Source organism: Pinus tabuliformis, chromosome 3_2 (assembly GCF_031772625.1).
Source record: "Pinus tabuliformis cultivar Carrire ecotype Pingquan chromosome 3_2, CPIR1, whole genome shotgun sequence".
NCBI classification, from domain to species: Eukaryota; Viridiplantae; Streptophyta; class Pinopsida; order Pinales; family Pinaceae; genus Pinus; species Pinus tabuliformis.
In genome coordinates, this window is record NC_142302.1 from 1,284,655,704 (window position 1) to 1,284,727,792 (window position 72,089).

Consider the following 72,089-nt stretch of genomic DNA (forward strand, 5'->3'; position numbering starts at 1 on the left):
AAAATTTGTAAAAGGTCAAGGTTTTTGTAGCATGTTTGCAGGAGCATCAAATCTATCAGCATTACAACATTAAGGTGACGATGTACAAGTCTATGAGGTAAGCCTTAATTACACTGGGTCAAGATATGCTGATACCATATTTTACTTGAGAAATGGATATGCCCCAACCCAACTAAATTACACAAATAAAAGGGCCTTGAGATTAAAACATAGACAATATCAAATTGTCAATGATGTGCTTCCTAGAATAAATTATGATTCTGTTTTACTGAAAAATCTGAGGCAAAGAAGGTGTTGTAGGAACTTCATGATGGACCAGCTGGTGGTCACTTTGGATGGGATACTACAACACATAAAATCCTGCATGTCCACTATTACAAGCAAACACTATTCAAAGATGCACACAGTTATGTAAGGAAATGTAAGATTTGTCAGATAGTTGCTGGAAGACAGAGGAAACCCGCATTACCATTACAGCCAATCAACATTGACCAACCATTCGGACAATGGGGATTGGACATAATAGGTGAGATCGTTCCTCATTCTTCTAAGCAGCATAGATATATCCTTACAGCCACTGATTATTTCACCAAATGGGTAGAAGAAATTCCACTCAAGGTAGCCAATTCTGAAAACATTATTGAATTCATAGATCAATTTATCATTACTAGGTTTGGCATACCATCTACCTTGTTGTTTGATAATGCATCTTATTTTTCAGGGAATGAAATTTTTCTCTTAAAAGATGTTTTAAGCTTAAGTACCTTGCTAATTATTATCCACAAGAAAATGGGTTAATCGAATCGACAAACAAGAATCTCATCAGGATTATTAAATGAACTATTGACCAAAGCCAAAAGAACTGGCATAAGTCTTTAGTGTTTTCTCCATGGGCAGATTGAATAACTCAGAAAGCCTCCATTAGCACTTCTCCTTTTAATTTGGTCTATGGGAAAGAAGCCATCTTGCCAACAAAAGTAGCTATTCCCTCTTTAGCCTTAGTTCAATTCATTGAAGAAACTCCTTCCTCATCTATGTAGGTTAGACAATTACAAATCCTTAAGCTTGAAGAGGAAAAAGAAAAGGCCAGGATCACACATGCACATCATTAGCAGTTAACCAAAGCCTCCTTTGCTTCAAATTCTGTAACTTCAAAATCTTTTCAACTCGGAGACCTAGTATTGAAATGGGATAAAGCCCACGAAGAGAAAGGTAAGCATACCAAGTTCCAACAAATGTGGCTTGGCCCATTTCAGATTATGGATCAAATAGGCCCATCAACTTTTCTATTACAAGATTTATCAGGTAAGAGAGAATCTCTACCTGTTAATGGGCATATTTTAAAGAAATATTTTCCATAGAAGATGATCTCTTCTGTTCACTGTATATTGTTTCCTTTAGTTATTTCTTTTTAGAAAGAATAATACGAGTTGGAAAACATTTACTTTTGGCTTTACAAAGGATAGTCTCTTTTTAATTTTGGTTTTTTGCTTCTGTAAGTAATGATTGTTATGAAAGTAATATTCAAATATGAAATATATAATTAAGTTCTATCGCTCCAAAACTACCCGTTTTCTACCAAAATTATCTGATATTTGATGAAACTTAGCTTTAGAAAGCAATTTTTCCTTTACATCAGTCAAGAGAAGTATCAATAACAAAGAAAAGTCTCTATGTAGAAAAGCATCTTTAAATCTCTACAATTGATGTCCAGAAGCTCTTAAGGAGCCAATGATTCTCCCCACCTAATCAACTTTCATTTTTAGAGTTTAATTCTAAAATATACTTAAACTTAAAGGATAAGAGGTCTCATCAAGAGTTGACTTACCATGATCATAAGATTATAACTAACTGACATTACCAGTACTGCATATCAAAACAGGGTAATGGCTTAAGATTATAATAATCAAAATACAAGGGGTCTCATCAAGACCCATCTTGTTCAGTTATGTTACAAATCAAGTGAATGGCATTATCAATTTTGGTCACCAAAGCAAGGCATTATCCTTTAAGAGATAAAAGATGAAGATTTGAAGGAAGAATGAATTACTTCAGAAAATAAAGAAAGAAATAAGTATACAAATGAGCTCATCTTTAAGATTGCATTCTGATCTCTGTGGGATACTGAATCATTGTTGGTTAAAAGGTAACCCTGTCAAGGCTATGAACGCCTGCTGGCAGTAGAGGCTCTACCTATGACAATTGAGTATACCAAAAACTGATCTTAGGAGAGTCTCCTTGCTTTTATCTTTAAAATCAAGTAATGATTGATGTAGACAAAGTGACTTTCTTATGAGAAAAGAATAATCAAAATAATGATAGTTAAGTAGATGTTGTTTTATTATTAATGAGAAGTATTACTTATCTTATATTCCATGTAATTTATTTTTATTTCCAAAACTATCTTTATTTTGGAAATTTTAGAAATTTCAAAAAACTCTCAGAGATACCTGGTTCTTCCAAGTGAATCACCAATTGTTGTGCTATTAAACAAACCCCCATTTTTTAATGGTATTAGTTAATATTACATTAATAAATGGGGACCCTTTAAAAATCCATCCAAAAAATAAACTTAGCATTTAGGCATTTCTTTTATTTTTGGAATAAAGCACTTGATATCAATCAAACCCCTTTTTTTTTCAAAATAACTACTAAATTCTTGCCTTCCCACATTCAGCATGATTAAGCATCATCAAAAGACCTTTCTAACCCACCAAATCCAGTAAAAAACGATTAAAAGAGGACACTATGCTTTATACCTCGAAACTATCATATTTTTGACATAAAATAGGTCCTTAAGCCTTTCTCTTCGAAGCCAAGTCTCACATTGCATATCGCTATTTATAAAGAGCCCTCCTTAAAAGGTTATCTCAAAACAAGCGAGACGTGAAATTTCGATGGCATCATAACCTTTATCGTATCGCATTTTGAGCATTCAAAAGAACACAACAAACTTACCATCAATCGATATTGTGAAACGCAATCAAGACTTGGACCCACTCCTTAAATATATCACTAACAAATGTTTAGGTCTGACACTCATTAAAAAAGGTCTTTACATAGAAAAACGTGACAAGTAGCTATTTTTTGAAACAATAAATGAGCAGCTTGCATCTTGCATCTCGAAGAAACACAAGAGAAGGTAAGAAAAACGAAAAGGAATAATACGATATTGCGATCTACGATATTGCTTCGCAAATAGCAAAATTGCCATTATCGCAGTTTAAAGGATCGCCACCCTAGAAATTTTCTTCTTGATTTATGATGCTAACATTTATGATCATTAAAGCTAAGGGATAATGAAGCATTAGCTGGCATTTAGTAAGAGCTAACTTCATTTATGTGTGAAAAGCCATTTAACGTGATATGATATCTTCTTATGTGCGTTCGAATAAAACTCATTTTTTCACCTTTACAAGTTATCCGCATTATTTCATTTCACGTTCATTATCATCTTTGTATATTTGATAGTTGTTGTTCTTCACTTTCAGGGAAAATCCACAAAGCAAATCATTGGGAGCAATGGTGAAGAAAGGCAAGGCAGTCGTCTCTGAGAAGTCAGAAATGACTCCTTTGTTTAGGGATACTACATGCAACAGAGAGGGAGGAACCTCTACCTGGGAGGCCATGTATAATATACTAGAGGAAGAGCAACCAAGAATTATGGAAACGAAGGTTACAGTTGATGGATGTGATTCCTCAGACATTTCCATGTTTGAGACAACATGTTCTCTTTTACATCGCATAGCTGCATGCCCAAAGATAATCCATTATACAAACATGTTTAAATGGGTTATTGATGAAGGTGACATCTCAGACAGAGAATTCGAGACAAGAAGCCAAGAGGTTATGGGATATTTTACGCCAGATAACCTGCGGCTTCTGTACCACCTACCAAAGCCACAAGTCATCTACAACGGGTAGTTCGTTGAGAATTTTTGCAAAGAGAATGAGGACCCAACAAACTGCACCCAACCTGGTCAAATAATGAGGGCAAAATCAAGAAAGACAAGAATAGTATGTACACTACTGCGTCTATTTTTCATCGTCATAGTTTTGTAGCGACCATGCTATGTAGACTATTTGGCAAACCCGATAGTACTAAATTCTCCCCAGAATGGTTGTCATTAATAGATGCAGCCGTTAATGCAACTGTAATGAATTAGACAAAAGTTTTGTCTGACAATTTAGCAAGAACAATAATGGAGTATAGAAGGAAAATAAGTGTTGCTTCGAGAGTTTACCCTCCATTTTTTATGAGCTCCTATGTAATGGATGCAATTTATTTTGGTTCGAAATTTCCTATTATGGGATGGAAGTGGACTATTCAAAATCCACTTCCCATTCACATATACCATAAAGACATGTGGGAATCTAACTTTCAACCATATTTCTTCAAAAATTGTCATGGTGTTATGTTCCCTATCCACAAACGGCTTTATAACCGAGATGCCCCCAGGTTTTCCCAAGAAGCCAAGGTAGATATCCTATGAGTGACCAGATGGTTTGGGGAGGAGAAATTTACGTATATCAGGGTATTTGGCAGCATTACCTCCTCTCATGTCCTCCCATGTCCTCCCATACTATGCTCTAGACAAATTGATGGCTAGAGAGATATCCTATCAAACAACTAGTGAGGGAGGGATGAGAAAAACATTAAAGGAAGAAAAAAAGGACATCTAGCCTACATTCCCTTTGCAGTGTGGAGCATTTGCATTACATGACCTAGGGCGTGCATTTAAAAAATCATATATTATGTTATCTTTGAAATTAACTAAATTCCCTGGAAGGAAATATGACCCGTTCGACACTGTCAAAGACTTTACCACCAGGGTGAAAATAAAAGTATTCAATAATGAGGAAGATGCATTTGATGAAATATTTTTTGCAGAGAAACACCTTCACAGAGGTGAATCATATGGCACAATTACTTTTTTACCGTGAAGATCTTGAAACCTTTTACAAGTACAGAGAAAGGAGCTAACAAAGGTCCCACTGGACCAATTATTGATTGAACCAATAAGGGAGCCTACTCCGAGTATAAGTATAGAAGGTGACTCCAAAGAAAATTCTAAAATTGACTCTGGAGCAGAATCCAAAGAGAAGTCTACCACGGAATTAAAGAAGTCATCACAAAATGGGAAAAGCAGAAGCAGAGAGTCAGAAAAGGATACAACCTAATCTACAGAGAAGACAACCTAGCGAACTTCAGCTAGAAAACAGGCTAAAATCCATGCCACCTCCACACAATGAATAAACCCCTGGTTATTGATTTAGAGGAAGAATGGGACAACTTTAATAAAAGGCTCAATACAGATGAACAAACGCCATAGTTGCAAACTCCACAACAGAAAACAACTCAGGAAATTACAACAGAGGAGACTGTAAATACTCAAGAGGTAGAACACATCCTTGTTACCCCTACCTCTGAATTGTTTTGAGAATAGAGGAGATTCCCTCACTAGATGTGCTTTATAGCCCACAAAACAAAGCCATTGTTAAAATACAAATGAAGAAAGGAAGTTGGATTCTACAGTTGTTACCACCCCTGATAATGAAACGATGGATGTTCTTTGGAAAGACTCACCCATCGACCCGTCCGCCAACCTTACTAGATTCTCACAGTTTTGCAGGTGCCTATGCTACAACGACCATCGACAAAGCAACAAAGGTGCAGGTGTTGCTTAAGAAAAAGAAGATAAAATTTTGTCGCTTGAACAACAATTACATCAAGCAAAATCTAACCAGCAGGCAGAGATACAATTAGCTAAGATACAACAAGAGTTTGAGCATATGTAAATAAAACATCAAACCAACTTAGCAGAGAAGGAAGCACAAATACAAGGAATAATTGATCTACAAAAAAGTGATCCAAAAATTGATCAGTTTATTACTAAAGTGCTTGGCCTTAACTCCCAGTTGATGCACCAAAAATAACTATCATGCCAGAAGATTTTGAAATGGAATTCTTATTGTGAAAAAAGCAACAAATTGACAAGTCAAGTCATGGAAATGAGACTTGAATATGATGAAATCTTGAAAATGGTCTCCGACTTCATCACCTGGAAAAATTCAGAAGATGGGAGAAAAGTCGACTTGCCTAAAATAGAGGAGTTGCATAAAGAAATCTTATTTTCAAACTGGGATTCTCAGCTTAAAGAGGAAGAAAAGGAAACAGTTTCATCGAAAATATTAATGAAAATTTACATAGCCAACCTTGTGGCAGAATCCATTCTAGGTTTTCTTCCTAATGTAAAACAACTTGAACTATAGTGGAAACAGGCAACAGAAGAAAAAGCAGAAGAAATTAGGCAAATGACCAAGTTAAACTGGGAAGCATACTGGTGAAATTTGGTGAAACCTCATAGCCAGTGGATGACCCTGTGTTGCCTAACCACTTCTACGGAGAAAATGGCGCTAGCACTGACCGACGCCTTATTCACTGGACAGTTGAAAGCTGAAATCATCCAACTGACACAGCTCAATCCCATGATGGAAATTTGCGATCTAAAGGATCAAATGCAGAACAGTTAGTCTCCGTGCTCATATGTATTTTGGTTTTATTTTGCATAATTTGAGGAAGGCCATTTAAACCTCATCAACTATTTTTGTAATAATTTATTTTTAGTTTTATAGTTTGAGTATTTAAACCCCTCTCATACATTTAGAGAGGGGTCCAGAGAATTTATCAAAAACAATCTTCAAAAGTTGCACTTTTGTCCCTTTGAGGAAGTTTTGGTGAAATTAATGGATCAGGATTTATTTTTATCTGATCTAGCATCTTCTACTGAAATTGCACTTTTGTACTCTTAGATGGTGTTGAATGGACTGAAAGTAGATCAATATTGTTGAAGCACATGAGTGGATATATTATAAATGGTACTTTTATCTCGTAATTCTTTTTACTTATGTATCAAGCAATAATTTCTCTTCAAGTTGTTTATGTATGAAAGTTTGAATCTTGGTTGTGATTATTGCACTTCTCTATGATGATGATTTATATTTTATGCTGAATACATGAATAATTTCTTATGCGAGATATATTTCACAATCATTTCAGCTAACTTTTTATATGAAACGATTATTGCTAAAATGAATTCATTTCTCATTGCAATTGAATGATCATTATTATCAATTTCTCTTAGACATTATTGTAGATCGCATACATCAATTTACTCCCAGGTATAGTTATAATTAGATATGTTTAAATTAGGATAAAATGCATGTGATTATTAGTTTAGATTAGATTACTTTTATCTTAAACATTACTCCAAATGGGAAATTGGTCCCATTATCCCTAGTCGGAACCACTACTCCAAACGAAAAAGGAGCTTCCAACCAAGGTCAGACCTAGTGGTTTTCCTCCATGTTGAAGCAATGATTTTCGAGGCTTCAACAGAATTGTAAGTTCTTCAAGGAGTTTGTCGCAAGCTCTGTGTTTGATAATCTACCCAAGGAGACCCGACAATTCATTTGCAGCACTATGTGAGGGCCAGGTGAGACTACAAGCACCGGAGCAACTATTGCCTCTGAAGGAGCAGCTCCAGAGGTTGTGAGCATGGAGGCTCTAGCTCTTGTGCCTACAGCACTAAGGTCACCTAGACATAAGCTACACTATTGTGCGAGACCCAAAAGCCGAAGAAAGATAATAAGAAATGACTGGTGCCAGTGTGGGAGTCGCCTAGAAAGAATTCTTCTACCCAAACACAAAAGAAGGATGAGAACCATTAGAAGGTTGTAGATTTGGAGGCTAAATAGGTTACTAAAGATATATATGTTGTGGGCGCGGAGCCCATCACCAAGTTGCTAGACTATATTCTTCTGCATAAAGGGAAGGCGAAGGTCACCAAGGACCCAGACGTAGATAAATTTGTCACATAACATAACATTACATTAAAAAATATTAAAAAAATATGAGGGAGATGTTGTCATGTAACATAACGTTACATTAAAAAATATTAAAAAAATATGAGGGAGATTTTGTCACATAAAGTAATGTTACATTAAAAGAAATATTAAAAAATATGAAGGAGATGTTGTCATGTAATGTAACATTACATTAAAAAAAAATATTAAAAAAGATATATGTGTCGGCTAATATATTTTGTATACGCTGAAGATATGTGTAACGTTACTATTTATGTGTCTGCTAATATATATTGCATATGTTGAAGACATGTGTAACGTTACTTTAAAATAAATAAATAAATAAATAAAAATAAAAATAAATTGTCAGCTAATATTAACAAACTCAATTGTGAAAATGATATATGTACAATTTAAGAAGAGATCGATTAGTTTTTTCATTTAATAATTAGATAAAGGAAGTGAAGGATTCAATTGGGCATATTGTGTAATAATAATGAGGTAAATTTCAATTTTGAAAATGATATATATATATATATATATATATATATATATATATATATATATATATATATATATATATATAATTTAAAAAGAGATTGATTAGCTTATTCATTGAATAACAAAGAAAATTAGGTAGAGTAAGCGAAGGATTCAATTGGGCATATCCTGTAACCATACGAGGCAAATTTCGTGGTGTTCAGGTTTTAGGTTGTGATCTTTGTAATAATAATAATAAGGAAAATTTATATTTCGTTCGGTTGTGTGATTTCTGTTTAAAATTATTTACTTTTTACTATGTCAATTATGCAATTATAATACAATGTTAATTCACTATATCCATTTATCACAGACTGCACTTCAGAAAAATAGTCTTTATCACCCTTTTTTCTTTTGAGATCATAGTGCATGCATGTATCTCTACTGTGTCCAACTATTTAGTTATCCTTACGCATTATATTATAGGCTTATATTACCCATGGGCCATACATACAAACTATAGATTTCATCATTTTCTTAATAATAACGAGGTAAATTCTATGGCATTTAGGTTTTTCCGTTGTGTGATTTCTGTAATACTATAATAATAATCAGGTTTTTGATTGTAGGAAGGTAAAATCAATATAATGGAAGGTGCTCAATAAAATTAGTACTAGTGAGGAAAATATTGAGTAGAATGTAATATTTAGGGTGGGGTGTGACCTAAAATATTAGGTAAAATTTAATAATATTACATTTTAATTAGTATTTCTCCCCACCCTTGGCCACTATTTATTAGGTGGGGGTGGTTATAAATATTGGGTAACATAATATTGTAATATTATATTTTTTGTAATCAATATATTTGTAATAAATATAGATGTGTTCCATCTATAAATCTAATTAATAAGCGGATAAAAACATAATATTTACAATATGACAAGGTTTTTAGTCATGAAAATTTACCATGGTACCCACAAGAGAAAGATAGAGAGGGAGAGGAGGGAATAAAATTATAATACCATGGTTTATCAATACCATGGGCCATCTAGACTTTTTATTATTATGTTATCGATCTAGGCTTTTAATTGTTACAATATCATGGGTTAATACCATGTCTTATCAATACCACATGCCCAAAATGATAACTTATTTAAAAATAAAAATATTTTACAAATATTTCATTTTAATTGTATTTTATAATATTTGTTGATTAAATCTAAGAGAAAAATGGTTATAGTTACATTTTAGGTATATCTAAACCCCCCATCCTCGGTTTTAATAAATAAGGGGAAGAGAGAGACAGGGAGACATAGATATGGAGGGAGAAGAGAGTGAAGGAGAGAGGGAGGGAGATTGTGACAGAGTTGGAGGGTGGAGAGAGTGTGTGTGTATGATGGTGGGAGAGATGGAGGTAGGTGGGAGAGAAGGGGAGAGAGGAAGGAAAAAAAGAGAGGAGAGAGAAATGGTGAGAAAGAGATAGAGTTGAAAGGGGAAGACATAGAGAGAGAAAGGTGGAGAGGGAGTGGCAAGCGGGAGAGAGAGAGAGAGAGAGTATGCTTTGGGGGTGAGAAGGAGAGACAATAGGAGATAGAGATATAGATAGGGTGGGGGAGGAGGTAGAAGAGAGAGGCAAAGAGAGGGAGGGAGGAAGAGGTATAAATGGGAGATAGAGATATAGATGGAGGGGGTATAGAGAGAGAGAGAGAAGTGGAAGAGATAGAGAGGGAAAGGAAGAGGGAGAGATAGATGGATAGATAGATAGATATGGGGGGGAGAGAGAGAGAGCATGAAATATGTTTATGGGGTTGAGATAGAGAGACAAAAAAGGAGAGATGGAGGGAGGTATAAATATAGATGGCAACGGGAGAGAGGAAAGAAGAGAAAGATAGAGAAATTTAGGGAGATGTACATAGAGTGAGACAAGGGAGAGAGGGAGGGGAAGAGAGAGAAGGAGAGGGGGAGGTAGATAGACACATAACGGAAGGTAGAGAGAGAGGGAAGAAGAAAGTCTAACATATACAAATATAGACATAGAAGTTAGATATAGAAAGTCATGAATATTTTAGATTTTCACTAGAATAGATGTATTGACTTCAATGTAGTTGTTTATTTCTAATCCTATTTGATCACATGAACTTTATGAATTAATTTCAATGTAGATGTTTATTTATAATTCTATTTAATACCTTACACTAGATGCATTGATTTCAATGTCGATGTTGATTTCTACTCCTATGAGGTAAATATGGGATCGATGATAGATGAGGAGTACACTAGTAGGTTCTTAGAGTTGTTGAGGTATGTGCCTTACCTCAAGGATGAGAAAGCCAATATTTAGATATTCATTGATGGATTATCGATTTCATTCAAAGACAGGATCGATTTCAATGAGCCTAGATCATGAGAGGATACCATTCAAAGGCTAAAGCATTTCTATGAGAAATCGAAGCACAATTATGAGAATAAGCACGATTACAAGGGTAATGATAAGAATAAAGGAAAATGGGCCAAGAAGTGAGAAACACCCTAGGGTACATGTCATAAAGGGAATGAAACACCATTTAAGAAGTTCAATGCATTTGATAGAGGACGGGGACTTTGATTTAAGGAGGATAACAAGGATGCAGGTTAGAGGCCTATAGAGTGTTGGACTTGTGGCAAAGATCATTGCAGGAGAGAATTTCTACCACATCAGGGTCGTAGACAACAGATAGAGATAGTGGAAGATTTTGGGCAGAGTACTCCTAGGATCTATGCAGCACTAGATAAAAGACACAAAGATCATGAGGCATCTATTATCAAGATGGATGGTAAGCTTTATGATCAAGTTATTTCAATTTGACACATGCACCAATGTAATAGATTGCAGATCTAGACAAAGAGTTTCTAGTATGTATAGATGCTTGAAAAAGGGGACTTGGTGAATTCCTTATGCATGATGGACAAGTGGCATGCTACGAGTCATGAAAATTAAATGAGCACGAGAAAAAATACCCAACACATGATCTTGAGTTGGCAACAATAATACATGCATTGAAAATGTAGAGGCACAATCTTCTAGGCAAGAGTTTTGTATTGATGAGTGATGATAGTAGTTTGCAGTATGTATTTGACCAACTGAATTTGAATGGAAGGCAGGCTCGGTGGTTGGCCACAATTAGTAAGTTCGATTTTGAGATCCGGTATATAAAAGGTAAAGAGAACAGGGTGAGAGATGCTCTTAGAAATCATATACATGTAAATCACATAGCATCTATGAGCTCCTATGGGACATATTTATAGGATAGGGTCTTGTAGGTAGGTCAGCAAAGATGACATGTATATAGATATTGTGCACATGTCGTAGTAGAGAATAGGTACAGGTACAAGTAGTGGTACAGGTAGAGGTACATGTAGTGGTACATGTATAGGTACAGATGTAGGTGCACATCATGTATATTATCATCTCATGAGAGATGGATTGGCTAGGTTTAGAGATAGGATATATCTGCCAGATAATAGTGAGCTCAAGAAGGTGATCTTGAGGGATTTTCATGCGAAACTATATTTAGGTCACTAAGGATATCAAAAGACAGTGACAACAATGAATAAATTATATTATTGGCCGAATTTGAAGAGAGACATAGTGGAGTTTGTGGCTAGGTTCTTGGATTGTCAATAGGTGAAGGAAGAGTGTAAGAATCCACGTGGAGTGCTCTAGCCAAATATGATTATAGAGTAGAAATGGTGGGTCATTTCCATGGACTTTATCGGAGGTTTTCCAAAGACAATGAGACAACATGATTCCATCATAGTAATGGTGGACACGTTGACAAACGTAGCGCACTTCATTACGTTGAAGTCCACATTCTCAGCGAGTGATGTAGCACATGTATTCATCAGGGACGTGGTTAGATTGCATGGAGTTGCGAAGAAGATTGTGTCAGACAAGGTGATGAGCACCAGTATTGCAGCAATAATGCTGCAACTCCTGGGCTACCTTCTTTACTCTTATCAACCTAGTAGTTCATAACAAACTTGGAAGTGACGGTGCTATATGCACAAGTACTAGTTCTTACTGCAGGTTGTCACTTGGTCAACCGGCGCAAGATCACTAGTGGCTCAAGCCAACTTCTATGGATTTCAGAAGAAGCTCTAAATGTGATGAAAGGAAAGAAAGATAGATGCTATTCTAATTGCAAAAAGGAGAAAGACTAAAATGTAAAGCAAAAAAGTAAATCCTACTTAACCAACTAATCCTACTTTTGCAGAAAGCACTATGAAAACCATGAAAAGAATGCCATATATATATTCAAAGAAGTAAACAACATCTAACTAAGCTATTTCTAGAAGTAAATGAGAAGAAAAACATCTTTTTGGATTTTTATGTGAATTTGACATGTATGTGATTTATTGTTTGTGAATGTGGCAGTGAATAGGTGGTGTTGAAAGGCAGTTTTTGGGCTTGAGAGGATGTAGGATGGTGTGGTTGGGTCCTAGGAGGTCTTAGGTGGCCTTTTGGAGGCTTTTCCCAGACTCGTCCTTCAAAAGAAAGCCTATAGGAAAATCTACAGGAGGACACAGGAAATCTACAGGAGGAAAAACATCATTCTACAGGAGGCCTACAGGAGGAGGCCGAGAGTAGTTTTGACTATTTTGAGGGTGTGAGAGTGGGTGGAAAAGGTGGATGAAGGTTGGAATGAGCTGTTAGGGCACCTAGGTCTACCAAGAATCATTAGGAGAGAGAAAGGTGATTGGATGTGTTCAAGGAGAGAGGAAGAAATTCTATGGAAAATGCAGGAAACTAAGGAAGAATTGAGGGGAGACATGGGCGACCTGTAGGGCATGGATCAGATGAAGGATGGGATGGCGGATAAGCTGACCTACTGTTAGAAGATATCTGCTACATAGACAACTAACAATCAACCAATGAGATGAAGCAAGCATTGAAAGAAGTGCAACTAGAAAAACAGAGTTTTGCATCAAACTAATCTAAACTGTGATCTATGAGAGGAAATGTTGATAAATACTGCAAGAAAGGAAAGCATGGAGGAATACTATGGAAAATACAGAAATGAGCATGATGGAGAAGTTCTAAAGCAAAGAAAAGACTATTAACCAACTGAAAAGCTGTAAACACTAGAAGTCCTATGAATGAAGAAAATATATGTTTTTGGGGCAACAAGAGGGTCTTTGCCTCAAATCATGGTCCCAAAGGGAGGAACAGAGGCCAAGGTACTATTGCTAGCCTTTTAAATCTTTTATTTACCACTTCTTAACTTGCTATGGAAAGCACAAATGGAAGCAAACTACTGAATCATCAAAAGCAACCTATTCTTAACCATGAAAGAAATACATCTAACAGAAATCTAATCTACAACCAAAATAAAACATAAAAATACAAATAAAGAGGAGCTTGACTACTTGGATTGGGCCCTAACCCAAGAGCTTCAACCCTCTAAGGTAAATCAGTGCTAACTGAAAAAGTAATCCATATTTATTTCCAAAACAATAACAAGATTACATGGAATTGTCAAAATAATAAGCTCGAAGTTGAGGAGAGTTTACATAAGAAAAAGTACAACAAAAATCCAACAAAATCCAACCCTAGTGACACCCTAGGCCTCTCTACTTATACCAATGAAGCTATCAACAAATTCCTTAAAATCAGGGAGGCTTGGCTCCCAAAACTCGAGATAATCATCAGTCATCCTCCACTTGCTCGGCTACCTTCTAGTCCATGATTCGGTTGCTTGTACTCCGAACTAAATGAAGGGGAATTCGAAGTGAGGAGTAATAAATGAGGGGGATTCCCTCCTATAAGTCCTCTCCTTTGTCCACTTCGAGTTATTTCTGCCATTTTCCCATTGGATCCTTGACTTTGACCTCGAAATCTATCAATAATCTGCATTAAATACATGTTAGACCACATGGCACAATAACTAATTCAAATGACTCTATACGATGACTATTTTGACTTGTTGACCTAGGATCAACCCTAGAAGCACACAATGGGTGCTTGACCTATAAAATAAAATACCTTGAGCATGAAACCCATTCTCAAAAAATAACAATAATAATTTTGTTTTATTTTACAATTTATGAGAATCAAAAGCACATTTCATATTTATGAAGACTGAACCTAATTAAACATTTTTAAAAAATACTAACTATGAGATACATAACTCTATTGTTATATTTACCTTCTGATCCAACTTTTCCCAGTCTTCTGCTGACATTTTCCACATCTACCATGATCCCTTAATATTTATCCTACAAGAGATCCTCCATATTGAGCTTCCACAACTCAAAACTTTGTCCATTGAATTTCTCAATCCCTATCTTTTCATTGTTTTCCATATTCTTTCATCGCAAGAATCAATCCTGTAGATCTCCCAGTATAACAAGGCCTACCATAGGCACGAGAAAAACTACTCATCAATAAAGGAATCCCCTTAAAGCCAAAACAATTATGATGTCAATGGACCCCAATCGAAAGAGATGACATAACTATTTGTTGGGGGTATCATATGATTGCCCTCATGCTATACAGGAATAGGAGAAGGACTCTCCTAAATAACTGGGATAAGAGAGTCACTCTTCGATTCATGAGAATCTAACGAGACAAGAAGAACATGAGCAGTATGATCACCACTCTCTTCTAGAACAGAGCAAGCAACTAGTGAAGAAACAAATTCAACACTCTTTTCGACCATTGATTGGTCGGGAATAGACACAAGACAGTTTTTCTCAGGAAGAGTAGGATGTTGGAAATAATACTGAGAGGGGGGGTGAATCAGTATTATATAATTCTTTTAATAAATCTTCTTTATTTGTTCTTTGAATTATTTTGCATGTCAGTACCATAAAATAATGAGCATGAACAAAAGAAAACAGATAGTCACACCAAAGAACACAAGATGTAAGGTGGAAACCCAATGTGGGTGAAAACCACCTGCTGCAATATGTCTCTATCTTCTTTCAAATTAGAAACTCCTTTTACAATGGTTTTGTACTGGTGCAGACCTTTACTAGTACGCAGGCTGCAACTTGCAGAGAGCTACAACTCTCTCTCGTTTTCCAGTCTCTCTTGGAAGGGAGCTACAACCCCCCACTTCTTTTCTTACAAGGACCACTTTTCATAAATTTTCAAACTGGATCCATAAGCATCAATTGATCATCAAGTATAAGAGAATCACCGAATCAACTGTAGTAACCAGATCAACAATAATAGGACCAAACCCAGAACACAACAATGATAAACAAAGATTTTAAGAGAAGTAAGCACCCTGCTCAATTGCTTGCCTGCTTACGTAAGCACCCTGCTCAACTGCTGGCCTGCTTACTGTACTCACCCTGCTCAACTGCTTGCCTACTTCCCGGACGCACCCTGCTCAACTGCTAGCCTGCGTCCCGGACGCACCCTGCTCAACTACTAACCTGCGTACCTCGCTCTGAGTCTATTGAACTGCCTGCGTATGTACGCACCTGCAACCCTTCTGTGCCTGCGTACCGGCGCACCTACAGCTCTTCTGTGCCTGCGTACGGGCGCACCTGCAGCTCTTCTGTGCCTCCATACCGGCGCACCTGAACCCTTCTGCGCCTGCGTACCGGCGCACCTGAAACGCTTCGTTTCTGCGTATGTACGCACTTTTCTCTTACTACACCTGCGTACCTCCAGACATAGATGATTTCAAGACTTCAGAAGTAACCCAGATAGTCAGATCTACAGATCTGAACATGCGCCGAAGAGATCTCGGTCCATCAGTAGATTCGCCTTGTTTAGATCTAGACGAGATCTCGCCCTCATAAGATATTCAACCCAAAACTTGCACAAGCCAAATGAACTCCTTTGCTTTATATAGGCAAGATCCTCCTAAAATCATGGAACAATACCACGAGCCGACACCATAGTAACCCAATACCGTCGGCTAAATACCAAGAGTAACACATAAGAAAACCCCACATGTGAATTTCTTTGCCTTGAAATGTGTGCACTGGGGGTACGCACCTCCTGAACGGCTGGCCTGCGTATCTGGACGCAGTCCCTGCATGGTGTACCTGCGGGTACGCACCTTCTGAACTGATTTCCTGCGTACTTCTTAATTTTCAATAAATTGAGAGCCTTGCCACGGGAGTTGCCATCAAGTACAACATCTGTAACATATAGCCATACCAGAAACATAATGCCAACAATCTCCCCCTTTGGACTTGATGGCAACCTCTCAAACTTCTCAAACTTCAGCTTCATTCTCCCCCTTTGACATCAAGGGCAAAGGGGTATGCTCCCCCTAAGATCATGCTCCCCCTGAATATGAACCAGATCTGCAACAAAGAACCATAATCCACCATGAAAGAGATAGAGACATATTGCAGCTACTTCCAAGATCTCCTTCTGCACATCCTCCATAATGCCAACAATGCATTATATGCTCCCCCTGAACCTGTACCATCAATTAGAAGAGGTTCAGCAATAAGATGATGCATCAACAACCCCCAACTTTTGCCTGAGGTATTCAAAAGTGTCCCTGGGCAATGGTTTGGTGAGAATATCAGCAACTTGTTCCTTAGAAGGAACATACTCCAACTTGACCTTCTGTTCAAGCACTTGTTCCCGGAGAAAATGATACTTGATTGGTATGTGCTTGGTTTTTGAATGCATAACAGGATTCTTTGAGATGCTGATTGCACTTGTGTTATCACATAAGATGGGGATTGGTGGTGTACAAGTGATTTGAAAATCCTGCAAAGTCTGCATCATCCAGAGGAGTTGGGTGCAACAAGATGCAGCAGCGATATATTCCGCTTCAGCTGTAGACAAGGCAATCGAACTCTGTTTCTTACTGAACCAAGATACCAGTCTGGAACCCATAAAGAACGCACCACCACTTGTGCTTTTCCTGTCATCCACGCTTCCGGCCCAATCTGCATCTGTATAAGCATGAAGTGTAAGATCTGTATCTCTAGGATACCATAAGCCATAATTTTGAGTCCCTTGAAGATATTTGAAAATTCTCTTCACTGCCTGAAGATGAGTCTCCTTCGGATTTGCCTGAAATCTTCCAACTATTCCAACTGCATGCATGATGTCTGGTCGGGTACCTGTCAAATAAAGTAAACTTCCAATCATAGATATGTAGGTTGGTTGATGTACTGCTGCAGATTCATCATTTGCACTGAGGCTACATCCGTGACCATGGGTGTACATACTGGTTTTGCATCTTCCATACCATATTTCTTCAAAATCTGTTTGAGATACTTGGTTTGAGATAAAAAGATTCCTCCTTCTTTTTGTTGGATTTGCAAACCAAGGAAATATGTCAGTTCTCCCAGCAAGGACATTTCAAATTCTTTCTGCATGACCGAGGCAAAGTTTTGACTCATAGCTTCTTCATTGCTCCCAAAAATAATGTCATCTACATATACAACAAGTATTAGCAATTTTCATTTTCAACTTTTATATAAAGATTGCTATCTGCTGATCCTTTTGAAAAGCCTTGTTGATGAAGATATTTGTCCAAACGGTAGTACCAAGCCCTTGGAGCTTGTTTGAGACCATAGAGAGCCTTTTTCAATCTGCATACAAGATTTGGATCATTTCCAAGAATGAACCCATCTGGCTGTTCAATGTACACTTCTTCTTCCAAGTCTCCATTCAGAAAGGCTGATTTCACGTCCATTTGAAATACTTTGAAGTTTTGAAAACTTGAGAGAGCAAGGAACATTCAGATGGCCTCAAGTCTTGCAACAGGAGCAAAGGTTTCTTCAAAGTCTATTCCTTCTTGCTGTGCATACCCTTTACAAACAAGTCTGGCTTTGTTTCTAATTACTTCTCCATTTTCATTCAATTTATTTTTGAAGACCCATTTTGTTCTGATAACATTCTTATCTTTTGGTCTAGGAACCATCTCCCAAGTGTTGTTCTTTTCGATCTGCTCAAGTTCTTCATCCATTGCTTTCACCCAACATTCATCTTTGCATGCCTCTTTCACATTTTGTGGTTCAGTAGAGGAGAGTAATGCCAAATAGCTTGAAGCTTCTGCAACTGTTCTTCTTGTTTGTACACCTGCTTCTTTCTGCCCCATAATCTGAGATTTTGGATGATTCTTCTGAACATATCTGGATGGAGTCTTTTCTTCTATTCTTGTTTGCTCCTCTGGATCTTCTTCTTGAGGTTCTTCTTCTTCATCATTCTGTCGTTGGGGGTAGCCTTCATCTTCTTCGATGTCTTCATGATGTACTTGCCTAGGAATGTATCCCTTTTCATCAACCACTACATCAATGCTGTCAACAATTCTGCCAAGTCTTTTATTGTAGCATTTGTATGCTTTGCTATGTGGAGAGTAACCAAGAAGAATGCCTTCATCTGCTCTAGGTTCAAGTTTGCCAAGCTGCTCATCCATATTCTTGATATAGCATTTGCTCCCAAAGATTTTGAAGTGCTTTACTGAAGGAGTCCTACCACTCCAGAGCTCATGAGGAGTTTGAGTGCTGTTCACCCAGACATTTGTTTTGTTGAGAATAACAACCGCAGCATGTGCAGCTTCACCCCAGAAGGTTGCGGGAGTTCCTGACTCATCAAGCATAGCACGAGCCATTTGTTGGATTGTTCTGTTCATCCTTTCCACAACTCCATTTTGCTGAGGAGTTCTTGCTGTAGAGAATTCTCTTCTTATCCCATGTTCTTCACAGAAATCGAAAAATTCATTTGAAGTAAATTCCCCACCTCTATCAGATCTGAGGCACTTAATTTTGTGACCTGATTGATTTTCAACCAAGGCTTTGAAGGATTTGAATTTTTCGAATGCTTCATCTTTGTGCTTCATAAGTCCTAACCAGACAAACCTGGAGAAATCGTCAATGAATAATATCAAGTATTCTTCTCCTCGAGGTGTTCTTTTCCTGAAAGGACCGCATGTATCTGTATGTACTAGCTCAAGAGGCATGCTAGCTGATCCTTCTTTCTCTGGAAAGTTAGTTCTGGTTTATTTTCCAAACTGACATGATTTGCATATGGTGTTGTCAGGAATTTTGATATCTGGAAGATCACGAACTGCCTGATATTTGCATGCTTTCCTTATTTGTGAAAAGCTTAGATGTCCCAACCTCTGATGCCATAACCAGTGCTCATCATCCTTGCTCAGATAGCATTGTTGTTGTCCTTCTTCAAATATGTACAGATTATTTGGAGTTCTTTTACCTTTGATCACTGTTTTACCTGTATCAAGATCACGAACAAGACATCCATTTGATCTGAATATAACCTCGGTTCTTTGATCACACATCTGGCTGACACTTAGAAGATTATGCTTCAATCCATCAACATACAAAACATTTCCAGCCTTGACCTTTTCTTTTAACTGAGCAATGCCTTTTCCTTTTATAGTTGCAGGAGTATCATTTCCAAAAGAGACTTTCTTTCCCTTTTCTAGAGTAGAATAAGACTCAAGTTTTTCTTTATCACCTGTCATATGATTCGAACATCCACTGTCAGTGTACCATAGATTTTCCTGTCCCTCTGCATAAAATGCTATCCCACATCTTTCTGTTTGAGGTTCCTTTATTCTCCATGTTTTGGTGCTTGAGGCTTGTTCCTTTTTCTGCTGAAACCTGCTCCTGCATTCAGAGTCTTCATGACCAAAGTTATTGCAAATAGAACATTCAACTTCATTTTCAAGAACCGAAAAGTTGTTATAGGTCCTTTTTGTAATCCCCGTCATACTTCTTTGTTTTTGAGCTTCCCTAGTCATGATCATTTTATATGCAACACATTGAGCTGCTTTGTGACCAAAGTTATGGCAAGAAAAGCATTTCCATTGAAGAAACTTCTGCGGTTATCAAATCTACCAGCCAATTGATTGTAATTTCTATTGTCATCTATTCTTGAACCAAATTGAGAAGATTTTACCTGTGGCTGGTTGTAGCTTTTGTTCACCCTTAAGATGGATTGCCCCTGATAGTTTCTGTTTGTAATTTGTCCCTGCTTTACCTGATGATCTTCATTGTGCTTTTGCTCATTTCTTCTTGCTGCATCAAGATAACTTTTTGAGGTGGATGCTTGAGAGGTTTCTCCATTATAGCCCAGACCTGTCTTGTTTAGAGGAGACCGCTGCACATTGATAATCTCATCCAAAGTTTCAGATCCTTTGACAAACTTGAGATTAATAGCTTTTGTTTTCTCAATCTCTTTTCTAAGACCAACAATTTCACCTTCTAATTTTTCAAGATGTTTTTCCTTTTCATCAATTTGAAATTGTAGAGTATCAATGATCATGTTCTTTTCTTCTATACATCTCTTGAGTCTAGTAATTTCATCATAAAGGTTATCCACATCTATAGCATCCATATAATCATCATCTTCAAATGCCATTAACAACTTATATTCATTACCTTGTTCATCTTCATCACTGTTTGATAGACCATCACTATCTTCATGAGTGTAGTAGCTTTTCTTATTTGCATTTTGTTTCTTGTTCCATCTAGCAGGTTCCTTTTCTTTATCCTTATAAGGACATTTTGTAGCATAATGACCTACTCTTCCACAAGAAAAGCATTTAAAAGGTAACTTACCTCTGAACCTTCCAGAACCCCTTTGAATATTTCTGACAAAATTTGATTCTTCTTCCTCTTCTTCTGGGACGTGGCTCGCTTCATAATAATATCCTTTCCCTGATGCCTTGAAAGCAGCTTCTCTTCTGTCTGATGGACCTCCCTTCCTCATTTCATAAGCAGTTAGAATTCCATGTAGCTGAGACATAGTAAGAATTCGTAGATTTTCCTTTTCTTCTATTGCAGATACTTTAGATTCAAACTTGGGGGACAATGATCTTAGAACCTTTTCAACCACAACAACCTCTTTTATTTCTTCACCCAAATTTTTCATACAGTTAACAACCTCATCTACCCGAAGAAAATAGTTAGCCACACTTTCATCATTATACATTTTGAGAGTCTCATACTGAATTCTGAGAGTTTGAAGTTTAGCACGTTTTACCTGTTCATCTCCTTCATAGCTCGTGACAATTTTGTCCCATATCTCTTTTGCGGATTTATAGTGCATTACCTTCATGAATTCTGATTGAGATATACATCCTAATAGAGTACTGACTGCTTTCGCATTTGTTTCATACTTCTATTTTTCGGCTGCATCCGTAGGAGTAGCTGAAGGAAAAGCGTAGCCTGTCTCTACGATGTCCCAAACTTCTGTACCAAGAGATTGAAGATAGGCAGTAACTCTTACCTTCCAATAATTGAAGTTTGTCCCATCAAAAACCGGTGGCCTGATTGATGCTTCTCTCTCGTAGTTGCTCATGATGAACGATCTACCTTCAAGCGATCAAGCTTCTCTGAAGGACCTGCTCTGATACCAATTGTTGGAAATAATACTGAGAGGGGGGGTGAATCAGTATTATATAATTCTTTTAATAAATCTTCTTTATTTGTTCTTTGAATTATTTTGCATGTCAGTACCATAAAATAATGAGCATGAACAAAAGAAAACAGATAGTCACACCAAAGAACACAAGATGTAAGGTGGAAACCCAATGTGGGTGAAAACCACCTGCTGCAATATGTCTCTATCTTCTTTCAAATTAGAAACTCCTTTTACAATGGTTTTGTACTGGTGCAGTCCTTTACCAGTACGCAGACTGCAACCTGCAGAGAGCTACAACTCTCTCTCGTTTTCCAGTCTCTCCTGGAAGGGAGCTACAACCCCCTACTTCTTTTCTTACAAGGACCACTTTTCATAAATTTTCAAACTGGATCCATAAGCATCAATTGATCATCAAGTATAAGAGAATCACCCAATCAACTGTAGTAACCAAATCAACAATAATAGGACCAAACCCAGAACACAACAATGATAAACAAAGATTTTAAGAGAAGTAAGCACCCTGCTCAACTGCTTGCCTGCTTACGTAAGCACCCTGCTCAACTGCTGGCCTGCTTACTGTACTCACCCTGCTCAACTGCTTGCCTGCTTCCCGGACGCACCCTGCTCAACTGCTAGCCTGCGTCCCGGACGCACCCTGCTCAACTGCTAGCCTGCGTACCTCGCTCTGAGTCTATTGAACTGCCTGCGTATGTACGCACCTGCAACCCTTCTGTGCCTGCATACCGGCGCACCTGCAGCTCTTCTGTGCCTGCGTACGGGCGCACCTGCAGCTCTTCTGTGCCTGCGTACCGGCGCACCTGAACCCTTCTGCGCCTGCGTACCGGCGCACCTGAAACGCTTCGTTTCTGCGTATGTACGCACTTTTCTCTTACTGCACCTGCGTACCTCCGGGCATAGATGATTTCAAGACTTCAGAAGTAACCCAGACAGTCAGATCTACAGATCTGAACATGCACCGAAGAGATCTCGGTCCATCAGTAGATTCGCCTTGTTTAGATCTAGACCAGATCTCGCTCTCATAAGATATTCAACCCAAAAACTTGCACAAGCCAAATGAACTCCTTTGCTTTATATAGGCAAGCTCCTCCTAAAATCATGGAACAATACCACGAGCCGACACCATAGTAACCCAATACCGTCGGCTAAATACCAAGAGTAACACATAAGAAAACCCCACATGTGAATTTCTTTGCCTGGAAATGTGTGCACTGGGTGTACGCACCTCCTGAACGGCTGGCCTGCATATCTGGACGCGGTCCCTGCATGGTGTACCTGCGGGTACACACCTTCTGAACTGATTTCCTGCGTACTTCTTAATTTTCAATAAATTGAGAGCCTTGCCACGGGAGTTGCCATCAAGTACAACATCTGTAACATATAGCAATACCAGAAAAATAATGCCAACATAACTATTTGTTGGGGGTATCATATGATTGCCCTCATGCTATACAGGAATAGGAGAAGGACTCTCCTAAATAACTGGGACAAGAGAGTCACTCTTCGATTCATGAGAATCTAACGAGACAAGAAGAACATGAGCAGTATGATCACCACTCTCTTCTGGAACAGAGCAAGCAACTAGTGAAGAAACAAATTCAACACTCTTTTCGACCATTGATTGGTCGGGAATAGACACAAGACAGTTTTTCTCAGGAAGAGTAGGATGGGAAAGAGATGAATCCAAGTCAATCTCTTTACCAATTGGGAGAGATTTAGAAGAAAGCCTCTGATAACCAATAGGAAGTTGGGGTTGAGGAGCTGCAAGGTTTTTGAAAACTTTGGAAGATTTATCCATAAGAGGACAAAGGTGAAGAAGATGCTCTCCTTCACATAACCTATAAGGAAATATAACCTTCCCTTTATTCTTACCATCACTCGCCGAGGGCATAGCATCGACATGATCTTCAGAGGTCGACAAGGATGGTTGGTTCAGGTCTTGAGACCATACCTCTAAGACACTGGGAATGCCACGATAGTCTCGAAGGAGATGGTCACCCTTACACAACCTCCAAGGGAAATTGACCTTCCGTGGAGGATCAGAAGTTTTGTCTATAGGAGGTGCATTTGGAGTAATATCTTCACGGTTGGCCTCTCGCTTACTTGACTTCTTCTTCTTTGTCTTCTTCTTCTTCTTCTTAGCCTCCTGGTTACTGGATTTCAAACTTTCACCAAGCGAAGTAGAAGAGGAGGGTGAAGAAATGGGGGAAGAAGGCGAGGGGTCATCCTTAGAATCATCATGATGTGATTCGAATGAAGGAGATGGCAGGGCAGGAGTTGGGACACTCGAGACAACCAAGGTCGAAAATAACTAGACAGGTAAACCAATGGTTAACCTAGGGAGGGACAACATTGCCATATAAGGAGCACCATAATTTCCAAAAGAAGGAAAAGGACCAAGATTCCCATCCGAGGGGCACCCTTGACTAGTAGACTCTGGGAATGTTGCCATTGGAATCAACCCTAAAGAATCATTAAGGAAGATAACTTTAACTAGGAATATTTCATGGGCATAAAACTTTACCTTTTCATATTTTAAGAGTCTAGAAAAGGACAAAAGGTGGCTCTATCACTTTTGATTCGAAACAAGCTCGAAAGGAAAAATGCTCAAATGATCTTTTAAGTTTAATGAGTCGAAAAGATCAAATGACTACTCTGGATGGTCTAGGTAAAAAGGATTACTAGGCAACCGTGAACTACAGAATACCTCGTAGCGAATCGAGAAGTACGGGCAACAATCTCCCTGAATGTTGTTTTTGGTGTATCAAGTTTGCAAGGCAGCGGAATCGACTTCCTATGGATAAAGGATTGTAGCCTAGAGGGGTCTCCTGTTATATACTCAACGATACGGGGAGCACAAATCCGTACTAGCGTTGTCTAGTGTCGAAGCTAATGACAAATACTAGGCTTAAAGATGCTGAAACACATCTCTAGCCTAGACCTTCTAGATGTGATCGTTAAGTTTCAATGCTTCCTTAGGTTAATTCAATAAATTTTAATGGTTGATCTTGAATTAGGTTTCAATTACAAGGCCCTACTTCTTTCATCTGACAAAACTTCTACATGCAGCTATATGAGAAAAGAGATCTTTGTCGATGAAAGTTAACACTAATTGAGAGATAGGGAACACAAAATCAATGCAAACAATCAAAGAATGAAATCTTTCTATAATAAATCTCCTAAATGCACTTAATCTTCCTATAACAACATAAGAAGTTTAATTTCATTTCCAATTCTTATGATGATGCAATTCTAGCTTCTCAATAACGCTACTAATCCAATATTTTCGCTTAAGTAAACTAGAATGTTCTTCTTCTTTTCATAAAATGCAAAATGAATCTTTCATATAAAGCACTTTCAATGAAATTTTTCACAATTTCAAACAAACAAGCATTAATCAAATCCAAAGCATTATAAATGAAACTAAAAGAAACTTCTTCCCTTAATCAAACAAACCAAACACATAAATGCTTCAATCGACAAACCAAGAAATGTAATCTATGCTTGGAAAGGGAAGAGAGACACTCGAAATAAAAGAACAAACGAGACTCTTTCACTCATTCAATTGAAAACAAAGAATCATAGTCACTTCTCAGTGGAAGAAGAGAGTCTGAGGGTCAAGACACACTAGCATTGGAATGGGAGAAATTCTGATTTTTCTTAACTCAAAGACTGGAGCGACTTTTGGGCCAAAAGTAGTGCTGATCGACATGAATGACTAGTACTACAACTAGTGTTGATGTTTGATTGGCGCGAATTTTTGGCCAAAAATAGTGCCAATCGAAGTATTCAAAGAAAAAATAAAAAATAACTTCACACAGTGCTAGACTTAACACATCAAAGGGTGGGATAAACCAAGCAAGCCCACAAAGCAAGATAAATGAAGCTTTCTAGTCACGGAGAAAATGATCAAAAAGGACTACGGGGTCAAAATCACAAGAGCAGAACACACTGACCAAGATTGGGGTCAAGCCATAATCTTCACTTATAGGCATTGGTGTGACTACCTAACTGACAACAAGTGTGAGAGACTGGTCGACGCAACTGTTAGCAGATTAAGTGTGCTAGTTGAGATAAGTAAGGAAAAATAATATTTTTTTGAAAACGGGGACCAGATTTGCTACTATGAATTTTAGACTCAGACTAGTAAACAAGAGAAAATAAACAGAACTGAAGGGAAAACATGGAACTAGAAAAGTTCTCATGAAATCATGAAATCCAAAACAAACAAAAGGATTGGGATCCCTAGTGGAGTTGCCAATTTGTAGTGAAGTAAAATTATAAGCGCGGATACGAACAAATTCCTCTAGCTCGATAATGGGTCTAGCCACAACAGATACATTCTATGGAATATTTCCCTGGGTTAGAATCAATTAAGAGGACCTATCTCTTGGTCACTTATCCTGCTTGATGATGTCCTTGCTTGCTCGCTCCAGTAATCTCTCACTTCCTTCTTCAAGCTCCTGAAACAAGTAAACAACAACAACACACAAACATAGTAATAGACAAATTGCAATTCAACCTGCTTAACAATTCAAGAAGAATTAAGACACACAAATGTAATATTACAAAAAATGTAGGAAATCAATCGATAGTTACATATATTAATATCAGAGAGAGATTACAACCATTCGTCTTGACGTTGCAGTCTTCCTCTCACAAGACCAGGTTCCCACACACTTCTGCTAGCGTTCCACGATGGCTTCAAAAAACAATAGTTTTAAAGCTCTTCCCTTTAGGCTTCACTCCAAACAAAAACACACTTCTCGCTCACATAACTAGATAGATACAAATAGTAATAGCTTGCTTGTCTACTCCAAACCAAAATAACATCAAAATTTTGCAACTATAACACTCACACTAGTTTGTGCTTGGGAAGAAGGGAGGTATATATAGAAAATATGGATGGGAGATGGATCCTCTTCTCATGGGAGAAGGACTTACCCCTTTAGGTAGTTCCATCATTATAGGGGAAAGGAGCCCAAACTATCATCCTCAACCCCATCTAGCCAAACCATTTACCAGACTTCTGTTACGGAGCTTATAGAGCTGGAAGCTTCGGCTATAATTTAAAAAACTTTCCGTAATAGGATTTGTGTGACTGAAACATAGCTCAATCACTCCAGTCAATGCGAGGAGTAGTGCTAATATCTGCACATAGGATCGGGGGAGACAAAGGCCATTAGTGCCCGTCTTGTAAACTGTGCAAAATATAAGTTTCAGGGGAAATGGTGCAAAAGGGAAATGATCTACTCATGAAGAGGGACACAATGGGAGTTTCTTCATGAAGGCAAAGCATGTGAGGTTCACTCTAGAGGTCCTCTAGGATCAAGGAATGGGGAGTATGAGGACAGTGACAAAATGTTGTGTAACAACAGGAAGTAGATTATCATCTCACGAGAGATGGACTGGCTATGTTTAGAGAAAGGATATATGTGCGAGATAATAGTGAGCTCAATAAGGTGATATTCAGGGAGTTTCATGCTAAACCATATTTAGGTTACCCAGGATATCAGAAGACACTAACAACAATGAATAAATTCTATTATTGTCCGAATTTGAAGAGAGACATAGTAGAGTTTGTGGCTAGGTGCTTGGATTATTAGTACGTGAAGGAGGAGTGCAAGAATCCATGTGGAGTGCTATAGTCGAATCTGATTCTAGAGTTGAAATGGGGGCTCATTTCCATGGACTTTATCATAGGTTTTCCAAGGACAGTGAGACAACATGATTCCATCATAGTAGTGGTAGACAGGTTGACAAAGGTAGCGCACTTCATTACATTGAATTCCACATTCTTAGCAAGCGACATGGCACAGGTCTTCATCAAGGACGTTATCAGATTGCATAGAGTTTTGAAGAAGATTGTGTCACACGAGGATGTGAAGTTCACTTAAAAGTTTTGGAAGGAGTTGTTTATAGGTTTGGGAATAGAGTTGTCCTTTAGTAAAACTTATCATCAACAGATAGATGGACATATTGAGAGGGTCAAAAAGATATTAGATGATATGTTTAGGATGTATGTGATTCATGATCAGAAAAAGTGGGAAGATTATCTTCCACTGGTAGAGCTCGCTTACAATAATGGGTATTAGGAATAATTGAAGATGAGTCCATTTTAGGTATTTTATGGGCAAAGTTTCAATAACCCAATCAATTGGAGTGATATGGTTAACAGGGTGTTGATTGGACCATACATGTTTGTATAAGTAGAATAGGAAATGTATTTAATCAAGAATGATTTGAAAGCAACACAAGATAGGAAGGACTATGCAAATTAGAATAGGTTGTTCAAGGAGTATCACGCTGGGGAAAATGTGTACTTTCACATCAAACAAAAGAAGAGGCCTTGTAAAAGCTTGTGTTGAGTTACTAGTCCTAGAAACCTTGTTTGCAAAATTGCTCTATAAGCCCTTGGTGTGTCGAGTTACTAATCCTCGAAGCCTTAGTTGGAACAAATCCTCTAGAGACATGGGAGGCTTGGGTAGAGACCAGTCTAATGATTGTTTTGTGATGTCCGACGATGAGGTGGAATCATTATTTGATGGGTTGAGGTGGGTTTGCCTCTAGAAGCCCTGAATGGTTTTGACTGATGTGTTTTATGAGATCCCACATCCATGCTTGGAATAAGGCATGGGCTAACTAGATGAAGAGAGAATCGGCTCAACCATGTTTGTGGTTGGGTGGTTCATGGAATTCCCACAATTGGCTGGAATTTTCACCATTAATATGAGGTTATTTGTCCTTGTTATTTCATGAGTATTTTAAATGTTTATATGTGGATGACATGGTTGATGTTTCCTTGGTATTTTTGTTGCTATTATGCTGGTTGTGAACTTGTATTAGGATAGTGACTATGTATGGATCTCATCGTGTTTTTACTTGTAAATGAATGAACAATGTTTCAATGGCCTAATGGATTAAAGTGTAGCTAATTTGTTGAGGAATCAATGCTTCTTAGGGATTCTCATATGAGTATGATACTCCTATGCTCATATTTGTTGTTTACACCTATAGATTACATATTTTTGACATGTTTGATGAAATGCTTATCATGGCTAGTAGGGGTCCAGTCAAGTCCTTGTTCAATTAAATGCATTTATATCATTATTCTATTGTTATCCTTCATTTGTGAAAGTGTCATTTAGTTTTGGGTAGTGACCTGGGCTCATCAGCTAAAAAAGTGGCTCAAATCCTAGAGACATGGGCGCAAAACTCGAAATAAAAGTCCCTAAACACATGCACACCCATGCCATGGAAGCATCTAGAGCCTCCTCAATGCATGGTTGTTGATATCGAGGGAGATTCCAGGGGTTTAATTGTATAAAAACTCAATGGGACGAGAGGTTGGTGATGTGAGTGGTTGCGATAGCTCCTCGAAGTTATGTTGCTGATGTGGAAGGTATGTATTTTGTGTTTTTTTCGGTTGCACTTCCTTAACTAACATATAGGGTTTCAAATCATATCATAGTAACTTCTCATCACATGTTTACTCGAGTTGGTCAGTTACTTGGGTAGATGTGGGAGGAGGTTGTCACAACCCGATGGGGTCTTCAAATTATGACAATGACTATTTTGACTTGTTGACCTAGGAACAACCCTAGAAGCACTCAATGGGTGCTTGACCTATAAAATAAAATACCTTGAGCATGAAACCCTTTTTCCAAAAATAACAATAATAATGTTGTTTTATTTTACAATTTACAAGAATCAAAAACACATTTCATATTTATGAAGACTGAACCTAATTAAACATTTTTAAACAATACTAAATTTGAGATACACAACTCTATTATGCTCTTTACCTTCCGATCCAACTTTTCCCAGTCTTCTCCTAACATTTTCAACATCTACCATGATCCAATGATATTTATCCAATAAGAGATCCTCCATATTGAGCTTCCACAACTCAAAACTTTGTCCATTGAATTTCTCGATCCCTATCTTTTCACTATTTGCCATATTCTTTCATCACAGGAATCAATCCCACAAATCTCCCACTATAACAAGGCCTACCATAGGCACGAGAAAAACCACTCAGCAAAAAAGGAATCCCCTTAAAGCCAAAACAATTATGATGCCAAATGTAGATTTTAACATTGTACATAAATTACGTACGTGCAAATGAATTCTTAAAATAGGAAAAATATACAATGGCAAGAACATAAAACAAATATACAGAGATTTTCCCCTCGTTCCTTTTTTTATCTATTAGACTAACCTAAGTACCCACGAGGGATTTGAACCGGTGACCTATCGCAAGGAGTGCCTTAATAGCGCACCCATTCACCATCAATCCAAGGCTCCATGGGCATATTTCTTTCAATGTTACAATATATATATATATATATATATATATATATATATATATATATATATATATATAGTGTCAAACAAAGAAATACAAAGCTCACTTGGTAGAAAATGGATATTTTATCGAAGTGGAAATTGATTATGTTGAATTTCTCTCCTCACACTAAATTAACTTATATTAAATTCATTTTCCTTCCTGAAGTAGAGAAGATGGATTTGACACCCAAATGAAGCTCTTTTGGATAATGGATCAAACATTTAAAGTGACACACCTAAAAAAGAACAAAATAGGGTTTCCCATATGTATTTAACCAAATAACCCTTTGAAGCTTGTGTTTTGAGCAAAACACAAGTCATAGTTTCACTATCAACCTCAAAAGTTGAATATATTAGAACCACCATAACAAGGAAGAAAGAAATATGGTTATAAAGATAATATGGAATGTGTGTCCACTCATTTAAGGTTAAGTTAATATTAAAATGAAATCTTTTTCAAATCAACTTCAACTCAAATTTTGAAATAAGTAGACTTGAAATTTTTGGGTTCAAGCTTATTTATACTTCTAACTCATTACAAAAATAATAGCAATCATAAAGTTCACCTTTATACATTCTCAATAATGAAGATTAGGACAAATACAAACTTATATGTTTAATTCCATTCAAATTTGTTGAAGTCCTAAACGTTGTTCCTTTTAATTTTTTAGCCTGAAATATGCAAGTCCTACAAGCATGTGCCTTTTAAATTTGTAGATTGTAGAAATTTAATGTAGATTGAATATGTTGGAATATTAGGATAAAGATTCATATCCAAGTTAGTTATGCACTTTTAATTAATTTATTTGAAAATAATTAATTAAAGAAAATGACATATCAACATGTGCCATATTGCCATGTGTTATTCATACACCATGGTATTGTAACAGAAGCTAAATAAGAATAAATTAATTATATAATTGTCTTAAATGTTAGTTTAAATTTTAGCCAAACTAATGCCATATAAAAGTATATTCCAATTTTTAATAGTAAATAATTTCTTATTTTCTAAAATGTGATAGCTTAACAGATGTAATTCCATTGTAAAAAATGTCAGATTCAACCCGATATTAAATCTCATTTTTAAATAGTAACAGAGACTAAATTTCATTTTTAAATAGTGAAAGAAAAATTTAAATGGCGTTCCCTTCAATATTTCTTTTGGATATTTGAATCAAAATTACATTACTGATGCCATGATATAATTAACTCATTCATATATATAGATGAATATATATAATAGTTCGTATTAACTTTAAGGTGCAGCCTTTCTTGTTGAGAACTTTCGCTTACTTCTCCGAAAAGAGGTAGGCACAACTAAATGTTCAAAGATATCGACCACCTCTTCTTTCTTCGACATTGAAATAACGACGGGAGTAGAAGCAGGCTGAGACACAGAACTTATGGTGGGGATTGGAGAAAGTGAGAGTCTACTATTCTTATTACACGTTGGATTCTCATACATAGTAGTATGAGAGGAGTTAACACTGAGAGTTCTTTCAATATTATTACACGTTACCCCAACACTCTTAGGGACGATTTGGCGAATATCATTACCAATTGCCCCATCATTCTTGCCCCATCATTCTTGGGGAGCATTTGGTGAATATAAAACAACATATAAACGTTTTGTTATACTTTCGAAAAGTGTTCTTTTGTTGCAGGCATCACAGTTTCATCGTCACATTGAAACCAATAGTTATCTGCATCATTCACATATGCAACATAATTCTCGGGCAACATAATTATTGAGCGATGAAAAATAATTGCGTACAGGCTATACACATAGTAGGTCAAGGAAGAGTGTAATAATCCATGTGGAGTGCTATAGCTAAATCTGATTATAGAGTGCAAATGGGGGTTCATTTCCATGGACTTTATCAGAGGTTTTCCAAGGACAACGAGACAACATAATTCCATCGTAGTAGTCGTGGACACATTGACAAACGTAGTGCACTTCACTACATTGAAGTCCACATTCTCAGCAAGTGATGTAGCATAGGTCTCCATGAGGCATGTGGTTAGATTGCATGGAGTTGTGAAGAAGATTGTGTTAGACAAGGATGTGAATATCACTTACAAGTTTTGGAAGGAGTTGTTTACAATTTTGGGCAAAAAGTTGGCCTTTAGTACAACTTATCATCAGCCGATAGATGGACACACTTAGAGGGTCAAAAAGATATTACATGACATGTTTAGGATGTATGTGATTCAACATCAGCAAAAGTGGGAAGAGTATCTTCCACTTGTAGAGTTTTCTTACACCAATTGGTATTAGGAATATTTGAAGACGAGTCCATTCGAGGTATTTTATGGGCAGAGTTGCAATACCCCCATCAATTGGAGTGATCTAGTTAACATGGTGTTGATTGGACCATACATGTTTGTAGAAATAGAATAGGAAATTCAGTTAATCAAGAAGAATTTGAAAGCAACACAAGATAGGAAGATGGAATATGCAGATTAGAATAGGTTGTTCAAGGAGTATCAGGTTGGGGAATATGTGTACTTGCACATCAAACAGAAGAAGAGGCCTTGTAAAAACTTGTGTTGAGTTACTAGTCCTGGAAGCCTTATTTGCAAAAATGCTCTAGAAGCCCTTGGTGCGTCGAGTTACTAGTCCTCGAAGCCTTAGTTGGAACAAATGCTCTAGAGCCATGGGAGGCTTGGGTAGAGAAAAATCTAATGATTGTTTTACGATGTCCGACGATGAAGTGGAATCATTATTTGATGAGTTGAGGTGGGTTGGCCTCTGGAAGCCTTGAATGGTTTTGATTGATGTGTTTTATGAGATCCCACATCCATGCTTGGAATAAGGCATGGGTTGAATATATGAAGAGAGAATCGGCTCAACCATGTCTACAGTTGGGTGGTTCACGGAATTCCCACAATTGGCTAGCATTTTAATCATTAATATGAGGTTATTTGTCCTTGTTATTTCATGAGTATTTTACTGTTTTATATGTGGATGACATGGTTGATGTCTCCTTGGTATTTTTGTTGCTATTATGCTGGTTGTGAACTTGTATTAGGATAGTGACTATGTATGGATCTCATCGTGTTTTTACTTGTAAATGAATGAACAATGTTTCAATGGCCTAATGGATTAAAGTGTATCTAATGTGTTAAGGCATAAATGCTTCTTAGGGATTCTCATATGAGTATGAGACCCCTATGCTCATATTTGTTGTTTACACCTGTAGATTACATATTCTTGACATGTTTGATGAAATGCTTGTCATGGCTGGTAAGGGTCCAGTCAAGTCCTTGTTCAATTAAATGCATTTATATCATTATTCTATTGTTATCCTTCATTTGTGAAAGTTTCATTTAGTTTTGGGCAGTGACCTGGGCTCCTCGGCTAAAAAAGTGGCTCAAATCCTAGAGACTTGGGCACAAAACTCGGCATAAAGTCCCTAAACACATGCACACCCATGCCATCATAGAATCTAGAGCCTCCTCGATGCATGCTTTTCGATATCAAGGGATATTCTAGGGGTTTACTTGTATAAAAACTCGATGGGACCGAGAGGTTGGTGACGTGAGTGGTTGGGATATCTCCTCGGAGTTATGTTGCTGATGTGGAAGGTATGTATTCTATGTTTTTGTCGGTTCCACTTCCTTAACTAACATATAGGGTTTCAAATCATATCATAGTAACTTCTCATCACACGTTTACCCGAGTGGGTCAGCCCAAGTGGGTCGGTTACTTGGGTAGATGTGGGAGGAGGTTGTCACAATCCAATGGGGTCTTCAAATTATGACCATGACTATTTTGACTTGTTGACCTAGCACCAACCCTAGAAGCACTCAATGGGTGTTTGACCTATAAAATAAAAGGCCATGAGCATTAAACCCTTTCTCCAAAAATAACAATAATAATTTTGTTTTATTTTACAATTTATGAGAATGAGAAACACATTTCATATTTATGAAGACTGAACCTAATTAAACATTTTTAAACAATACTAAATTTGAGATACACAACTCTATTATTCTCTTTTTCCCAGTATTCTCCTAACATTTTCAACATCTACCATGATCCAATGATATTTATCCAATAAGAGATCCTCCATATTGAGCTTCCACAACTCAAAACTTTGTCCATTGAATTTCTGGATCCCTAACTTTTCACTCTTTGCCATATTCTTTCATGGGAGAAATCAATCCCATCTCCCACTATAAGAAGGCATACCACAGGCACGAGCAAAACCACTCAGCAACAAAGGAATCCCCTTAAAGCCAAAACAATTATGATGCCAAATGAAGATTTTGACATTGTACATAAATTACTTACTTGCAAATGGATTCTTGAAACAGGAAAAATATACAATGGCAAGAACATAAAACAAATATACATAGATTTTCCCCTCGTTCCCATAAACGTAACTATTAAATTGATTTTTTCTTATATTCCTTTCAATGTTACAATACATATATATATAATGTCCGACAAAGAAATACAAAGCTCACTTGGTAGAAAATGATATTCTATCGAGGTGGAAATTGATTATGTTGAATTTCTCTCCTCACACTAAATTAACTTCTATTAAATTCATTTTCCTCAGAGAAGATGGATGTGACACCCAAATGAAGCTCTTTTGTATAATGGGTCAAATATTTAAAGTGACACACCTAAAAAAGAACAAAATAGGGTTTCCCATATGTATTTAAACATATAACCCTTTGAAGCTTGTCTTTTGAGAAAAACACAAGTCATAGTTTCACTATCAACCTAAAAAGTTGAATATATCAGAACCACCCACACAAGTAAGAAAGGAATATGGTTATAAAGATAATATGGAATGTGTGTCCACTCATTTAAGGTTAAGTTAATATTAAAATGAAATCGTTTTCAAATCAACTTCAACTCAAATTTTGAAATAAGCAGACTTCAAATTTTTGGGTTCAAGCTTATTTATACTTCTAACTCATTACAAAAATAATAGCAATCATAAAGTTCACCTTTATACATTCTCAATAATGAAGATTAGGACAAATACAAACTCATATGTTTAATTCCATTCAAATTTGTTGAAGTCCTAAAGGGTGTTCCTTTTAATTTTTTAGCCCAATTTAATGGAAATATGCAAGTCCTACAAGGGTGTGCCTTTTAAATTTGTGGATTTTAGAAATTTAATGTAATTGAATATGCTGGAGTATTAGGATAAAGATTCATATCCATGTTAGTTATGCACTTTTAGTTAATTTATTTAAAATTAATTAATTAAAGAAAATGACATATCAACATGTGTCATATTGGCATGTGTTATTGATACACCATGGTATTTAGACATGGTATTGTAACAAAAGCTACATAGGAATAAATTAATTATATAATTGTGTTAAATATTAGTTTAAATTTTAACCAAACTAATATCATATAGAAATATATTCCAATTTTTGATAGTAAATAATTTCTTATTTTCTAAAATAAGATAACTTAACACATATAAGTCCATTGTAAAAAATGTCAGATTCAACCGGATACTAAATCTCATTTTTAAATAGTAACAGAGACTAAATCTCATTTTTAAATAGTGACAGAAAAATTTAAATGGTGTTCCCTTCCATATTTCTTTCTGATATTTGAATCAAAATTACATTACTTTGATGCCATGATATAATTAACGGTTCGTATTAACTTTAAGGTGCGGCCTTTCTTGCTGAGAACTTTCGCTTACTTCTCCGAAAAGTGTTAGGCACAACTAAATGTTCAAGGATATTCACCTCCTCTTCTTTCTTCGACATTGAAATAACGGCGGGAGTAGAAGCAGAACTTATGGTGGGGATTGGAGAAAGTGAGAGTCTACTGTTCTTATTACACGTTGGATTCTCAGACATAGTAGTATCAGAGGATTTAACACTTAGAGTGCTTTCAATACTATTACACGTTACCCCAGCACTCATAGGGACTGTTCGGCGAATATCATTACCAGTTGCCCCATCATTCTTGGGGAGCGTTTGGCGAATATAAAACAGCATATAAACGTTTTGCTGTACTTGCGAAACGTCTTCTTTTGTTGCAGGCGTTACAGTTTTGTCGTCACATTGAAACCAATAGTTATCCGCATCTTTCACATATGCAACATAATGCCCGGTATACATACTTCTGCCGCGATGAACGATAATGGCGTAGAGGCTATACACACAGTCTTCACCTTCATCTGGAGAAGTTAAATATGGAGTTAATGAGAGGGATTGTGGAAACCGTACGAAGTTGGAAATCTTCTTGGAATTACTAAAATTATTCATGTCCGTCCAGAATCTCTGCAGTGTGAGTAGAAGAACATTGGGAGGCTTAGAAATGGAGCGGTCAATAGAAATTGGGGAGATACCCTTACACTTGTCGCATTATTATCACATTTAGTGCACGTAGATAAATGTTTTCTCTGCAAACAATAATTTGCCAGTGGGGGAGTGTAAGTGAGGCATTGTAAGACGCTGTTAATATAGCACGACATTGAAGCATTGGATAGTCCTAGTGGTTGTTTCTTTCGACGATTTCTGAAGAGCGCCCTTATTCCTCTGTTCCAATTCAGCTCCATCTCCATCGCGGGAAGCAAGAATATGTATACACTCGATCGGAAAATCAACAATTTGTACAGTGGAAACCAGAATTTTGAGATGCTTCGTTGAGAGACTGTAAGTTTGAGATATGATAGAGACTTTATATTGCTTGCGGTCACAAAATAAGGAATGTTTTCGTTCTGAAATTTTTGTGATCTATGTGTGGGTTTATATAGCGAGGAAAGGCTGATATGGCACAAATCAACAACCGACGCCACAAAATTATGCTAGGAACACCGACGCCACAAATTTAAATTTCCACTTATGGATTGAACTGGATGGTTAATGGTGTTTTCATGGTGAGGATGGTTAATTGTGTTTTCACGAACTGGATGGTTAATGGTGTTTTCACTAATGGAAGGAATTACAAATTTATTTTTGAATGGAAATTTCTCTTAAGTTTTGAATGTTATTTCATAAATAAATATTTTCGAATTACAAATTTCTTTTTAATGGAAATTTCTCTTAAGTTTTGAATGTTATGAGATAGATATTTTCATTATGTAAAATTATATTTTTGTTTTGTTTTTAATATTTTTTTTATGTTATTTAACAATGTTATATTTAAAATATAATAATAATTTTATATTTAGAATATAATAAATATGTGTCAGTGAAAATATGTTTTTAATAGCTGATTATAGTTGATGAGAGATGGATATGATGAATATTATTGATTATGATTGACTATCATTGATCATAGTTAACTATGACTAATTGAGATTTTTTCTGATTGAACCACCATGAAAATAAGTGACAATGTTAGATAATGTATGATCATTGTTGAGTTTGTTTGACCATGTTGGACCATAGTTCAGCTTGGTCAACAACATATGGGTATATATGGTTAATCAATGTTGTTAGTATTTAACTATAAATGACTATGACTAATTAAGTTCCCCCCTTCGACACGGTTTCTCAAGCCATAGGTCAAGTCTAAGTAATCTCTTATGAACTCACACAACTTCACAAAAAAAAAAAGAATATTAAGTAGTGCAACCATATAAATTAAATGGTTGATAAAACTAATAAACATAGGCAAACACTTACTTTATCATAATTCTTAAAATTAAAAAAATCATAAAAATTAACTAAATTATAAATTTATTTTAAATTTTTGTTATTATTAATGATACAAAAATTAATATATAAGTGAAACATATATATATTAAAAAATATGTAACAAGATTTTTAATCATAAAGATTCAGTTTTATTATGAAAATTCTCAATTATAAATAAAAATAAATCTAGCCTTTTAATTCAGAAATAAACATCCATATCAACATAATTAAAAATAATTTTTTTCCCTTGAAAATCAATCTCAATTATTCTCCTCATTTGACATATCCCTCCAAATAGGGGTGCACCACATTTATAATGAGCCTCCAACTTGGTTTTGGATTGTCAACCTTCAAATCTCCACATTCTACCTACACAATATTTTATCTTAAAATTTGTGATTTATTGGCCAAGTGTCATATTTTATCTTAAAATTTGTGATTTATTGGCCAATTGTCTTTAGCTAGTATACTCCTAAATTCATAGATTAAGATAACTATTAATGAAAAGCAAGAATTATTTTGCATGGTATATACTTTATAACCCATTGTTATATATCCATTCCATATGCATTTTTTCACAATTATCTTATGAGAATAACTAACTACAATTATCTTATGAGAATAACTAACTTTTAATTTACAAATAAGGTATTTTCTTTTATGAGAATAACTAACTTTTAATTTACAAATAAGGTATTTTCTTTTGTATCATCTCTACTTTATAATGCATAAGATTTATTCCATAGTTTTTGGGTAATAATTCAGTGTCTTCTGTTCCATGCACAATGTTTTTATGAGAATAATTCACTTTTAATTCACAAATAAGATGTATTTCTTTAATAGATTGTTTTTTAATGTGTTAAATGTTTTTATCCTTATAATCTTATTCTTTTTGTTATACTTTTTATTTTATATTTTGTATAGCTCTTTCCATATCATATATGGTATGGTAATTTAATTTCAACATAAGAATTATAATTATAATCTAATTTGATTTAATGAATTAGAGTTTTTAAATTAATTGAAATATACAGATTATTTTGTATATAATGAAGTTAATACAATAAGGTGTGGTTGTAAGGTTTGTTTTTTTGGTTAAGAGTTTTAAAGGTAAATATCTATTTATTTTGTTTAGTTGATTTTTTTTATCTTGCTTAAGAATATATATACATTGTTTCACTTTATAGTTTTAAAACTTACATTTGGTATTAACATTGTCGTTTTTAGGGGATGCCCTTTATTGCTGAGTGGCTCATTTTTTATTTTCTTATTTTAGATCTATGATAAACATGATTCATAGGAAGGGATGTTGGTAAAGAAGTTGGTAAATTATTTTGTATCATTTGTTTCAGCATACAGTTGTAATTATTTTTGAAGGTATGTTTGATTGCATTGTAGATTTCATTTCCAACTTTTATGAATATTTCATATATGGGAAAAAAATAGACAAGATTATCATCAAGTGCTACCAGCTAAAGGGGGATATTAAATTTGATACACAATGATGTGTTTGGGCCTATGCCTATTCAGTAATTAGGAAAATCTATATATTATGCTTCATTTATAGATGATTTCTCAAGGTTTTGATAGATTTACTTTCTTTGAAATAAACCTACATGGTATTTGACACATTTAGAGAGTTTAAGGATCTTATAGAGAATTAGACAAAAAAGAAAGTAAAGGTGTTGAGGAAAACTAAAGAAAGAGAGTTTTTCAAAAATAAATTTAAGTATTTATTTAATAAATGTGAAACACCAAGGTAAAATATTATTACATACACACCTCAATATAATGGAGTTGTGGAAAGAATGAATAAGACATCAACCAAAAATGCAAGGAGCATGCTCAAGAGAGTTGGGTTAGGACATGGATTTTGGATAGAGGGAGTGGATATTGCATGATACTTGGTAAATTGAACACCATGAAACTCTCATGATACATAGATTAATAAGAAATATTCTATCAAACATCTAAAATTTTAAATGTGACCTTATGTAAATATTCCAAAAGAAATAGGAGTAATCACATTAAAAAGCTAATATATATGTGTGTGTGTGTGGGGGGGAGGGGGGGGGAGGGGGGGAGTCTTGGATGGATGGTGTTCCGGTGCTTTGTTAAGGCACTCCTTAATGTGAAGTCATTATTTCACTTCCCCACCTTGATCGGGGTGATATATTGGACACGATGAAGATGTGGTCCCACCAAGCTTACAATATATATATATATATATAGATATATATATATATATATATATATATATATATATATATATATATATATATATATATATATAAGGTATAAAGTTTGAGATCTAGTAACTAAAAACATTATTTTTAGCCAATATTTTTTCTTTAGAGAATTTAAATATGTTTTCACACAATAATTCCTAATAATGGAAAAATAACCAAAGATAATAGAATTTGAGTTGAAGAATGAAAAAACTAACTCAATAAAAGAACATGAATCAAAAGAAGAATAACTTCATACCCAAGTATTGAAAAGATTAGTTCATTAAAGAAGGCGACTAAAAAGGTATTCTTCACCCAATTTTAATTCTTCTCTTTATATATCAATAATTATGATCATGGAACTATTAGGGAACTAGTGGATTCAAACTATGGAAAGCTCTAGGCTATGCAATTTTTGAAGAAATGGCTAACTTGCTTAAGATATGGGGGCTTCACCCAATGAACCTTTGACATACCATGTGCATTGATGGCATACTAAACAATAACCCTAATTTCACAACATATTCTAAAATACCTCTAAAAATAACATTATACAACCCCTACCAATACAAAGACAATAAAAATTCCCAATTAAAAAAACCCTTACTTTCACTAGATGTTGTAGGTATCCATTTCTTCATTAACATTTTTTATACCTACAAATATAAAATCCCTTTTCCCCTATTATATGTTCAATATATTGTGTCATTTTTCCCTCAATATATATCCCCCAATATGAATGCACATGGTATGGTATTTCTCCCTCGATGAAGCCCCCATGGCTTAAGAATGAGGCTTAGGATCTAGTTGAGTTTCTCGCTAAAAGAAATCCATTATTAGTAAATAGATGTTTAAAAAGAAGTTGAATGTACAAGATAAAGAAAAGAGGTACAAATCTCAGTTGGTAGCAAAGGGGTATTATGTTATGTATGAAGATCAAAACAACAAAGTAACATAAGAAAATATAGATCAACAAATAGATAATAAGGCACTTCAAGGAGGAAGCTTCCTTTTACATAACATAAATGAACAATTCTTGGATGATTTAAATGACAAGGTATATGTAGTATATATAGGAGTCTAACATGTCTAAATATAATTAGGTCCTATAGAACAATAATAATGTAAGGGCACAAAAATAGCAATGATGGGCTTCTATGGGACATAAAAATAACAATATGGAATCTTGAGCACATAAGTTCTTCCTCTTGGGTGTGGAGCCTAATTATCTTCTTTATTCAGAGGTATCGCCGCATTGGACCCCATTTTGTATTATGGTGGCAACGTCGCCCATTTATGCGTGATGCCATGCGGATCCAAGGGGGTCCACGTGGGGCGACGATGATTCTTTAGAGCCCCCCCACCCCCAACTTGCAGGGGATCAGAAGCAGTGCCCCCGAAGCTAAAAATAGATGTAAAATTTACTTGTAAAATCTTGTAATTTCATAGTCAATCTCGGTCGTTCATTAGGCAAAAATATGATGGTAGAAGTTATGTTTAATTTAGGGTTTTTGACCTAGAAGGAAACCCCTTGATATATATGAGGGAATTGTATTGCGGCGATGTAGAAATGTATTTAGAGCGAGAAAGAGAGAGGATATTGTGTGAGAGCGAAGAGGGAATCACAACGGATCTATTGTAGGTAGTATCTCTTCATTTTTCTCAGTAATATAAAAGGAAGAACTTGTTGTTTCTCCATGGACGTAGCCCAAATTGGGTGGACTGCGTATATGTGTGTCTCGCTTGTTTGATGTGTTTTCTATGTTTGTTTTTCTACAATAATTTTATGTGTTCCATTGCTCTATAATATATAATTTTCTAACACTTCCACTTAATGAGATGTTTTGAAATTGATAGCTGTCAAATTCTTGTTTCCATGATTGCTTCATGTTCCAATATGATTTCTCCATCCTTGTCAAGATATGGAAATATAGTTTAAACGAGGAGCTTGTCACCTATAACCTTCTTTAGCATGAAACAAGGAAAATTAGGTGTACTCACGAAGATTCAGGCAGCTCCAATTGGTATGCCATAGTACCAATCTTTTGCAACACCTTATAAGGGCCATAAGACTTGGGTGATATTTTATTATCCTTCTTAGCTTTCGTAGAGACATTTATTTATATGGTTGTAGTCATAAAAATACCCAATCACCCACATCAAAACTTCTTTCACTGTGATGCTAATCTGCCTATTGTTTCATTTGATTATATGCTAGAGTTAGGTTATCCTTTAAGATTAGGAGACCTTTTTGTTGATTCTTGATGTGATCTTTGAATACTTGAACCTTATAATTTTGTTTTAAAGACGATGTGATGGACAATGGATCATATCCATAAAGTGTCATAAATGGGGTCATTTTTGCTATGGTATGGGAGGAAGGGTTATACCACCACTTTGCTAGAGGTAGCCACTTGACCCATTATATTTTCTTATCATGTATAAAGAAAGGAATATATCCTTCCAAAAAAAATTTCACTATCTCATTTTTCCCATTAGATTGAGGATGATAAATGAGTTATGAGATAATTGAGTACTAATACAAGAAACAAATTATGTCCAAAAATTTCCAATGAAAATGGCATCTCTTTCACCTATAATAATCTTTGGGTTTCCATGTATCTTTTGAATTATTTCCACAAATATAGTAGCAACCATACTGTCTTTGAAAGGATGAGATAATGCACAAAAGTGTGCATACTTGGTAATTTTATCAACTAGCACCATGATGAAATCCTTTGTTACAAACAATGGAAAACATGAAACTACTGAGAGGGGGCTAAATCAATAGTGTGGACAACTTATACAATTTTTCACAAATTATGCTTTTCAATCACTTTAGAAATTGTTCATGGATCAACAACACAACTCAATCATAACATAATCATCATCAAGCACATGAGAAACAGATACACAAGACACCATTCTTAAATTTATTACAAGCTTCAACTTGATTACATAATTTCCCCAAATGCTACTACTTGTAGGTTTATCAACTACTACTAAAAGTAACTTCTATCCCTGCTCGTTTATCAGTCTTCATTGAAAGGGATTGTTTCCCCTACTTGTTTATCAATGTCTGTTGAAAGGGACTATTTCCCCTTCTCATTTATCAATCAACCATAATAGGGACTAATGCCCCTACTCATTTTCCAGTCTCTACTAAAAGGGACTCTTGCCTCTACTCATTTATCAGTCAATACTCAAAGGGATCACTGCCCCTACTGATTTACTAGTCAAAACTGGAAGGGAATGATGCCCTTGGTCATTTACGAGTCTTTTCTAAAAGGTACTCTTGCCCCTAAACATTTACCAAAACCCAGTGGAAGGACCTACTACCCTTCATATCCAAGCTGCCACTTGCGAGCCTTGTTGATCCATCTTTCATCCATTTTTAAAGTAGAACCAATAGATCACTTGTGTCACAAACAAATATTTTTTTCTTACTACAACTACTCACCAAATCCACCATATAAACACCTTTGGAAATCTTTGATTACTAATAAAATCACCATCACCTTCAGAAATTTCACATTACTGAACAAATAAGAAAATTTTATGCATCAACAACATGAATCACTACTCACCAATGCACATATTTTCATCTCTAGAACACCTTTTAGATACCAATATTAGTCTCTGATTCACCCTTATGCATACACTATCATGCTGCACCAACAATTCTCATCCACACACTCTTCTATTCTACATCTTTGCTCCTCGAATTCTACTTTTAAATAATTCTGGACTGATATTTTTGGATTGAACTTTGGTTAACTTGCCTTCAAATTTGCTACATGGATTTCTTAATTTTTTACTTTGTCTTGTTCAATCCAGTCTTATTTATGTGCTCTTAACTTTCCAATCTTTGATCTATAGTTATGGGCTCAATTTGTGAGGTTTTCTGCTCTGTTTGATCATTCTGTCATTTTACAGAATTTAACTAGGATTTTCTAATTTTAATCGTAGTTAACTTTGACTTAACTACTATTTTCACTCCCAAAACGGATAGTTCTGTTGTTTTTGGCTTAATCCCATTTTGTGTTTTCCCTTTAACTCTTTTATGCTATATAACCTTTGCCTGTGACTAGCAGATAAGCCCTTAGATACTTAAATGCTTCTAAAGCCTTCCTGGGCTTATTTCTCCTTATAAACTTCCGCAACATATTCTTGGTGCTTATCCCATAGCCCTTCTATCCCAATGCTTTTAAACTTGTGCTCCTTTGTAAACTGTCAAATTTATGTAGTTGGGCCAATGTGCCTTATAGGTGCTTCCCTCCTTTTCTTCTCATTAGTCCAGGCACTACCTCTGTGTCTTGATGCCTGTCTAATGTCGCACCATGCCTGATGCGAGTCATTTTCACCTTCTTATAATATTTTGGGCTCTATACCTCCAAGATGGGTTGTCTAGTAGGGTTAGTTTCGACATGTCTCAGCTCTTGCTACCTCGCACTTCTACTTGTGCATTGTTAATAAACCAACAGGTTTCATCCACCAGGATGGCGTGATGCTGACATCACCTATGTGACGTGTTGACCTGTGAGTGGTCCATGTGTCCACCCAAAGTGAGCCTTTTGGGTACCCTAAAATGGAAAAACTGTTTGCCACATATCCACCTCTAATTGGACCATGTCATGTTGATCTCATCATCTAGTGTCATCACTTGAGAACCAATAAAATGTTGTGACCTATCCTTCTATCAGAGAGGATAGAGAAGGTGTCCCGATCTTTGGTTTTGTGCCATTTTTCTTTATAAAAAATTATAAGGGTCCCGACCAACTTTTGCACTACATTGTTCCTACCATGTTTCTCTTGTGCTTTGTGCATCCCCCTTAGCATGGTTTTTGGTGTTAAATAAGGGGGAGAGTGTATAGCTAACTTCAACAGTTGATCTTTGATTGGTGGTCTAATTAAGATAACTTACTACGTGACCCCCCTTGCCTGTTCACATCTGAAATGTTCAAACTCATGCATTCCTTCTAATATATCAGTGGGGGCACATGTCACATCAACTTGTGCTCGACTTGCATGCAGTTTAACTTAGATTTGCATAATCCTGGTCACTCCTATTTGAGTTTTATATCAAATAAACCAAGGTATCTTTGTGAGATGGGATCCTCTTGTCAGCTAAAAACTGCACCATTATCAGGCCACATCTGCCCGCTCTGTTGCATCTTGACACTTACCTTTGTGCACCCTTTGCAAACATCTAGGGTGCACCTGTCGGGATACCTGTTTTGGGATGGTTTCATTTGCTGGTGTCATCCCACTCTAGCGCTTTAATAAATCCTTATAAATTAGTTCAAATACACCCGTCGGGGTACCACCACTAGGTGAGGCCATCAAGTGGGATTCACCAAGATCCAATGGAAAATTTTCTCATTCTGTTTTTGTTGACAATTTCTAACCAGAACTCTACATAGTAGCTCAACCAACCTTGTCGTTGGGTTTGGCCACTCTGCTAAACTTGGATTTACTCTAAAAGGATCTCCAAGCATTTTCTAACTCTAAAAGGATCTCCAAGCATTATTTTGCACCATATTTCTTTGGTTGTCTTGACCTGCATGACTTTGAAAAAATTTGATTATGACAGGCTTCCTAATAATGTATTGATAGCTTTGGCATTGGATTCGTATAACTTCTTACCTACAGAGTTTGTAGGAATTGCTGCTGGAAATTGATATCCTCCTTCTACAATTTCCCAAACATCTGCTCCAAGTGATTGTAGATAGGCTCTGGTTCTTATTTTCCAATATACTAGGTTGCTCCCATTGAAGATTGGTGGTCTGATGGATCCCATGCCTTCGTGATTATTCATCTTGAAATATATTCCTTCAAGCGATCAAGCTTCTTCAAAAGGATGTAATCTGATACCAATTGTTGGAAATAATACTAAGAGGGGGGTGAATCAGTATTATCTGATCAATAATTTTTCTTTTCTCAAATAGATTTATATACGCTACTTCTGTTAAGTGAACTAGCGTGTACACGCAACTATGATTAGAGAAACCACCATACACCCAAAAAACATGTGATTTAGATAATTTATCATGTGTTGATCTTTAACCAATGCATCAATAACTTATTAAACAGAGCAGTAAAAACATAATAAACCATCACACATAAGAAACACACATGAACACCAAGATTTAAGGTGGAAACCCAATGTGGGTGAAAACCACCTACTGTTGTCATCTCTGTATTCCTTTAATAATAAGAAAATTTATTTACAATCTTGTACTGGTGCAGACTCATACCAGTATGCAGGCACCCACCTACAGAAGGCTACAACCTTCTATCGTTTTCTAGCTTCTACTGGAAGGGAGTTGTAACCCCCTAGATCTTGTACTAGCCAATGTGATTACTAGTACATAGGCGCCGACCTACAGAAGGCTACAACATTCTCTCTTCCTCCAGGGACCATGTTTCATAAATTTTCAGACTGGATGCTCCTGGTACACAACAATACACATGAAGGCCTCGTTTCATCAAATTTTCATACTGGACCCATTAGACTTTGAAACTTAATCTGCATCAACCAACATTCAGTTAATGTGAACAATCAGATCACTATCAATCATCATTCAAAACCAGTTGTAATCTCAAAATTCATGCATCAGAATGTATATGCTACTTTACTGAACCCAACCTGCGTGTATATGCTACTTCCTGTAATCAAACCTTCGTATACCTTCAAAACTATTGAAACAGAAAACTTCTGAATCAAGTTTGTACCCACCAACAATATACTAAACATCTACTGTGAACTTACAAAGCTTTACATAGGCAACAACAGAGATCACTCTTCTCACTTATACAATCAATCAATCAGATACCACCCTCCTTATGCATTCAGATTTACATTCAGATCTAAGAACACTTCATTGAAAAACAACAATAAAACAATAGAATTGATTAGATAGATTAGTTAGATCTGAAGAAAAAGGCTTTCTTTTGTATACACTACTTTGAAGAGTAGAACCTATGTGTACACACGCTTTTATCGAGACAAACCAGTGTACAGATCTGCAAATATTAACTCATAACTTCGTTGTAACTCCGGACTTCAGAAAAACCTAGATCATGACATTTAAAGAATAACACAGGTGTACATAATCAGATCTAGCCCAAGAAATATCATATCATTCAATGATAAGTCATTTCAGATCTCATGATCCCTGATCTAACATTGAATTCAAGGTGCACAAAGTATTCCAGATTGAATGACATACATAGCCCCTGCAACGTAAAATATACTTCATATCGAAGTATTCCATAGAAACCCATTTACTTGCACATATTGGGTGTATGATCTTCTCCTCCTTATATAGTTTTAGGCCTTTGTCAATACCTCAGACCAAAACCACTTAGGACCAATACCTTGGACCAAATGCTTCAGACCAATACCTTAGACCAAAATACCTCAGACCAAATACCTTGGACCATTACCTTGATTTTCCAACCTGTATGCATTTTTCTTCTTGTGAGAGTGCGTGTATATGTATATGCTCATTTTGTTCTGTGTGCGAGCATGTATACACCGTTTTTACTAAGTGGACCTACGTATACTTCTTAAAATGCTTTACTTCAACCTTTTCCTTCAACTTCTTTATTTTGATTAGTAGACCTTAGTTCCATCTTCCTGTTCTTCTATACCACTGCCCTGTTACCTATGAATATACCTGTTATACTGTGAGTTTCCTTTTAACAAAACTAAACTTACCTTTGAATGAGTTTTCATCAAGGACAACACTTGTATCATATTGCCAACATTCATAACATTATTTTTTAAAATTGTATAGTCATCAACTATTAAAACATATTTAGGAATGGCTTTCTTTTATGTTATGTGTAGATTCCATTGTCAAAGCACTTCAAGAGCATCACGAATGGAAAACAAGTGAAAGGAAAAAGTTGTACAAGCATCGAAAGAAGTATTGTGATAATCCAAATAAATATTTGGGTTTGATAATTGATGGTATGGACTAGAAGAAAACACTTCTACCACATTTTGTTCGCACACCCAAAAATTTATAGGAGGAAAATTTTATTCAGTTTCACTTGGTCGGTTGTATGGTCTCCAATGGGAATATGTTTCCAAGGGTAATCTTCCTAAAGATTTGTATCTACAATTGGAAAACACTTGTCATGAAAACAAAAATCAGATTGTTTTTGGATATTTCTTGTTGAATTGAGAATTTTTCAAAAGGTAAATATTGGTTTCCTTGTTATTGGGCACACTCATGACTATATTTATTGCATGTTCAATTATCTTTCAGTCCCATTGAGGAGGAAGGATGTTGGGAGATTTCCATCAATTTTTTTTTATCTTTAATGTGATGGTTGAAAACAATTACCATTTTAGCGATATTTAGTGTCATGTTATTATATGTTTAATGACATGGATGAAAGTTGTTGGAATTTTAATGTGTTTCACATCCCATTATTTTATCTTTAACGCCATTACTAAAAAAAGTTGAAATTATACCTGGGAAAGAAAAATGTTATTCTACCAAAAACACTAGTGGGTTTTTTTCATCTATTTTGCACAAAGAAAATTGGTTTTACTGCCATTTTTTAAATCTGTTGAAAATGAACCCAAAAAAAAGCATTGTTCCAAAAAACACACTTTTCATTTTTTGGACTATTTTTCATGTTTTTCGGGGGTTTTTTTTACTAGAGTTCCCATTTTGATTTTACAGTTCCCATTTCAAAGTTTACATTGTTAAGGATGGATTGAATAGGACAAAGGAAAAAAATGAGAAATCCATGCTATGGATTTGAAGGAAAGTTAACCAAATTTCAATCCAGAAAGATTAGTCCATAATTGTTTAAAAGAAGAATTCGAGCAATAGAGATGTAGAAGAGCAAAGTGCGTGGATGATAGTCATTGGTGTAGTGTGATAGTATATGCATAAGGGTGAATTAGAGACCAATAATGGTATCTGAAAGGTGTTCTAGAGATGCAAAGATGTGCATTGTTGATTGGTGATTGATGTTGTCGATGCATAAAATTTGGTGAGTTGTTCAGTAATGTGAAATTACTGAAGGTGATGGTGGTTTTATCAATAATAAAAGATTGATGAAGGTGTTTGTATGGAGGATTTAGTGAGTAGATGCAGTGAGAAAAAATTATTTTTTCGTGACATAAGTGGCCTATTTGATCTAGTTTGAAAATGGATGAAATATTGATCAACAAGGCTTTCAAGTGGTAGCTTACAGATTAGGGGTAGTATCTCCTTCTAGTGGGTGCTCGTAGATGTTTAGGGGCAAGAGTCATTTTCAGTAGAGACTAATAAATGAGTAGGGTAGCATTCCCTTTCAGTATTGACTAGTAAATGAGTAGGGGCAACAACCCTTTTCAATATTTACTGATAAATGAGTTGAGGCAAGAGTCCCTTTCAGCAGAGACTAGTAAAAAAGAAGGGGCAATAGTCCCTTTTAACATTTACTGATAAATGAGCAGAGGCAAGAGTCCCATTCAGGAAATACTAAAAAATGAGTAGGGTCAAAATTCCCTTTTAGTGAACACTGATAAAAAACAAGGATAGAATTTCCTTTCAGTAGCAGCTGATAAACCTATAAGTAGTAGATTTTGGGGAAGTGATGTAATCAAGTTGAGTCTTGTAATAAATTGAATATTAGTGTCTTCTGTATATGTTGCTTTTGTGCTTGATGATGATTATGTTATGACTGAGTTGTGTTTTTGATCCATGAAAAATTGCTAAAGTGATTGAAAAGTATAATTTGTGAAAAAATGTATAATTTGGCCACGCTACTGATTCACCCACCCTCTCACTAGTGTCTTGGTTTCCATTGTTTAACAATTGGTACCAGAGAAAGGTTCCTGCAAAATCAATTTAATAGTTGGAAGGAAGATTAGGGATCATGGAGAACCATGACTACATTACCTCAGATGGAATTCCATTTTTGAATGGCTGAAATTATACAACTTGGAAGGTAAGGATGAGAATATACTTGCAAGCTCTTGATCTTGATGTATGGATATTTATGGAGAATGGAGAGATAGATGATAATTTTTATAAATAAACTAGGAAGGAAATCACGAGAGGGTTGTCTAAGTCACATATTGAAAAAGTGATATTTTTTAATATTGCCAAGGAGATATGGGAAAATTTTCATTCCATCTATTAAGTGGACATGCAAGATGCATGTGATGTCAAGATGCTTTCCCTAGATAATAAAGTAATAAAATATTCAAAGAGCATTGAATATCAAGAATCAAATGGTGATACTTCTATATCAATAGGCCAAGTCGATGATCCACACCCAGAGAAGATTCAATCTACAAATAAGTTGTTGTTTTCTTGTTATTCTAGAACAATAGGCCATTTATTTTCAAATTCCTCAGTTGCAAGTATTAGTGAAAGTGAGAGTTTCTCCCCTAGTTATAATGAAGAAGGAATTACCTGTTGGTCCCCACTTTTGTGCCTATTTTTCACCCACTATTTTACTCTTATTATCGACATTTACTCCCTCTTTAGCCTTCTATACCATGCTATCACTACCAAACTCTATTTTGCACATGGAGGTAGAATATTTACTTAGTACTGCTTTCATGTGCTTCTGATTAGTTTAAATCAATATTAACAAAATTATAGCCTTTGGATTATTTTTGACTAACCTTCATGTGGACTCATAGACCTTGACAACATATGTACAGGTAGCAGAGGTTCTAGCATACCAGTGGACAATGAATCAAGCAACATTTTTGAAGACTTGTCATTCTATACTTAATTATGCATCTCGATTTTGTACTCTATTGGAAGTAGGCATTCAATCACACATCGACCGTATTCTAGAATGAGTTCCTTTATACTAAAAAAGGAATTGGTTTCAACCATCACACCATGATCAGGATGCGCTTAACCAAGATGCATCTGAAGATTATTCCAAGAGATTTTATGCAACTTAATTTTAGCCTTGATGTCTTATTTTAGTTTTTCTAGTTAATTTGTTATGCATTTTTTTCATCGGTGGAACTTTATAAAAGCTCGATGATATCCATGTATAAGCTAGCCAGAGAAATGATTATTATGTAATTTTGTTATAAGAGCTTCACGCTTAGGAGACATTAATGACTTCGATGTGTTTGTTGTATGAAATCATGTTCTGCTGACTTGAATACTTAATTCGGATTCAGTACTTAAATATCTGTAAGTGTCATGCATTTTGATTTTTGAAGGGATTGAGTTAAGTTAAACTTGCTCCAGGAGTGGCAAGGGTGAATCACCACCTAGAAACAAGTTCTGCATTTGAGGTATACTGTAGGAGTGTGTTTGATTTCAATTTCGAAGTGTATATTATTGGTTATATTTTAGAGTTATCATTCTATACTCAAACATTTACTCTTTTTTTCTTGAATTCGCACAAAGATCTTGCCTTTGAATCTTTGTAAACTAGGAAAGAATGTGTCAATTCATGATTCTGATGACTAAATGAATTTTCCATTATATTTTCATGGTTAAAGATATCTACAGAGTGATTTCTAATCTGAATGACTGCAAAAAATGGTAACAGTGTTGTGAGCTTGAAATAGTATTAGTTTTCTCATCTTCCATCTTGAATATTTCTCGTGTATATAGGATCTAATGGAATCATGTTTTAATCTCTGAATGTCTAAGTGAAATGCGACGAGATGTTGGTTATGAAGTGAGATTGTAATTTGATTTTGAAACTTGGCATAATCGTAGTAGAGATTGGACTATAACTGTAGGTTCATGCTTATGTGTTGAATGATTTCCTGAGTTCGGTTTGAGTGATTTTAAAAGTTAGAACAAACTTAAATTTGTGGCATCTCTTAGATCTAAGGCATGTCTTGTGAAGAACATTAATTTAGAGTTATGCTACTTAGTTTATTTTTAGTATTTGTAGAGTTGAATGCATAAGATTAGCTTGAGTGCTTTCATGTATCCCGGGAGACAGTCTTAATGAGTAGGTTTAGTATTGCTCATATTTTCCATTCTTTCTTTAGCATAAATAGTTTAGATTAAACTTAATTTTTGTTTGGATTGCAATTAGTATAAGCTTGATACTATTTTGAGTGACAATTAGTCTTGGTTTATCTGAGGTCTTTGTTACTTAGATTAATAGATTCTATCACTGAGTTGTAATTTCCATAATTTCAAAAGAGAGTTTACAACGCTTGAAATGTATATTGTTTTTAGTCATTTCTGATAGGACTGTTTGAATTGTAATTAAGTATAGGTCTTTCTTGGGTCACAATTAGAAATAGTCTTGTTTGAATAATAGTTAATTGTTCTTGCATAATGATTGGTAGTGTGAACTAGTGATTGATATTAGGACTCATCTGATATACACAGTAATTTGAATCACTTATGCAATAACCCATATCTCTTACGAACAATTCATTTAAATTGTCTGTGCTATAGTTTTCAAATAGCCTGCAAATTTAGTTCATTCATTTACATCATTTTTGAGTGAATTTTGAGTTAATCAGGTTATTGTTAAAATAGAATAATAATAGAAGTTTCAATTCGATAAGATTCTTCATTTCAATCTGTTTTGACTAGAAACTAGAGAGATTGACCGTCTTGTACTTAACCTTGCACTGACATGTTGGAACTTGAATCAGAATGCAGTGTAACTCAAAGATTACGAACCTCGGTCGATAATTTAAGATGAGGGAATTAAAATGAAAAGTAAAATGCCTAACACTACCTTAATAGAAATAGTAAATCTAGACATTAGTTAAGAAGGCAATGGGTCCACCTCTAGTGAAGAGGAAGAAAGGGAATCTCGCATGTCAGCAAAAGAATCTATAAAGTCATCAAGGGAACAAAATTCTGAGAGTGAAATAGACACTTGTTGTGAATCTAGTTTCTCTTCTATTTATTTGGAATATCTTGAAGAAAGAAGACACACCTCATAGAAGTTCTTGAAAAGATTAATAAATTGAGAGCCATAATTACGAATCTAGAAGAAGAGAATAGAACATTAAAACAGAAGTTGTTGAATCTTTAGAACCATGTAGATAATTTTGAAGCATTTAAGGGGATTGAAACCAACCATTGTTCCTCTCAGGTTGATACATTGTTGGAAGATAACAGTGACTCAACGACATCATTAAAGGGACCCACAAATTTGGTTAAAGGAAGATCTGACAACATTGCAGTGGAAAGAAAAGAATGCAACACCAATGAGACCAAAAGATTTCTAGAAAACAAAAAAAGGTTTGCAGCCCCTTATATGTTTCTATTGTAGTAACGCATGGCACTTTGCCTCCAAGTGTATAGAGAGGAAAAATAAGGTGCACCAAAAAAAGTGAAATGTGTTATTTCAATGACAACCAGCTGCTAAGAGAAATTCAAACAGGGAAACATAGAGAGCCTTTTCCACTCAAAGGAAATATTTTTAGTGGCCTAAAACCACGAGGAGAATGAGTATAAGTCCAAGAAATTAGATAGATAAAAGCCTTAGTAAGAAGAAAAATTCATTTGTCCCCTTCTTGAATAATATTTAATTCTACAGGTGTAAGAATTATGGGCACAAAGAAATTTCATGCAAATATGGCAAGAAATTCTCTTTTCAGAATGCTGCAATGAGAGGCATGGATTATGATGGGAGGCAACAAAATCGATGTAGGAATTATTTCAACACAAACAAGAAAGGAATATTAATGGAGCATGGAGGAAACACAAAAACTGTTTGGTTTTGAACATAATCAATAGATATTTAACATATCATAGTTTGAAATTCATGTGGTTGATCTCTCTTATATAACCTGCAATGTGAAGATACTCAAATCATACAAAAGAAGCAACATCAACCATGACAGTCCTCCAAAGAAATACAATGAGAAATAAAAAAATGTAAATTGAAAATTGGCTTTAATTGGTGCTAAAAAAGGAATGATCAATGTCCTGTATACTCAGGGAATGGAAGAAAGTCACCCAGTCAGGAAAACCAGCACAAGAAATCAGCTCATATATGTGTGTGGAAGAAAAAATAAGATAATCTACTCAAGGGGAGTAGATCCCTTGTTTGTCTTCATTAAAGAGAAGAGGTTAGCTTCAAGGGACGCCACAAAGGTCATATGTAAGGAGAAGAAAGGAAAATGCAAATGAATGCATCTCAAGGATAAAGTGGAGTATGTCATTTTATGTTGATTGTTGAGTAGTGTGGTTGATTGAATATTATTGTCAAAGCAAATTGGTAGACCAAGTATATATAGATGGCGATGATATTTTTAATGTTGAGGTTTCTCTCACAAGTATTGTTTACATATTTCTAATGAAAAGAGGGAGAATGGTCACAGGGGGACTATACTCAAGTCAAGAGTTGAGTATCAAATTATTCATCGACAGTCAGTATCATTTGGTATTAGTTGTTTACTACAAGACAGGGGCTAATGGTATTTATGTTATATTTCCATTCTAATTAGTAATTTGTATTAGACACTAGATTTGTGGTGAAAGGAGCATGATCAGAGGATGAGTACACTCAATTATCAAGTGCTCAAAAATTGCTATGAGTGGTATCAATTCAACAATTTGGCATCAGTGGCATCATTACTTCATTTGCATTACTTTTGAGTGAATTTTGAGTTAATCAGGTTATTGTTAAAATAGAATAATAATAGAAGTTTCAATTCGATAAGATTCTTCATTTCAGTTTGTTTTGACTAGAAAATACAGAGATTGACCATTTTGTACTTAACCTTGCACTGACATGTTGGAACCTGAATTAGAATGCAGTGTAACTCAAAGATTACGAACCTTGGTCGATAATTTAAGATCAGGGAATTAAAATGAAAAGTAAAATGCCTAAGACTACCTTAATAGAAATAGTAGATCTAGACATTGGTTAAGAAGGCAATGGGTCCACCTCTAGTGAAGAGGAAGAAAGGGAATCTCACATGTCAGCAAAAGAATCTCTAAAGTCATCAAGGGAAAAAAATTCTGAGAGTGAAATAGACACTTGTTGTGAATCTAGTTTCTCTTCTATTTATTTGGAATATCTTGAAGAAAGAAGACACACCTCATAGAAGTTCTTGAAAAGATTAATAAATTGAGAGCCATAATTACGAATCTAGAAGAAGAGAATAGAACATTAAAAGAGAAGTTGTTGAATCTTCAAAACCATGTAGATAATTTTGAAGCATTTAATGGGAACCATTGTTCCTCTCAAGCTGATACATTGTTGGAAGATAACAGTGACTCAACAACATCATTAAAGGGATCCACAAATTTGGTTAAAGGAAGATCTGGCAACATTGCAGTGGCAGAGAAAAGAACGCAACACCAATGAGACCAAAATATTTCTAGAAAACAAAAGAACGTTTGCAGCCCCTTATATGTTTCTATTGTAGTAATGCATGGCACTTTGCCTTCAAGTGTATAGAGAGGAAAAATAAGGTGCACCAAAAAAAGTGAAATGTGTTATTTCAACAACAACTAGTTGCTAAGAGAAATTCAAACAGGAAAACATAGAGAGCCCTTTCCACTCAAAGGAAATATTTTTAGTGACATAAAACCACGAGGAGAATGAGTATAAGTCCAAGAAATTAGATAGATAGAAGCCTTAGTAAGAAGAAAAATTCATTTTTCCCCTTCTTGAATAATTTTTAATGCTACAGGTGTAAGAATTATGGGCACAAAGAAATTTCATGCAAATATGACAAGAAATTCTCTTTTCAGAATGCTACAATGAGAGGCATGGATTATGATGGGAGGCAAAAAATCGATGTAGGAGTTATTTCAACACAAACAAGAAAGGAATATTAAATGGAGCATGGAGGAAACACAAAAAATGTTTGGTTTTGAAGATAATCAATAGATATTTAACATATCATAGTTTGAAATTCATGTGGTTATTCTCTCGTATATAACATGCAACATGAAGAGACTCAAATCATACAAAAGAAGCAACATCAACCATGAAAGTCCTCCAAAGAAATACAATGAGAAATAAAAACATGTAAATTGAAAATTGGCTTTAATTGGTGCTAAAAAAAGGAATGATTAGTGGCTTGTATACTTAGGCAATGGAAGAAAGTCAACTAGTCAAGAAAACCAACACAAGAAATCAGCTCATATCAATGTGTGGAAGAAAAAATAAGATAATCTACTCAAGGGGAGTATATCCCTTGTTCCCCTTCATTAGAGAGAAGAGGTTAGCTTCAAGGGATGCCACAAAGGTCATATGTAAGGAGAAGAAAGGAAAATGCGAATGAATGCATCTCAAGGATAAAGTGGAGTATGTCATTTTATGTTGATTGTTGAGTAGTGTGGTTGATTGAATGTTATTGTTAAATCAAATTGGTAGACCGAGTATATATAGATGGTGATGATATTTTTAATTTTGAGGTTTATCTCACAAGTATTGTTTACATATTTCTAATGAAAAGAGGGAGCATGGTCACAGGGGGACTATACTCAAGTCAAGATTTGAGTATCAAATTATTCATCGATTGTCGGTATCATTTGGTATCAGTTGTTTACTATAAGACAGGGGCTAATGGTATTTATGTTATATTTCCATTCTAATTATTAATTAGTATTAGACACTAGATTTGTGGTGAAAGGAGCATGATCAAAGGATGAGTACACTCAATTATCAAGTTCTCAAAAATTTCTATCAGTGGCATCAATTCAACAATTTGCATCATTTCAATACTTGGTATCAAAGGTACTGTCAATTGTTATTTACAATCATTAGACTCTTTATTAGAGTATGGTGTTGATGTTGTCAATATGAGATTGTAAATCAAAGTGTTTGTAAGAAATTCATAATCTATATGATTGTTCTTCATAATGAGTCAAATGTATCATGGTGAGTCTGTTGTCATTAGAAGTCTTCTAGGAGAAATGCAAGCTAAGATATTGGTCTAGACATACGTTGATGAGAGTCCCTCTATGATTATCAAAAGTGTCGTATTTTGATGGTGTCATGCATAGGAAAGGTTGTTCTTGTTGCTAGAGGTCAAGTGTATGTGTCTAGGTAGGCACTGTTATGAATGTAATACTATCTAAGACTCAGACCAACAAGAATTATTTCTCATGGCTCAGTTGCACAAGCATGTGTTGTTTTAGCAAGAGATCCCTCTTTCCCACTTGAGGCAGAGATTAGAGTAATTACTCCTTTCACTTCAACTCAATCTTCTTCACATGACAAATATGAAGCTATTTGGATCAAATTAGAGGTACCTAAGCTTTTCATCTTAAGAAGAATCAGTTGACAGGTTCACAGGATTACAAGATAGAGGGAGATTGTTTACAGGACGAAAATGTTAGTATATTTTCAATTGATTTCAAAGAGGGAGAAGTATAATTTTCTGATTAAAAAAAGATGATAAATGACCTCATACAAAGAGGGAGAAGGATCTCAAGAAAACCATAGAGAGAAGTATCAAAGACAAAGAAGATAAGTACACTTATATTTATTTATCATTGGCAATGATGTTTTGTTTGATCTTGGTGTTGCCATCAATGCCAAAGGGGTATATTTTTGGAAATATGTTGTCATTGATGGAAATGAAAAGGTAAAGGCAATGTAAAATATTGGGAAAGGAAAGAAATGGAAACTACAAATGCATTGGTAAATATGTTGTCATTGATGAAAAAGGTAAAGGAAAAGGAAATGACAAAGGTGGAAAAAAAGAAGTAACAAAGGTGGAAAGGAAATGAAGGGAAATTCCAAAGCGCTGGTGATGGTGTTTTCATTGTCAATAGATGGCACATATGTTAGAGAATGACATGAGGTGACTGCAAGTGGAACAAAATATTGGTGAGGCAATTAGAAAGTGTAGAGACTTTGGATCCAATTATTGTGTAGTAGATCATCTCAAATGCAGGTGGAGACCATGCAAATGGGAAGAGATCTGGAAGATATTTACAGTGGTATGCGGAAGTTTGAAAATGAAATTCTAGATCAAAAGATAGATCCAGTCAAATTTTTATACCATCATGTCAAACCAGGAGAGTTAGAAAATTCTTGGAGATCCTTTTAGAGTAAATCCAAGTTTGGCAGAGTGGCCAAACCCAACGACAAGGTTGGTTGAGCTACTATGTAGAGTTCTAGTTAGAAATTGTCAACAACAACACAATGAGAAAAATTTCCATTGGATCTTGGTGAAGCCCACTTGATGGCCTCACCTAGTGGTGGTACCCCATCGCGTGTATCCGAAGTAATTTAAAAGGATTTATTAAAGCGTTAGAATGGGATGACACCAACAAATGACACCATCCCAAAAGAGGTATCCCAATAGGCGCACCCTAGATGTTTGCAAAGGGTGCATAAAGGTAAGTGTCAAGATGCAACAGAGTGGGCAGACGTGGTCTGATAATGGTGCAGTTTTTAGCTAACAAAAGGATCCCACCTCACAAAGATACGCTGGTTTATTTGTTATAGAACTCAAATAGGAGTGACCCGGATTATGCAAATCTAAGTTAAATTGCACGCAAGTGGAGCACCAGTTGATGTGACATGTTCCCCCACTAATATATTAAAAGGAATGTGTGAGTTTGAACGTTTCATATGTTAAGAGGCAAGGGGGGTCGTGCAGTAAGTTATTTTAAGTAGACCACCGATCAAAGATCAACTGTTGAAGTTAGCTACACACTCCCCCCCCCCCCTTCTTTAACACGAAAACCATGCTAAGGGGGACGCGTAAAGTGCGAATGCTTTAGGGACCAGTGAGGAAGGTTGGGAAACATGGTAGGAACAATGTAGTGCAAAAAGTGGTCGAGACCCTTATAATTTTTTATAAAGAAAAATGACACAAAACCAAAGATTAGTACACCTTCTCTATCCTCTCTGGTAGAAGGATAGGTCACAATGTTTTATTGGCTCTCAAGTGATGACACTAGATGATGAAATCAACATGACATGGTCCAATCAGAGGTGGATATGTGGAAGATAGTTTTTCCATTTTAGAGTACCCAAAAGGCTCACTTTTGGTGGACACGTGGACCACTCACAGGTCAACATGTCACATAGGTGATGTCAACATCACACCATCCTGGTTGATGAAACCTGTTGATTTAGTAACAATGCACAAGTAGAAGTGCAAGGTAGTGGGAGCTGAGACATGTCGAAACTAACCCTACCAGACAACCCATCTTGGAGGTATAGAGCCCAAAATATTATAGGAAGGTGCAAATGACTCACATCAGGCTTGGTGTGACATGAGACAGGCATCAAGACATAGAGGCAGTGCTTGGACTAATGAGAAGCAAAGGAGGGAAGCACCTATAAGCCACATCAGCCCAACTACATAACTTCGACGGTTTACAAAGGAGCACAAGTTTAAAAGCATTAGGATAGAAGGGCTATGGGATAAGCACCACGAATAAGTTATATGTCGCGGAGGTTTATAAGGATAAATAAGCCCACGAAGGCTTTAGAAGAATTTAAGTATCTAAGGGCTTATCTGACAGTCACAGGGAGTGGTTATATAGAAGAAAAGAGTTAAAGGGTGACACAAAATGTAATTATGCCAAAGACAACAAAACTATCCATTTTGGGAGTGAAAATAGTACTTAAGTCAAAGTTAACTACAATTAAAATTAGAAAATCCTAGTTAAATTCTGTAAAACGATAGAATGATCAAACAGAGCAGAAAACCTCACAGATTGAGCCCATAACTGTAGATCAAAGATTCAGAAGTTAAGAGCACATAAACAAGACTGGATTGAACAAGACAAAGTAAAAAATTAAGAAATCCATGCAGCAAATTTGAAGGCAAGTTAACCAAAGTTCAATCCAAAAATATTAGTCGAGAATTATTTTAAAGTAGAATTTGAGGAGTAGAGATGTAGAATAGAAGAGTGTGTGGATGAGACTTGTTGGTGAAGCATGATAGTGTATGCATAAGGGTGAATCAGAGGCTAATATTGGAATCTAAAAGGTGTTCTAGAGATGAAAATATGTGCATTGGTGATTAGTGATTCATGTTGTTGATGCATAAAATTTTCTTATTTGTTCAGTAATGTGAAATTTCTAAAGGTGATGGTGATTTTATCAATAATCAAAGATTTCCAAAGGTGTTTATATGGTGCATTTGGTGAGAAGTTGCAGTAAGAAAAAAATATTTGTTTGTGACAGAAGTGGTCTATTGGTTCTACTTTATAAATGGATGAAAGATGGATCAACAAGGCTCGCAAGTGGTAGCTTGCATATGAAGGGTAGTAGTTCATTCCACTGGGTTTTGGTAAATGTTTATGGGCAAGAGTACCTTTTAGAAAAGACTCGTAAATGACCAAGGGCATCATTCCCTTTCAGTTTTGACTAGTAAATCAGTAGGGGCAGCGATCCCTTTCAGTATTAACTGATAAATGAGTATAGGCAAGAGTCCCTTTTAGTAGAGACTAGAAAATGAGCAAGGGCATTAGTCCCTTTTAAGGTTGATTGATAAACGAGAAGGGGAAATAGTCCCTTTCAACAAACATTGATAAACAAGTAGGAGAAACAATCCCTTTCAATGAAGACTGATAATCACGCAGGGATATAAGTTACTTTTAATAGTAGTTGATAAAACTACAAGTAGTAGCGTTTGGGGAAATGATGTAATCAAGTTGAAGCTTGTAATAAATTTAAGAATGGTGTCTTGTGTATATGTTTCTCATTTGCTTGATGATGATTATGTTATGATTGAGTTGTGTTGTTGATCCATGAACAATATCTAAAGTGGTTGAAAAGCATAATTTGTGAAAGATTGTAAAATTTATCCACACTATTGATTTAGCCCCCTCTCAGTAGTGTCATGTTTTCCATTGTTTCTAACAAAGAATTTCATCATGGTGCTAGTTCATAAAATTACCAAGTATGTAAACTTTTGTGCACTATATCATCCTTTCAAAGACAGTATGGTCGCTACTATATTTGTGGAAATGATTCAAAATATACATGGAAACCTAAATATTATTATAGGTGAAAGTGATGCCATTTTCATTGGAAATTTTTGGACATGATTTGTTTCTTGTATTAGTACTTAATTATCTCATAACTCATTTAATTAATCATCCTAAATCTAATGGGAAAAATGAGATAGCGAACAAATGTTTGGAAGGATGTCTTCCTTTCTTTATACATGATAAGAAAATATAATGGGTCAAGTGCCTACCTCTATCAAAGTGATGGTATAACACTTCCTCCCATACCATAGCAAAAATGACCCCATTTATGACACTTTATCGATATCATCCATCTTCCATCACATCGTATTTAAAATAAAATTATAAGGTTCAAGTATTCAAAGATCACATCAAGCATCAACAAAAAGGTCTCCTACTCTTAAAGGATAACCTAACTCTAGCATATAATCAAATGAAACAATAGGCATATTAGCATCACAGTGAAAGAAGTTTTGATGTGGGTGATTGGGTATTTTTATGACTACAACCATATAAATAAATGTTTCTAAAGCAAGCTAAGAAGGATAATAAAATATCACCCAAGTCTTATGGCCCTTATAAGGTGTTGCAAAATATTGGTACTATGGCATACCAATTGGAGCTGCCTGAATCTTCGTGAGTACACCTAATTTTCCTTATTTCATGCTAAAGAAGGTTATAGGTAACAAGATCCTCGTTCAAACTATATTTCCATATCTTGAATAGGACAGAGAAATCATATTGGAACATGAAGCAATCATGGAAACAAGAATTTAACAGCTATCAATTTCAGAGCATCTCATTAAATGGAAGTGTTAGAAAATTATATATTATAGAGCAATGGAACACATAAAATTATTGCAGAAAAACAAACACAGAAAACACATAAAACAAGAGAGACACATATATACGTGGTTCACCCAATTTGGGCTACGTCCATGGAGAAACAACGAGTCCTTCCTTTGATATTATCAAGAAAAATGAAGAGATACAACCTACAATAGATCCGTTGTGATTCCCTCTTCGCTCTCACACAATATCCTCTCTCTTTCTTGCTCTGAAAACATTTCTACATCACCGCAATACAATTCCCTCATATATATCGAGGGGTTTCCTTCTAGGACAAAAACCCTAAATTAAACATAACTTCTACCGTGAGATTTTCACCTAATGAACGACCCAGATTGACTACGAAATTACAACATTTTACAAGGAAATTTTACATCTATTTTTAGCTTCGGGGGCACTGCCACCGATCCCCCGTGGGGGGGGGGGTCGAAAGAATAATCATCGCCGCACGTGGACCCCCTGGACCCTCATGGTAGCGCGCATAAACGGGCGACGTTGCCACCACATTACGAAATGGGGTCCAATCCAGTGATACCTCTGAATAAACAAGATAATTAGGATCCACACCCAATAGGAGGAACTTACATGCTCAAGATTCCACATGCGAGGATGAGTGTTTCATACAGAATCCAAAACTACTCAATCATTGAGGAAAACATTTTTTTAAAGGAGAGGAGCATTTTAGGTCCCTATAATACTAGTGTAGCCCCCATATTGTTATTTTTATGTCCCATAGAAGCCCATTATTGCTATTGTTGTGCCCTTACATTATTATTGTTCTGTAGGACCTAATTATATTTAGACATGTTAGACTCCTATATATACTATGTAGGCCTTGTCATTTGAATCATCCAATAATTGTTCATTTATGTTATGTAAAAGGAAGCTTCCTCCTTGAAGTTCCTTATTATCTAGTCGTTGAGCTATATTTTCTTATGTTACTTTGTTGTTTTGATCTCCATACATAACATAATACCCCTTTGCTACCAACTGAGATTTGTACTTCTTTGCTTTATCTTGTACATTCAACTTCTTTTTAAACATCTATTTACTAATAATGGATTTCTTTTAGTGAGAAACTCAGCTAGATCCTAAGCCTCGTTCCTAAGCCATGGGGGCTTCATCGAGGGAGAAATACCATACCATGTGCATTCATATTGGGGGATATATATTGAGGGAAAAATAACACAATATATTGAACATATAATAGGGGAAAAGGGATTTTGGTGGCAATATCAAGGAAGGACACGTATCAACGACCGTTTAACTTCGTAGATTTTCTGAATAAACAAAACAGGGTTTTAGGTGTGAGGTTTTAATGCACTTTAATTATTTCGGCCTGCCCTTTGTACTGGCCTTGGTTTCACAAATGTAGTCATTTCACACCTGCCGAGGGAAACTAGGAGTTGGTCTCCATTCTTGCATCCGTTGTTGGTCCGGTTCGGCTCTATGTGTGCGTTGTGCCTTCACTTGTTTCTTGTGGTGGTTTGTTTGCTAGTTCTCGAAGGCTTCAGGTTGACTTTCAATCTGCAAGTTGTTTCATTTATTCTTTGTTACCTGGCTTATGCTTCATTTCTACTCTACTTATGGTGATTTTTGATGTTGGTTCTAGTGTTGATCTGGCTCTGTGTAACCATAGGTTCTTCCCTTGCTACTTCTGTGGGTGGCTCAGCAAACACTACTTCAGGTAATTTTTTTTTTCTGGTTTCATTCCCTCATCTCATTTTTGTGATTCTAACCCTCTGGCTCCTTGGTGAGCAGGTAAACTTGCCAATGGCACTCTTACTGAGAGAAAACCTCTAGCGAGAGACTTGGTTCTTGTCCTTTGGCTCGGAGACAGGCCTTTTCCAGGAAAACCCGTGCTCCTCCCTTCTTTTATCTGCTCTCTGTCACTTTGTTTTGTCTACCTTTCTGGTTTCTTGACTACCCATCTTGTTTTTGTGGTGATGTGTAGGTCATGCCTAGAGAATGCTGCTCCACGACCTCGTCCTTGGGAGTCTTTGCAGCTTGGAAAAATAGGGTAGGATCCCTCCGTGATTGTCTTGTGGTTTTTTCTTGCGCTATCCTTAGTTAGGCATAACCCTTGGGGTTTTATTTTCTCAGTATGTTTTGTATGGTTTCGTGGGTTTCACACCCTCACTGTTGGACTAGTCTTGGCCTGCAAAGCATTGTTTTCGGTGTTCATGGGTTTCAAAACCCTCTACTATTTTGGTTTCATAAATGTATATTGAACTGTTAAATTTGGAAATGTAACAAATGCACAAGTGTGCTTGAATACTGAATGTAAATGTACCTGGATTTTTTTGTTGAGAAAGAATGTGATATCTTTGCTGGCTTTGCCTTTGTCTGGTTCCTGGTCTGAGATGCCTTCAGTCACGAGACTTCTGTCGATGTCATTCAGCCTCTTAATGAAATACTTCACTATTTTGCTTTAAAACAATGTCTGAAACATTAATGCACAGGAAAAGAAGAAATTGTCTTTCTTTCTTAATGACAGAGATTTTAGATTCATTTGCTTTCACATATACTCAAGAAAATTGTAATTTCAATTTCTGTGTCCTTTCTTCTCTCTGGATGGCAGCCTCCCCACAGTGAGGATCTGGTTTTTCTTTTAATGCCTTACCATTAGTCTCTTATAGTTGAGGAACTGTCCTTCAGTTACCTTACAATTATCTAACAGTTTATTTAAACATACTCTTAACTAATCCTATTTTACTTGCTTGCTTAATTTTCAAAAAACAATGGTTGTATCAGCCTTAATTTAAGTAAAACAAAAAATAAAAAAAATTCGTAATGTTTTTCTTCCTTTCTAGCAGAAAATAAAAACCATTTCCAGTTGTCGCCTTTTCAGTCGGATGCTCCTGCATCAGATTTTATATTGGTAGGTATAAAAAATGTTAATGAAAAAATGGATACCTACAACATCCACTGAAAGTAAGGGTTTTTTTAATTGGGAATTTTTATTGTCTTTGTATTGGTAGGGATTATATAATGTGATTTTTAGAGGCATTTTACAATATGTTGTGAAATTACGGGTATTGGTTAGTATGCCATGAATGCACATGGTATGTCAAAGGTTCAATGGGTGAAGCCCCCATATCTTAAGCAAGGTAGCCATTTCTTCAAAAATTGCATAGCTTAGAGTTTTCCATCGTTTGAATCCACTAGTTCCCTAATAGTTCCATGATCATAATTATTAATATATAAAGATAAGTAGAATAAAAACTCGGTGAAGAATACCATTTTAGTCATCTTCTTTAATGCACTAATCTTTTCAATACTTTGGTATGAAGTTATTCTTCTTTCGATTCATGTTCTTTTATTGAGTTAGTTTTTTCATTCTTAAACTCAAATTCTATTATCTTTGGTTATTTTTCCATTATTAGGAATTATTATATGAAAACATATTTAAATTCTCTAAATAAAAAATATTGACTAAAAATAATGGTTTTAGTTACTAGATCTCAAACTTTATACCTTATATATATATATATATATATATATATATATATATATATATATATATATATATATATATATATATATATATATATATATATATATATATATATCACCCCGATCAAGGTGGGGAAGTGCAATAGTGACTTCAAATCAAGGAGTGCCTTAACAAAGCACCGGAACACCATCCATCCAAGACACCCACCCCTCCCCAACACACACACACACACACACACACACACACACATATATATATATTGTCTTTTTAATCTAGATTACTCCTATTTATTTTGGAATATTTACATAAGCTCACATCTAAAACTTTAGATGTTTGATAGAATATTTCTTATTAATCTATGTCTCATGTAGAGTTTCATTAACCAATGTTGGTGAGGGTGATAAATTTACCAAGTATCATGCAATATCCACTCCCTCTATCCAAAATCCATGTCCTAACCCAACTCCTTGCGTTTTTGGTTGATGTCTTATTCATTCTTTCCACAACTCCATTATATTGAGGTGTGTATGTAATAATATTTTACCTTGGTGTTTCACACTTATTATATAAATACTTAAATTTATTTTTGAAAAACTCTCTTTCTTTATTTGTCCTCAACACCTTTACTTTCTTTTTTGTCTAATTCTCTACAAGATCCTTAAACTCTCTAAATGTGTCAAATACCATAGATTTATTTCAAAGAAAGTAAATCTATCAAAACCTTGAGAAATCATCTATAAATGAAGCATAATATATAGATTTTCCTAATTATTGAATAGGCTTAGGCCCAAACACATCATTGTGTATCAACTTTAATACCCCCCTTTAGCTTGTAGCACTTGATGATAATCTTGTCTATTTTTTTTGCCATATATGAAATATTCATAAAATTTGGAAATGAAATCAACAATGCAATCAAACATACCTTCAAAAATAATTACAATTGTATGCTGAAACAAATGATACAAAATAATTTACTAACTTCTTTACCAACATCCCTTCCTATGAATCATGTTTATCATAGACCTAAAATAAGAAAATAAAAAATGAGCCACTTAGCAATAAAGGGCATCCCCTAAAAATGACAATGTTAATACGAAATGTAGGTTTTAAAACTATAGAGTAAAACAATGTATATATATATTCTTAAGCAAGATAAAAAAAATCAAGTAAACAAAATAAATAGATATTTACCTTAGAAACTCTTACAAAAAAACAAACAAACCTTACAACTACACCTTATTGTATTAACTTCATTATATACGATATAATCTATATATTTCAATTAAGTTAAAAACTCTAATCCATGAAATCAAATTATATTATAATTATAATTTTTTAGGTTAAAATTAAATTACCATACCAAGCCATATATGATATGGAAAACACTATACAAAATTTAAAATAAAAAGTATAACATAAAGAATAAAATTATAAGAGACAAAAACATTTAACACATTCCCAAGAAAAAACAATCTATTAAAAAACTACATCTTATTTGTGCATTAAAAGTGAATTATTCTCATAAAAACATTGTGCATCGAAGAGAAGACAATGAATTATTACCCAAAAACTATGAAAAATAAATATTATGCATTATAACGCAGAGATGATACAAAAGAAAATATCTTATTTGTGAATTAATAGTTATCTTAATCTATGAATTTAGGAGTATACATTTATGATGAGAAGGTTGGTTTATTGACGTCGTTGCAACTCGCAAAAGACTCTCGGCCAATAAATCACAAATTTTAAGATAAAATATTGTGTAGGCTAGAACTTGGAGATTTGAAGGTTGATAATCCAAAACCATGTTTGAGGCTCATTATAATAATTGTCGTGCACCCCAAGGGATATGTCAAATGAAGAGAATAATTGAGATTAATATTTTTAATTATGTTGATAAAGATGTTTATTTTTGAATTGAAGGGCTAGATTTATTTTTATTTATAATTGAGAATTTTCATAATAAAACTGAATCTTTATGATTAAAAATCTTGTTACTTATTTTTTAATGTATATATGTTTAACTTATATATTATTTTTTTATCATTAATAATAACAAAAATTTAAAATAAATTTATAATTTAGTTAATTTTTATGAATTTTTTAATGTAAAGTAAGTGTTTGCCTATGTTTGTTAGTTTTATCAACCATTTAATTTATATGGTTGTGCTACTTAATATTATTTTTTAGTTGTGAAGTTGTGTGAGTTCTTCAAAGATTACTTAAACTTGACCTATGACTTGAGAAAGCCCGTCCAACCGGGGATCACAGGCGGCCTAGATTTTTTGGCAATCTAATTACTAATAATGGATTTCTTTTGGCAAGAAACTCAGTTAGATCCTAAGCTTCATTCTTAAGCCATGGGGCTTCATCGAGGGAGCAATACCATACCATGTGCATTCATATTGGGGCATATATATTGACTGAAAAATGACATAATATATTGAACATATAATAGGGGAAAAGGTATTTTATATTTGTAGGTATAAAAAATGTTAATGAAAAAATGGATACCTACAAGGGTTTTTTTAATTGGGAATTTTTATTCTAGTTGTATTGGTAGGGGTTATATAATGTGATTTTTAGAGGTATTTTACAATATCTTGTGAAATTAGGGGTATTGTTTAGTATGCCATGAATGCACATGGTATGTCAAATATTCATTGGGTGAAGCCCCCATATCTTAAGCAAGGTAGCCATTTCTTCAAAAATTGCATGGCCTAGAGTTTTCCACTGTTTGAATCCACTAGTTCCCTAATATTTCCATGATCATAGTTATTAATATATAAAGAGAAGTAGAATAAAAATTGGGTGAAGAATACCTTTTTAGTCGTCTTCTTTAATGAACTAATCTTTTCAATACTTGGGTATGATGTTATTCTTCTTTTGATTAACCAAAAGAAAACAAACAAACCTTACAACCACACCTTATTGTATTAACTTCATTATATACAATATAATCTAACATTGATCATACATTATCTAACATTGTCACTTATTGTCATGGTGGTTCAATCATAAAAAATCTTAATTAGTCATAGTTAACTATGATCAATGATAGTCAATCATAATCAATAATATTCATCATATGCATCTCTCATCAACTATAATCAACTATTAAAAACATATTTTCACCAACACATATTTATTATATTCTAAATATAAAATTCTTATTATATTCTAAATATAACAATGCTAAATAACATTAAAAAAATATTAAAAATAAAACAAAAATATAATTTTACAGAATGAAAATACTTATCTCATAACATTCAAAACTTAGGATAAATTTCCATTCAAAAAGAATTTTGTAATTCCTTCCATTCGTGAAAACACCATTAACCATCCTCATCATGAAAACACCATTAACCATCCACTTTGTGAAAACACCATTAACCATCCTCATCATGAAAACACCATTAACCATCCACTTTGTGAAAACACCATTAACCATCCTCATCATGAAAACACCATTAACCATCGAGTTCAATCCAAGTGTGGAAATTTAATTTTGTGGTGTCGTTTGTTGATTTGTGCCATATCAGCGTTTCCTCGCTATATAAACCCACACATAAAGTCTCTCAATGAAACATCTCAAAATTCTAGTTTCCACTATACAATGCAATCAAACATACCTTCAACTATGTAATTCTTGAAGTCCCTTTTCTCCATAGAAATAATTACAATTGTATGCCCAAACATGGTGCTACTAAATATCAACTTGTTTTAATGCCAAGATCATTCTTGCTCTAAATACAATTACATAGAAGGAGTACCAATCTTATCATTATATGCTGAAACAAATGATACAAAATAATTTACCAACTTCTTTACCAACATCCATTCCTATGAATCATGTTTATCATAGACCTAAAATAAGAAAATAAAAAATGAGCCACTCAATAAAGGGCATCCCCTAAAAATGACAATGTTAATACCAAATGTAGGTTTTAAAATTATAGAGTGAAACAATGTATATATATTCTTAAGCAAGATAAAAAACAATCAACTAAACAAAATAAATAGATATTTACCTTGGAAGCTCTTAACAAAAAAAAAACAAACAAACCTTACAACCAAACCTTATTGTATTAACTTCATTATATACAATATAATCTAACATTGATCATACATTATCTAACATTGTCACTTATTGTCATAGTGATTCAATCATAAAAATTCTTAATTAGTCATTATTAAGTATAATAAATGATAGTCAATCATAATCAATAATAATCATCATATTCATATCTCATCAACTATAATCAACTATTAAAAACATAGTTTCACTAACACATATTTATTATAATATAAAGATAAAATTATTATTATATTCTAAATATAAGATTGTTAGATAACATAAAAAAAAGTATATATTAAAAACAAAACAAAAATATAATTTTAACATTCAAAACTCAAAACTGAGGAGAAATTTCCATTCAAAAAGAAATTTGTAATTCCTTCCCTTAGTGAAAACACCATTAACCATCCAGTTCGTGAAAACACAATTAACCATCCTCACCATGAAAACACCATTAACCATCCAGTTCAATCCATAAGTGGAAATTTAAATTTGTGGCGTCGGTGTTCCTAGCATAATTTTGTGGCGTCGGTTGTTGATTTGTGCCATATCAGCCTTTCCTCGCTATATAAACCCACACATAGATCACAAAAATTTCAGAACGAAAACATTCCTTATTTTGTGACCGCAAGCAATATAAAGTCTCTATCATATCTCAAACTTACAGTCTCTCAACGAAGCATCTCAAAATTCTGGTTTCCACTGTACAAATTGTTGATTTTCCGATCGAGTGTATACATATTCTTGCTTCCCGCGATGGAGATGGAGCTGAATTGGAACAGAGGAATAAGGGCGCTCTTCAGAAATCGTCGAAAGAAACAACCACTAGGACTATCCAATGCTTCAATGTCGTGCTATATTAACAGCGTCTTACAATGCCTCACTTACACTCCCCCACTGGCAAATTATTGTTTGCAGAGAAAACATTTATCTACGTGCACTAAATGTGATAATAAAACAGAATGCCCTATGTGTCTGCTGGAAGACAGGATCGTGAGGTCGCTAAGCGTGGCTAACGTAGAGAGTGAGGCGCCAGAATCAATAACCTCAAATCTGAAAATCTTTGCAAATTACTTAAGCCCTGATGAAGAAACCGATGCCCAAGAGTTTCTTGATTGTGTTATAAATGCATGCGAAGAGTGCGACAAATCCAACGTTTCGCCAAACACCAAATTTTTGAACAAGCTATTTGAATCAGTGCAGAGAACCGTTAAACAGTGCGGTCTATGCGGAAATTCGTCGCATTCTGACGAAACAGTGAACTATTTCCCTCTTCCCCTTTCCCTACCTGACGGCTCATTAACTGCACCTGAGGTGGTTATCAATCTAAACGAAACCTTAAACAGGTACTTCACTACAGAATACCTAAAGGGCTCCACTCCTTGCGACAAGTGTAAGGGTATCTCCCCAATTTCTATTGACCGCTCCATTTCTAAGCCTCCCAATGTTCTTCTACTCACACTGCAGAGATTCTGGACGGACATGAATAATTTTAGTAATTCCAAGAAGATTTCCAACTTCGTACGGTTTCCACAATCCCTCTCATTAACTCCATATTTAACTTCTCCAGATGAAGGTGAAGACTATGTGTATAGCCTCTACGCCATTATCGTTCATCGCGGCAGAAGTATGTATACCGGGCATTATGTTGCATATGTGAAAGATGCGGATAACTATTGGTTTCAATGTGACGACAAAACTGTAACGCCTGCAACAAAAGAAGACGTTTTGCAAGTACAGCAAAACGTTTATATGCTGTTTTATATTCGCCAAACGCTCCCCAAGAATGATGGGGCAACTGGTAATGATATTCGCCGAACAGTCCCTATGAGTGCTGGGGTAACGTGTAATAGTATTGAAAGCACTCTAAGTGTTAAATCCTCTGATACTACTATGTCTGAGAATCCAACGTGTAATAAGAACAGTAGACTCTCACTTTCTCCAATCCCCACCATAAGTTCTGCTTCTACTCCCGCCGTTATTTCAATGTCGAAGAAAGAAGAGGAGGTGAATATCCTTGAACATTTAGTTGTGCCTAACACTTTTCGGAGAAGTAAGCGAAAGTTCTCAGCAAGAAAGGCCGCACCTTAAAGTTAATACGAACCGTTAGTTATATCATGGCATCAAAGTAATGTAATTTTGATTCAAATATCAGAAAGAAATATGGAAGGGAACACCATTTAAATTTTTCTGTCACTATTTAAAAATGAGATTTAGTCTCTGTTACTATTTAAAAATGAGATTTAGTATCCGGTTGAATCTGACATTTTTTACAATGGACTTATATGTGTTAAGTTATCTTATTTTAGAAAATAAGAAATTATTTACTATCAAAAATTGGAATATATTTTTATATGATATTAGTTTGGTTAAAATTTAAACTAATATTTGACACAATTATATAATTAATTTATTCCTATGTAGCTTTTGTTACAATACCATGTCTAAATACCATGGTGTATCAATAACACATGCCAATATGACACATGTTGATATGTCATTTTCTTTAATTAATTAATTAATTAAAAGTGCATAATTAACATGGATATGAATCTTTATCCTAATACTCCAGCATATTCAATCTACATTAAATTTCTACAATCCACAAATTTAAAAGCCACACCCTTGTAGGACTTGCATATTTCCATTAAATTGGGCTAAAAAATTAAAAGGAACACCCTTTAGGACTTCAACAAATTTGAATGGAATTAAACATATGAGTTTGTATTTGTCCTAATCTTCATTATTGAGAATGTATAAAGGTGAACTTTATGATTGCTATTATTTTTGTAATGAGTTAGAAGTATAAATAAGCTTGAACCCAAAAATTTGAAGTCTTCAAAATTTGAATTGAAGTTGATTTGAAAACGATTTCATTTTAATATTAACT